Source organism: Solanum lycopersicum, chromosome 11, assembly GCF_036512215.1.
Source record: "Solanum lycopersicum chromosome 11, SLM_r2.1".
NCBI lineage: Eukaryota > Viridiplantae > Streptophyta > Magnoliopsida > Solanales > Solanaceae > Solanum > Solanum lycopersicum.
In genome coordinates this window covers 40,393,340-40,465,428 of record NC_090810.1, presented here as the reverse complement: position 1 = coordinate 40,465,428, position 72,089 = coordinate 40,393,340, and the positions used below count along the sequence as shown (strand labels likewise).

The following is a 72,089-nucleotide window of genomic DNA, read 5'->3' as shown; positions in this document are numbered from 1 at the left end:
CTTTTGGTGTGGTGAGTCTGGTTACAGGTTGAGGATTGTCCTTCTAGACGGGGTCAAGGAGGTGGAAATGGTAGAGTTTAGTCTACAACTTCCGTAGCACCAGCAAGTCGCCTAACTGAGCAGGGTAACTCATTTGGTACAGGTGGCGGTCAGCGCCATAGCAAGTTTTATGCTCTTTAGTCTCGCCAGGATCAGGATGGTTCTCATGATGTAGTCATTTGTATGTTACGAGTCTTTTACCTTGATGTTTATGCATTGTTAGATCAAGGGGCTACTCTTTCTTTTGTAACGCCTTACATAGAAGTCTAATTCAGTGTTAGTCGAGAAACTTTTTGAGAACCTTTATCAGTATCTACTCCAGTTGGTGAACCTGTTATAGCTAGACGTGTATATAGAAATTGCCCTGTCACAGTCTCTCAAAAGTTACCTCAGCAGATCTTGTAGAGCTAGAAATGGTAAAATTCAATGTCATTATTGGCATGCATTGGTTACATTCCTGTTATTTATCAGTTGATCGTAGAACTAGGATTGTTCATTTTTAGTTTCCAGATGAACCATCTTAGAATGGAAGGGTAGTAGCTTAGCGCTTGTGGGTTGATTCATTTCTTACCTTAAGTCCAGAAAGATGATCTCTAAGGGTTATCTCTATCATCTAATTCGGGTTAAGATTTCTAGGTCTGAAACACCAAATCTTGAGACAGTTCCAATATTCAGTGAGTTTCCAGAAGTATTTCCAGAAGATATTCCCGGAGTCCCTCCCAAAATGGAAATCAACTTTGAAATTGATCTCCTTCCAGATACCCTTCCTCCTTATACAATGGCTCTAGCAGAGCTTAAGGAATTGAAGGAGGAGTTGAAAGACCTTCTACATAAGGGCTTTATCAGACCTAGTATTTCACCATGGGGTGCATTGGTGTTGTTCGTAAAGAAAAAAGATGGTTCTCTCAGAATATGCATTGACTATAGACAGTTGAAGAAGGTTACAATCAACAATAAGTATCCCATCCCTAGGATTGATGACTTGTTTGAACCACTTCAAGGTGCTAGCAATTTTTCAAAGATATACTTCAGACCGGGTTGTCATCAGCTTAGAGTCAGAGATAGTGATATTCTAAAAAGAGACTCCAAAACTCGATATAGTCATTATGAAATTGTATTATATAGTTTGGACTAACTAATGCTCCTGCAGCTTTTATGGATTTGATGAACAGAGTGTTCAAACAGTACTTGGACTTGTTCGTTATCATCTTTATTGATGATATCCTCAATTACTCTAGGAATTTTGAAGAATATGAGATTCATTTCCGAATTATTCTACAGACTCTCAAGGATTGCCAATTATTGGCTAAGTTTAGCAAATATGAGTTTTTATTGCGACCCATCTATTTCCTTGGTCATATTTTATCTAGCGAAGGGATTCGAGTGGATTGACATAAGATAGAATTAGCAAAACAATAGCCCAAACCTGCCTATGCTACAAATATCTGAAGTTTCTTAGGTCTAGTGGGTTATTATAAAAGGTTCGTGGAAGTATTCTAATGTATAGCCTCACCATCGAATAGGTTGACACAGAAGATGGTCAAGTTTCAATAGTCAGACGATTGTGAGAAATGCTTTGTAGAGTTGAAAACATGATTGACTACAACTCCTATGTTGACTCTACCTGAGGGTTTATATGGTTATGTGATATATTGTGATGCATCTATACTTGGCCTAGGTTGTGTGTTGATGTAGTGAGGTAAGGTTATAACATATGATTCTAAACTGATTAAGATGCATGAGAAGAACTATCCAACTCATAACCTCGACCATTAAGCTGTGGTGCTTGCACTTAAGATCTGGAGACACTAACTGTATGGTGTTCATGTAGATATGTTCACTGATCATTAGAGCCTTTAGTATGTGTTCACCTAGAAAGAGTTCAATTTTTTCCAGAGGAGATGACTTGAGTTCCTTAAAGACTATGATATAAGTCTGCATTATCATCCCGGTAAGGCAAATGTAGTAGCAGATGCTCTTAGTAGATTATATATGGGTAGTGTAGCCTATGTTGAGGAAGAAAAGAAGGAGCTAGTAAAAGATATTCACAAGCTTGCTTGCTTGGGAGTTTGCCTTATGAGAATATAAGATAGTGGTGTAACAGTTCAGAATGGATAAGAATCTTCTTTTGTAGTGGAGGTTAAAGAAAAGAGAGACAGTGATCCAATCTTGCTTGATCTTAAGGTTGTTGTCCACAATCAGAGAGTGGAGATTTTCTCCCAAGGGGGATATAGTGTACTTCACTATCGTGGTAGATTGTGTGTTCCTGATGTGGGTGAGTTGAGAAATCATATCCTTGCAGAAGCCCATAACTCTAGATATTCTATTCATCCAGGTGCCACTAAGATGTACCATGATTTGCGGGAAGTCTATTTGTGGAATGGCATGAATAGGGATATAGCAGACTTTGTGAGTAAGTTCCCCAATTGTAGCCAAGTCAAGGTTAAACACTAGAAACTAGGAGATATGACTCAAGAGATCGATATTCCTACTTGGAAGTGGGATGTGATCAATATGGATTTCATTACAGGCTTACCTCATACTCGCAGACAACATGACTTCATTTGGTTGATACTTAACAAGATGACTAAGTCTTCTCGCTTTTTTGCGGTCAAGACTACATAATCGGTAGAGGACTATGCCAAGATTTACATTAATGAAATTGTGAGGTTACATGGGGTTCCTTTTTCTATCATCTTTGATAGAGGTTCTAAGTTTACCTCTTATTTTGTGAAGTCATTTCAGAAGGTCTTGGTACTCAAGTTAACCTTAGCATAACATTTAATCCACAGACAGATGGACATGTAGATTGTACCATTCAGACCTTAGAGGATATATTGAGAGCTTGTGTGATCTATTTCAAGGGTGGTTGGGATGATCACCTTCCTTTTATTGAGTTCACCTACAACAATAACTACCATTCTAGCATTCAAATGGCCCCTTATGAAGCTTTGTATGCGCGTAGATGTAGATCTCCCGTTGCTTGGGCTGAAGTAGGTGAAGTAGCTTTGATAAGGACAGATTTAGTCCTTTATGCTAAGGAGAACGTGCAAGTCATTAGAGAGAGACTTAAGATATCCCTGAGTCGTCAGAAATCTTACGCACATGTCAGGAGAAGACAAGTAGAGTTACAAGTTGATGAGTGGGTTTTCTTCAAAGTGTCATATATGAAAGGAGTGATGAGATTCGGCAAGAAAGGGAAACTCAAACCTATATATGTAGGCCCTTACAAGATCTTAAAAAAGATTGGAAAGGTGGAATATGAGCGGTCATCCGGTCTTCCACATTTCGCTCTTGAAGAAATGTGTAGGTGACCCAGCCTCTATAGTTCCATTTGAGAGTGTGGCAGTGAAAGATAGTCATTCTTATGAGGATGTACCAGTTGAGATTCTTGACCGTCAAGTTTGAAGGTTGAGAAATAAAGAAGTCGCTTCAATCAAGGTTTTGTGGAGAAGTCAGTTCGTAGAGGGAGTTACTTGGGAAGCAAAAGCAGCTATGAAAGCCAAGTATCTTCAAATCTTTCCTTATGATTGCACTCTAGCTTGAGGTAATTGTCCCTCTTCATTTTTCCAATCATTCATGCATGAGTTCAGTCTTAGAATCATGTTCCCACAATTTTAGTGTATTTGCATGTTCTCGAAATTTAATTTAGTCAGAAAGACAGTTCTCAGTGTTTAGTAGTAGGGTTTGCAGCTCTCTCCCTTTATGCCAGCTAGTTTAGTCTTCATTTGAGGATTAAAGTTCCCAAGGGGATATAATGTAACACCGCATATCCAAAACAGACCAAAACGTAGCGTTTCAAAAAATTTGTAGGTGCAATCGAGGCAATTGACGAATCGTATCCTGACCTACGGTCCATCCTGCACATCCGTCAATGGATTCTGCAACCTCCAAAATCTCAGCCAATGTAGGTCAGACTACAATCCATAGTCTCTGTCCCTCGATCAACACCCTCATTTACCCACTCTCTGATATGAACCATGATTGACCAGAATGAATCATCGTTCGATCTACGATCCATAGGTCAGACCGTAGGTGGAAATTAATAGACATTTAGGGGGGAAATGTAATTTGGTCAACTTTAGTTGATCATAACTCTTAGCAATAAATGAATTAGCTCTCCTATGATATACCGATGAATAGATAATTGAATTAGCTTTTCAAATCTAGTAAGCTTGCTAAAATCAGACCTCCATGTAAAAATTTATGCCTGTTTTAGTAAATGCTATAGAACAGACCTAGCCTATGGACCCAAATGACGAACCGTCGGTTGAACGATGGACCGTTAGTACACGTCCTTGTTTTGTCCAATAACTCAACGATCTTTTGGTCATTTCTCACTTCCTTTAAACCCTATGACACGTTGTTTAGACCCTAAATCATAATGATTTAGTCAGTTTAAGCCTAGAAACATAACCAAAACTCACCCATGTCAAATCACTAACCAAAACTAAAAAAAAAGAAGCAAGAAAGAAGGAAAAGTCAAGAACTTTAGTTCAAAAAGGCAACAAGGTTCCAACAGTTCGAACCCCGAAATATGAATATTTGTCCGTAAATTTCAGCACCAAGTATATGGGATTTCACTAGTGGGTTTCTTTAATCCATTAGATCACTAGTTTTCTGTCAGATTCTTGATTCCCATATAATAATTAGACATAGGGTTTATAGAATTTCAACAGCACTTCATGAATTAGGTATATGTTCCAAATCAGATTACCATGCTATTATTCAGTTTATCACATTATTTTCAAAACCCTAGCTATGTATTTCATTAGTTCTTGAATTGTACATGCTAGGACAAATATTTGAGTTTCTTCAGATATACATGCCGTTGTTATTAATTCATCATTATTAAATTAAATAGTTGCATTCTCAGTTTTCATGTTTAATTTTCAGCTATCCAGTATTTACAGAAATTCAGTAATAATTTCTTAATCACTTTATTCATTGGGAGTATCATAATAGCAAGTTGGACTAGGGTTGAGCGTATCCAATTAGTCCTAGAACTACTAGCCAAGTAGGTTGTAAGTACCCTCTGTGGGAAATCAACTTAGTAATCACGCCATCATGCCTTTATACCTCTGGTACGGTGTATTGGGTCCTCTTGATGGGGCGTATACATCACACTCCACATTTAGCTCATGTGATTTTATTATCGGTTATTAGTAGCTTCCACAGTTTAGAAAAGATCTCTTGCATTTACCATTTATAAGTATATTTTGTATTCAGTCTCAACATGTTATAAATTGGTCAATGCATCCAGTTAGCTAAGAACTCATTATGTCATGTTTAGATTACTATACTTGCTTTTGTGCTTGTTCAATTATGTTTTATTTCAGCTTTACTCTATGCTACATGATCAGTACCTTTAAGTACTGATGAATACGTGCGCTACATCTTCTCATGTTGTAGGTTCAGGTTCTCAACATTCAGATCACTTATAGATCGATTCCCGATCTCCAGTGCAGCAAATTCATTTGCTAGTCCTCATTCTCCGAGGATAATAGTCATGAGTTCATTTAAGTCTTTTAGTCATTTAGTTTCAATTTTTCAAGACTTAGTTGGGGCTTGTCCCAACTTTTCTGGCTAGTTAGAGGCTTATTTTAGACATAGTTAGTTTCAGCTTAGTGTTGAGTTAATAACTTTCTTCTATCAAACTCGTCAGTATTTCAAATATTTCAACTATAGTATATGGTTATTCACCATTTTTTATTTAAAGTATGATTTATATTCCGCAATAATTTATAATTTTTAGTATGTTCATGATCATGCTTAAGGGTTAACTTGGGATCACTGCTGGTCCTAGGTTCTGTATCCACGTCTCAGGGGTAGCTGGGGGCAAGACATTGTTCTTTCTTGAAAATGACTTTCTTTTTAAGCTCAAAGAAAATCCAAGTTTAGTTTGCCAAGTCTTAAGTTTGTGTATTTTGGAAAGAGACGATATAAATTAATACATTTTCGTCGTAACAACCCTATTGGCTGAAAGCCTGTTGTTCAGAAAAGGTTCTCACCTACAACATCAGAGGTGAAAGATTGTTCGGCGGATGTCTTATCACCTTTTCATATCGTAGTCTTGCAGGGACTATGTCCCTTGCAAATTTCTTTGTGAGTTCTTTAAAAGTTTTGTTGTTGACAACCTTCATTGAATGAATTTATTTGTTCTTTGTCATGTTGACTAAGTCAACGATAAAGATTTTGACCGTTGGATAAACAAATGGCTCATTCTATTTGGTGTAGTACGCTAACTCTTCACCAACCTTCTAACGCGGACATTTTTTATAGTTGTGCTCTATTATGCACCTGATGGAGAAAACTCTGTGAGGGACCAAGTCTCTGTAATTGTGAGATACTGAAACAAACAATATTGTCTGCTCTTCGTATTGTTGTAGGACACTACACTTTTCACCTACCACCTGACATGACAACTTTACAGTTGTATCCTATTTATATCTAGATAAGAGCACTCTGCTAGGGACCAAGTCCCCGTATTTGTAAGGATCAACAAAACACCTAGAATATAACATTCCCCCCCCTTTTGATGATAAAACACAAATATACCTCACACTGAGTTTATCATTCAATTCACTGTCATCAGTCCCAATAACAAGGATTTGGTTCCTTTTTAGATCCCTATGTTTATTAAATCATCAAAACTTGAACTAACATTTCCCCCCTTATTGATGATAACAAATTTATTCACCTGTTTCCCCTATCAACAAGAACTCTTGGGTGACTAGAGTTTCTTCATCCGATAAGTTTGTCCAATCATCAAAACAACAAAATAACATTTCCCTCTTTTTGATGATGATAAACATCTTCTTCCCCTGATCAACAACATCAGTTCCTCTTCAGGTAGCTAGAATTTATTGATACACTCAAATTACACTTCCATAAAGAAGTATAAGAGGTCATATAAATTAAAGAACCCAACAATTAGGTTGGGGTCGATCCCACATGGAAAATGATTTAAACTTAACTTTAATGTACAAATCTGCAAGAGAAAAAGTATGAAATTAATAAAAACATCTAACCCTAAAAATGAGGTATTTAACCCATTTATAATAAAAAGATTCCTAAATTAAAAAGGATTCAAAATAACAAAAGTTTTGTCCAAAACGCGGCTTGAATCGAGGACCGCACAGATGGCCCGTTGATTAAACGACGGATCATGAATTTCTTCTGTCGGTCCATACTTAGTATCTTTTCAAAGACTGCACGTTGCATCTTCTATGATCGAATAGATGGACCAACAACACGGTCTGTTGATTCACTTATGGTCAGTCGATGCCCATCGTTGTTCCATACTAATCTTTTCTTTGACATCCTTCCGTAGCCCCACACTTAATCAGAATTCCCCGAGTTACTTCCAAATTCTTGAACCTCCAGTCGATGATAACCACCTAAGGTCAGTCGATGGGACGACGGTCCGTCGATGGCTTCGTGAGTCACTTCTGCATTTATTTCTTTAGAACCTTCTACATTTTTATTTTGGACAACTTTCCTGCAAAACTTAGATAAAAATACATTAAAATTACTACAAAAAGGCCCTGGACACACACTAAACTTAAGGAAAAAACATTGAAAGTACCGTGAAACCACGGTACATAAGCACTCTAAACTTAAATTCATTGTTTGTCCTAAGCGATGCACTATGATTCACCACAACACTTCTGTACAAAATTATCCGCTTTTAGGATTTCGCAATCACAGGGCTAGCAATCCCGACTATTTTACTACTTTAATGCATGCTTTTACTCTTAGGCTCACTAAGCTTAATTCATGTTGATCAAACCATAACACAAACTCACCATGCACCAACACCTCTACTATTTTATCTCTCACCAAGGTACCACTTTCAAAAATTGCAACTAGTGCCCTCACTTCAAACGATATCCTCTTTTTTGGCACAGTGATTTCAAATTTGAGTATAATGATCATTATTCAACACTAACTCTCAAAAAAACTTCACACCTAGTTAATACTTGTCGCTATAGGCTTGCCCTTATTTCCCTTGCATAAGTTCTTGGCTTGTAACAAATGCTCCGGGTCAGGTTTGATACATATGGTTACATATTAGTCACTTGTTTCCCTCCTTGACACTATGGATAATTATCCTACCTCTTTCATTGTATATTATGACCTACTCTTCCATATCTTGTACTCTTTGCCTTGTTTTCTCCTTTCTTTCTCCTTTTACGAAACTGACTCTTACTTTTTCTTCTTAAACACTCCTTTTCTCTTTTATATTTTTTTCTTATTTGATAATGGCTTTGATTGAGTCACTTCTCTTATTAACTATTTCTTATATTTTTCCGCATGAATCTTTTCATCCCCACCTTTTGGGACATTACTCATAATAGCCACCCTCAACTTATGGTTTTGCCATGAGTCGAGGTACACAATACCCAATGTTGTGTCAGGGACAAGATGAGGTCAGTTTCTGCATTAGCCACCCTTAACTTATGATTTTGGCTATGTTGAGGTGCACGTGTCCAAGGAGGGACCAGGTCCAACACATTATTCCCAAGTAAGATGAGTTGCGTTAGAAAAGAAATGTCTGTTGTAAAAATATAATCATAAAAAAAGATCAATTCATTTGGTTATATTTTATTTAGTATAAAGATTGACTAATTTGAACAAGGGCTTATGTTCTTTTCCTAAATGTCAAACATAGATTTATTTTGTAGGACTAACTGAGCAAGTTCTAGCTCGGTACTAATAGTGGAACAATCAACTTTCCTCACACTCTCTTGACACCTCATTACCCTATCAGATTATCGTACACCTAGTTCCAGTGTTAGATTGAAGGTCATGCAGTGGTGCATCTTTATGACATGGTTAGAGCCAACACATTCAACATTCATCATGCCTAGTCATGCAAACATTCTTTTTAGAACGGGATATAATTCATATTTAGCCATCATGATTCAGATGTACCTTGTACAAGATACTATTCATTCTGGTTCAACAGTAGGGTAATCACTCTCTTGGGGAAAAAGCACACAGGCAAGAAAACCATCAAGAGAGGATCGTAAGTTGGGCCACTCAGACTTCACCTTAGCACCTATTTATACAAGATTTCTTTTTATAACGAGATATCATTCACATTTTGCGATCACGCTTCATATTTTACATTCATACTTTGTACAAAATATTAAACCTGCTAGTTCAATAGTAAATTAATCAATCTCTTGGGCAAAAGAACTCCGGCAAGAAAACCACCAACAGAGAATCGCGAGTTGGGCAAATTAGACTTCACTCTAGCACTCACTTTACATTTGCCCCAATCCCAACAAAAAACATGCAATTGTCCCCAATGCATAAGAAAATAAAGAAAGGGTGGTTGGTAAAGAAAAACTGAGGCACGTAGTGCCAATGGTCAACAAGAAGGCGTATTCTGTTTCCCGGAACCCGCTCCCTCAGTACTAGGGAGACCATCAATGGTGCTCACGACAATATATGCACCCTCAGTGGTGCTCCTCTCAATAAACTCAAATTTGGAGCTCGACAACCCAAGAGTTAACTCACGAGCCCTCATCTTTCGGGCCATCCTATCAACTAATGAGGCTCTCTTCACAGCCTCCAAATCTGTCCGCTTATTCTTCCTAGCCCGAGAGTACTCACTCTCACTGGTGCCGCTAGAACGGTTCCTCTTGGCACAGTCACGTGGCAGAGATGGCGGTGCAGCAGTGGTAGTGTACAGTACAATAAGCATTGTGTCCTCCTCAAGCTCCATAGATGCGGCCTCAGGCTCGGGTACCCTCAGATCTAGTGTAGCATTAACATGAACCCACATACTCGCCACAACTGCCTGAAGAGTCATCAAATCAATGGTGGGGGCTGGGCGTGCTAGGACTCTCAATTCAAAAGCATCGAGGCGCTGGTGTACCTCCTGAATCCTCCTCTCTATCTGCTGAGATACCTTCTTCTAAATCCAATCCTCAGCCTCGACAATGGACTTATGCATCCAAGTCTAGATATGATGTAGAAAGGTGTCCATCTGGGCCTCTAACTTCTGGACCCTAGCAATTTGGACTAGTGCTGCTGATGGGGGTATAGACTGGGAGGAACTCGTGCCCTACTGGTGCCTGGGGTAGAATCAATCATCGTGGTATCGGTAGGCTACGAAGTGGCATGATCAGCCCTTTAGGCTTGCTCTACCGTATCCACCGAGTTTTCACTTAGCAGATCCACATCAACTCTGGGCCCTCTTTGTGGTGCCACCACATTGGCTTCATCCCGAATGAGACCAACATCAACTATCATGTTAGGATTACGGAGTACAACTCTGTGCCAAATGGGCTCTCCAGCATCCCTGCTGAGATGGAAAATCATACATACAAATGGGTAAGTGGAAGAGGCCTTAAAAGCCCTCTCATGAATGGTGGAGATTAGCAACCTGGCTAAATCAACCTCCAAATCGTCGACTAAAACTGCTACTAAGAACGCCCTATCCCAAGTGAGCATATTATCTATTGTCGTGGGGCATAGGCGGTTATGGACTAATAGCAATAAAAACATGGCCGCAAATGTAAGGTTGGCCTTCTTGATAAGGCCTTTGTGTCCAACACATGTCTGCTCCCTTACCGTCAATGGAGACCCGCTGTGCAACCCACCTCTTGAGGGACTCTCTCAAGACAATTCTTCACCACATCCCACCTATAGCCGAACTCTGGGTGAGGGGGATCCTGCATCATATGTATCCCTAACATATAGAAAGTAACGAATGGAAGGAGAAGAAATATCAACTGTGTAATCTCGAACTCGGACATCTGTGAACGGTGGTTGCTTTGTGGGGTTACCCCACCTTTCCAAAGGACCTCAGAGAGTCGCCACGTAGGAGGCGTATAACTCTTGCACTATCTCCTCAATGTAAGGCCCCACACACCTAGTTGTCCACTCAAGTCAGTGACGGGTAAACAAATCATGTACCGCAAGGACTCTCTATAACAACATGGAGCTCAATTGTCACCATCTGGAGTCATCAACCCTTTGTCGTTCTGCATCTTGGCATTCCTGTAAAGGTTGGGCTTATCAGTGACTGGTGCAGGGACCTCATACTGAGGTGCCGGATCAGACTACAAACGTTGGGCCTCATCAGCCGAGGCATGGTGGCAACCACGTCTGCGGTAATGTCTCCCTGTTATCCAGAACGAGAGGCAGTGACCTTATTTGACCCTGTAGTGACTCAGAACTGAAGGCCTCCTCGAAGCCAGATGCTTCTTAGAAACCCGAGGCAAACCCAAATGGTGTGACCTTCAGTATGTGCTCCTCATCATACTGGGAGGCAGTTACTATGTCGGGCGCCACCTTTTTGGGGGTGCCCCAACTGATTCTAGCAGCTGGTGTTGGGGTTTGGGTGCCTGGGGGCACGTATTCTAGATCACGCTCATCATCGGATGATCCAATCAACTGTCGGGATGGTTCCATAGACATGAATAGTCCCTTGGAATAGACAATGTCTTTCTTTGGGGCCATCACTACTTGAAAACCACCTCGTTAGGATTATTGGAATCAATCTACACAGGTAATAGAAGCAAAATTAAATCTGGAAATAGAAAGTGTAGTGCAAAACTTTAGAGTTGGGGAGACGGGAACAATCAAAGGTTCGTCGATAGTGTCCATCAGTGAACACTTAAGCAAATTTGTAGAATCAAATGAACCACAGAATCTAAGTTAGAAACGATAGATGTGCATAAAGGCCCATAGATCAATTGACAGACCGTAGTCCACTTTCGTCATCTGACACTTAGAAGAATTTAGCATTTTTTCAGAGATAATGGTTGCATTTAGGAACGATGGATGTGAAGAATGGTCCATCGATGAATCGACGGATTGTAAACAATTTTTGTTGATCCATAGTTAGAAGTTTTCAAGGGTGAACCATCAAAGTTCTATCGATCAACCTACAGTCCGTAGACGGGGTCTCTTTTGTTAGACAGACACAGGATTTGGGACTTGGTTTTACCCACAAATTTTCAAGTTCAGGCACATGCTAGTTCACCCAACATGCAATAACAAACAAAAGACCAATTTGTCATCCCAGGGCTTAGATTTTGCCAATTTCCTCCATGTATTGTAAGAAACTAACAAGTCCTATGTAGGAAAAACAACAAGCAACTAGACTGTACACAACCAACTCATACACATTCTATCATTCTAAGGGAAATGGAACTAAATTTTGAACAAGATTGATCATGCAATTATGTCCCTAAGTCAAGACCAACACATAAATTAATCGTTTCCATAAGCAAATGAACAAGAATTCATTGAGAATGAAATACCTCAAAGTTGTAGTGGACTGAAGTAAGTGGGTGATCTTTCAACACCAACCTACGTGCCCACCTTCAAACACCGACCAGAGAAACTATGGAAATAGAAGAGAACTGGGAGACTGGATTTTTGGGATATATATGAGTTTGGAAGAACTGGAAATATGAAGAAAATGGGAGTGTGTGATTATGGGAGTTAATGGGAGGTTAAGAGAATGAGGGAGGGAAACGGTTGGTGGGGAATTTTAAATGGTGTGGGAAGGTTACTGAAAGGCTATTTTTTATATAGTCGTTCAGGTCGGGTCAGGTCACTTGTTTTAGTGAACAGACGTTACCCCGTCGACGGTCCGTAAGTGGATCGACGGCCCTTCAATGTGTCCTCAAATTGTGCCCTAACATAGACAAAATGGTTTGGGTTCTATGGGAAACATTAACAGTCCGTTGATGTAACGACAACCCATCAATTGGTTCGTAGATCTGTGCACCAGAGCAATTACTGCAAAATTCTTGTGGTTTGGTCCCTACAAATTTCGCACCCATTAACCCTTTAGTTTTATGTTTTCTGATCACTTTTTATACACGGACCCTAAACTACTCTCTACCCAAAATACTAAAAACTATAAAAGAAATTACATATGACATTGAGTAAATCAAAACGAAACAAAATAATGCAACTATTCCTACAAAGAAAAGTAAAACCTAATGTTGGCTAGAGGATACACATAGGGTTGCCTCGCAAGAAGCGCATAATTTATTGTCGCAGCACGACGCGAGACCCTTGATTACTTAGACTTCATCATGGTAATATATCTCAACCACTTCATTGACACTCTTCACATGCCCTATGTAGATCTTGATTCTCTGCCCGTTGACCCTGAACCTTGCACCCTCTTTGTTTTCCAACTCGACCACTCCATGTGGGAAAACTTTAGTGATCAAGAATGGATGATTCTATTTGTACTTGAGTTTGGCCGGAAACAAGCTCATCCTAGAGTTAAACAAAAGTAACAAATCCGCAACTACAAATTTGCACTTTTCAATCTTTTGGTAATTGTACTTTTTCATCTTCTATTTGTAGAGGGATTAACTTTCTTATGCTTTTAGGAGAACCTCATCAATCTCATTCAACCCATTAAGTCTCTACTCCGCTTCTTCATTCCAGTCCATCTTCACTTTCTTCATCACCCACATGTCCTTGTGCTCTAACTCTACCAGTAAGTGACAAGCCTTCCCATATACAAGTTGTTATGGGTACATACCTATGCGAGTCTTGTATGCTGTCCAGTTTGTCCAAAGAGCATCATCAAGCCTCCATGACCAATCCATTCTATTAGCATTTACAGTTTTCGAAAGGATCTGCTTGATTTATCTGTTGGACACCTCCACTTTCCCACTAGTTTGCAGATGGTACGGAGTGGATACATTGTGGCGAACCCCATATTTCTCGAACAAACATTTGAAAAACTTGTTGCAAAAGTGGGATCCCCCCATCACTAATATTGGCCCTAGGTGTGCCAAATCTAGAGAAGATGTTCTTTTTAAAAAATGTTGTGTCACTCATCCCTTCATTTTTTGAAAATTCTATGGCTTCCACCCATTTTTACACATAATCCACTGCCATAAGAATATAGTTCATCCCATGAGAACTCACAAACATCCAATAAATTAATGCCCCATACATCAAATAACTCGATTAATAGAATGGGATTTAAAGGGAGCTCTTGCCTTCTTGAAATACCTCAATATCTTTGGCACCTATCACATGCCTTGGAAAACTCATGAGCATCTTGGTGGATGGTTGGTCAATATTACCCACACTGCAAGATCTTATGGGCAGTCCAAATACAACTATGATGCCCACCCACAAGCGAGGAATGACATGCCTTAAAAACACTTAGCATCTAAACTTCCAGCACACAACGGCGAATAAACCCGTCAGCACAACTATGGTATAAGTAAGGGTTATACCAAAAAAACTTTTTCACTTAAAGCATGAACTATTTTCTCTGATGAAAGGACAAGTCCGATGGGACTATACCACTAGCCAGATAATTTGTAAAATTGGCGAACCATAGGATCAAGTCATGAGATGCGGACAATGCATGCTCATCAGGGAAGGTGTCATTAATTTCATCCTTTTCAGCCAACTCTCGCATAACTTCATCCTCTAATCTAGACAAGTGATCGGTAACTTGATTTTTGGTCCCTTTTCTATCTTTCATCTCAAAATCAATGTCTTGCAACTCTAGTACCCATCTAATCAACCTTGGTTTTTCATCCTTCTTTACCATCAAATATATCAAAGCGGAGTGGTCAATATGCACTATGACTCTCGTGCAAAGCAAATAGGAGCAATGTTTTTCAAAAGCAAATACTACAACAAGGAGCTCTTGTTAAGTCACAATGTAGTTCTTTTGTGCTTCATTTAGGGCCTTACTAGCATAATAAATAGGGTAAAGTATTTTATCCCTCATTTGTCCAAATATCACACCAAGAGCAACCCAACTAGCATCACACATCAACTCAAATGACTTACTCCAATCCGGGGAAATAATTATGGGCGTAGACACCAACTTTGCCTTCAACTCTCCAAATACCTTCAGACAAGATTAATCAAAATAAGATTTACAATTCTTATCAAGTAACTTGCACAAAGGATGTGCAATTTTTGAGAAATATTTAATAAACCTCCGGTAGAAGCCCCCATGTTCAAGAAAACTTCTGACACCTTTTAAAGAGATAGGTGGAGGAAGTCTCTCTATAACCTCAACTTTGGCACGATCAACCTCTATCCCTTCTCTGAGATCCGTTGACCCAATACAATATCCTCTTTCACCATGAAGTGACACTTTTCCCAATTTAGCATAAGGTTGCAATATTCACATCTTTTGAGAACCTCAGCCAAATGATTCAAACAACAATCAAAAGAGTCACCAACCATATATGATATAGTAGATATCATTTGGATCTCACCACTCTGCTTCATGGACCTACAAAACTTCGTATACCCTTTTTCTATGTAAACCAAGGCGCGACCAGTAGCAAGGAACGGCCTCCCAAGAATAATATGCACCTCAAAATCCAACTCATAATCAAGAATCACAAAGTCAGCCGGAAATATAAATGACTCGACCTTCACTAACAATCGTGGAGTATCCCAATATGTCTCTTCACCATTCGATCGGCCATCAGTAACCGCATCGCGATGGGCTTTTGGTCACACAAACCCAACTTCTTGTAAATAGAGAGAGGCATGAGATTTATGCTCACCAACATTACGTAGTTATTTAGCAAAATGTAACAACCAGATGGTACATGGAATAGTGAAAGCGCCCGGACCTTTTTTCTTTTGCACAAGAGATCTTGTAGCAATAGCACTACAATGTTGCATTTGGTAATCATCCTCAAAACTTACCAATATCTTCTTAGTAACCATATCTTTCATAAACTTGGCATTACTGAGATTTTGTTCAAGAGCTTCTATTAAAGAGATTGATGGAAAGCTATTTCAATATCTTAATAAAACGCCGGTATCTACCATTCTCAATCTTCTTTACCAATTTTTGTGGAAATAGTGGTGGTGATCTAGGAACGGGGAATATCTTTTGGGGTATCTCGGCTTTTTTCACTGCTTTATCTACTAACTCACCATTATCTTCCACTACCTCATCATCTTTTCTCACCTCATCTTCCATACCAGACGACATAGGTGGGTCCATGGTTTGCTTGCGCCCTCAAGTAGTGACTTCCATGCAATGTCCATCATTTTTTGAATTTTGGATAGTATTTCTAGGAAGAGTACCTGGTTTAGGTGGATTCACAATAGAAGATGATTGGGCCAGTTGCAACGCAAGATTCTTGATTCAGATTGCATGTGAATCCACTTTTTCCAAAATATTAGCCAAATCACCTCTAAACTCTTTGGCGTGTTCATCTCTAGCATCGAACCTCCTCATTATATTTTGCAATATATTTTCAACTCGCGCCATACAACCTCCACCATCCCTAGGAGAAACATCCCAATTTTGAGGTGTAACATAAGGCCCACTTCGATGGTTTATGTTACCATAGTTACCCCGATTGAAGTTGTTATCGCGGTTGTAGTTTCCATATCGCACATAATGACCCTCTTGATTGTAAAGACCTTGATTTCCTTGACCTTTCCGCCAATTCTCCTAATTGGTTCCATAGGCATTTAGTCGGAAACCCCCCGTCTGCTCATTCACTGCATAAAAATCCTCTTCATGGTAGAATTCATCTGTCAGTATTGGTGGTTTAGTCATATAATTCACTGTATTTACTTTCTCCGCACTTTCAGTGATATGTTTCAATGCCAACCCGATCTAATTTCTCATTTGAGTAATCTCTTCATGAATCTCATATGATGTTGGGTTGTGTGTAGCTTGCACTGCAAAGGCGTTTCTCCAGTGTCTGACTTCCTAGTTCTCCAAGCCTTATTGTTGCGAGAAATTTTCTCAAACTTCTTCGCGATATCAGTATATGTTCACTCACCATAAGAACACCAGCAATAGTATCAAGTACTGCCTTATTATTAGCATCTTGCCCCCGATAGGGGTACTCTTTCAATGACTCATCATCAATTCGGTTGTTGGGAAACTTCTCAAAAATGAGGTGAACCTATTCCAAGAGCTACACACCGATTCCCCAAGCAAAGCCGCCTAGTTGTTCAATTTATCTTTGTGGTTGAGATTTTTAGACACCGGGTAATAACGTTCTAGGAACATATCCCTCAACTGCTCTAAATTTCGGTCTTTCCTGTCACTGAGAGAGGGAACACCCATAATCCGATAACATCCACGTACAAGTCTGGCCTCCCAACACACAAACCTCAGTTTTTTAATGTGGGCATGTGGATCCTCAGATGGTAGTCCCCAAAACAAACCTCTAGCGGTGAACATCTTCATCAAGCTACTAATTACCACGAATGTATGACCCTGGGGTAGAGGAGGTGTGACAAGAGGCCCATCAGAGTCAGTGATGTTTATGTTGCCCCTATCAAACTCTTAAGGGCGTAGGACGGGAGGTTGCCTCCTCACATCACAATCACCACGATTTTCCACAATCACTTGGTTGTGAGCCTCAACCGCGAAGGAAGTTAATGGTTGATTCTATCAACAAGATTAGTAGTATTCTGTGGATCGTTCATAATGTGAAGTGTACGGTTGAGTTTTGGATCAAATGAAAGTATTGGTTCTCCTTGACTCCATGTACTGGCTATAGATTAGCTAGACCTGAAAGACACAAAAATAGAGAGAAAAAGTAAATTAGAAATTTTTTAACTAAAATACTATAATTTATATTAATGTTACTCTAAAGCGACTCTCCCCGGCAGCGTCGCCAAAATTTGATACGCTCAAATTATACTTTCCTAAAGAAGTATAAGCATTCATATCAAGTAAAGAATCGAACTATTAGGTTGGGGTCGATTCCACAAGGAAATTGATTTAGACTTAACTTTAATGTACGATTACCTCTATTTAGTCAAGTTCCCTCCGAAAACTAATAATTAAAAGGGGGAGGTTTATAAAACAGAAGTGTTGCAATGTTGTAAAATTAAGCAAGTAGAAAAATTAAACTATTTGTGTTTATCCAAGTCATAAGAGAAACTAGGGTGTAAGTGTTCCCCATAGGTTCATAACATCATAATCCTAGCGATAACAACTCTTTTCTAGTGTTTTGCATGCAAAGTGATAAGATATGTATCTCTAAATCCTTGGTCTGGCATTTAGAGAATTTCACCCCGTACCTTGGTCTGGCTATGTGTGTTTTAAGTTACTTACCCTTACCTTTACTCCATATTAAGTATCATATTCGATATTTGGCTTAGCTATTAATTCGCACCAATCGAAACTAGCCTATTAGTTACTATCCACTAAATCTATGTAAATACTTCTTTTTCTATTAACTAATCCCTTGGTCCAGCAAGTAGCAATAGGGTGAGTTCGAACGCGTGCACTCGCTAGAATGATTTCTAGACGAAAGAATTATTGATGTATGCACTAACCTATCAGCGAATTGTTATTTAGCTAGGTTTGTTTTGTTAATCACCCATGGTTCCCACAACCCTAGTTGTGGATTTAGTTACCTATGTTTAGAAGAACACAATTCATTATTGATGAATAAGAAATCATGAACTTACTTTGACAAATTTGAAGAAAATCTAGAAATTCAACTTGAAATCACACAATTATCGTAAACACCAAATCTGGAAATTTGAATCAATAGCCACAACAAATATCCAAGAACAAAAGTATGAAATTGATAAAAATATCCAACCCAAAAAACGAGTTTATTTACCCTACTTATAATAAAAAGAGTCCTAAATTAAAAATGATTCAAAATAATGAAAGTTTTGTCCAAAATGCAGCTTCAATAGACAACCCCACAGACGGTCTGTCGATAAAATGATGGCATGTCGACTGCCTCCATCGGTCCATACTTAGCATATTTTAAAGGTTACATGTTGTATCTTCTCTGATCCAATCGACGGACCAACAACACGGTCAGTCGATTCACTTAGGGCCCGTTGATTCCCATCGTGCTTCCACACTTAGCTTTTCTTCAACATCGGGTACTAGATGAATATCTAATCTCATCAACGATTTGCCAACTATCAATTAGTCGACGGACCATTAATCTTTTTGTAGCCCCGCACTTAGTAAGAATTCCCCGAGTTGCTTCCAGATACTTGAACCTCCAGTCGACGATCACCACCTATGGTCTGTTGATGGCTTTTTGGTCGCTTCTGCACTGATTTTTTCACATCTTTTTGCATTTTCATTTTGGACAAAGTTCTTGCAAAACACATATAAAAATACATTAAAATTACAACAAAAAGGCCCTGGACACACACTAAACTTAACAAAAGCAGTGAAAGTACTGTGAAACCATGGTACACCATTTATTCCCCCTATCGGCATGACCATATCTCTTCAAGTAGGTACAATTGATTCCTCCTATAGACATGACCATGTTTTTTTATCAAGAAAATATAACATAATTGATATCATACCTTACCTTAACAACTTTATCTCTTTTGACATCATTAAAAAGGGTTAAAGCAGTAAACCAAGTTGACAAAAATGCAGTTCAAGCATATTTATGGCCACTTGAGCAACAGTGAGCATGAGTAAAAATGCATAAACTAATGAGACAAGTCAGTAAACACAAGACATTTTCATTGACAAATAAAAGATCAGCTATCGAAACATTGCAAACATCATTATGAATGACAACCAATGCAATACCTAGTGAGTGTTGATAGAAAAGAGAAAGAAGGAATGACATGGGAATGTAGGGAGAGAGCGGATGACTTAGGAACAATGGATGAAAAGAATAGAATTAGTAGAATGTATCCCTTAGCATGTTCTTTTAGAAGCTTCTCTTGAGGTTCAACATGCTTTGTTGCCAACATTTTTGTTTTGTTGTACGTGGCCCCTCCGATTGTTCCTCCAGAAGCTAAGCCTTCAAAAAACTATTTTAGTATCCTTGTTGGCAAGAGCAATGGTCATAGCTTTCAAATCAATTCTGATTAGCAAGATGAAACTTACTTAAGGCCTCCGAGATAAATATGTCAATAACTAAGGGACAAAGAACTTTTTTCATTTTCATTTTGACCCTTCCATTAAGAATATATTGAATTCTCGAAGTATCAACCTGTTCCCTTTTGAACATCATCTCTTCCACCTTTTTCATTTTGCTTGTTGGACTATGTCCCTCTTAACACTCAAAAATTTCTTTTAACATAAAATTCTCTAATAGGAACAAACAATTGAAACATTTTATGTTTTTTTGAGTGAATAGAAAAGAGGATTTTGAATCTTTCTAATTTTTTGAAAGGGAATAGAGTTTTCTAGGGATATGTAAAGAAAAATATAGTACAACGAAAGTGGAAGGGGGTATCTTGTGAAAGAGAGTGTTATCTTGTTATTCAATAATAACTCAACCAGCAGATACCTAGATGACAGATGAGTGGAAATTGCGACATTTCTTATGCATAATACAAAATGCAATGTTAAGAGTGCTAACCTTCGAGAATGGACCAGATCCATCTCTGTAGGATGAATGAGATGGCCTAGATCTATCCTGACTTTCTTTTCCATCAACCCTTTTTCCATGTGTGTATACCTACAAAATGTATGAGATTAAATTTTCTAAAACAAATATAACTAAAAAACAAGAATGCCTTCTCTATTTGCATAGTCATGAGAGGGTTGATTGTTTCTGGAAGGATCTATTTAGTTCAATTTCAGCATCCCCAACTTCAATTTGTTTATCTGAACCAGGTCGCTCGTTAGAGGTTTTGTGAAGACATCATTGATTTGATATTTGATCTTACAGAATTACAAGTCGATATTTTCTTTCTCAACATGATCTTTTAGAAAGTGAGGTCTCACATATATATGCTTAGTGCTTTTATGGTGGTTTGAGTTCTTAGCCATAATGAGAACACTCATGAAGATACTCGTGATAACACATAGAAAAGGGATAGTTTGAATAACCACTCTTATAACATCATGATGATGTTTGATCCATATAATTTGAGCACCTCAGTGTGCATCAGCTACATAGGCTGCCTCCATTGTTAAAGGGGCAACAAAATCTAGTCTTTTAATCCTTATGTATGAGATATGACCTCATAAAATAAGTCACTCCTGCTCTTTCTATAAACATTATACCCAGTACAATCAACATCACAATAAATATGTTAATGGATAGAGTAGTTTAGGTCCCTGTCTTTACAAAAAAGTCTTAGCATTCTATGAGAAACCTTCAAGTGTGATTCTGTTGGACAAATTTGGATTCTTGCATAAATCCTAACACCGGTATCTTTAACATATAGACCAGATTTATCAGCATCCTACTTAGAAGTTTGTTTGTTTTTGCAGCTCCAAGAAGAAATTTAATTATCCCATCATACTCAGTACTACAACAAAACCTCTTTTGGACCTACTTTTAAAGGAAACTTGGACAGCCAGTCAACTGATCGGAGAATCCGAGTGTCACACTTTTATTCTTTGACACTGAGCTTGATTAGCTTCTTCAATCTAACCTTCATGCTTCATATTATAAGTTTTAACAACATCATCTTTGTTCAGCCTTGTCTACAAGACTATGTCCCTCATTAGGTTTATCATCTGCATCAGCTTCTTTGAGTTTGTTGGATTCATGAAGAGAATGTTCTTCAACAAGCTAATTGATTAGCCCATTTATCTAAATCTGAAGCAACTCTTCAATCTCGGAAACTTCTTAATTTTGCAGCCTCTCAATTATTCATGAGCACGTCTCTTGTGTTACACATAAACATTCTAAGTTTGAGCACACAAACAAGCGAGACTACAACTACGAGCAGTATTTAGATCAACAATCTACAAGATCTTGCCTCTCTTTTAAGTCAAGTTCATCATTCGAAAGATTAAGTTATGACCACACATGTATCTAGTAAGAGACAATCTGAAATCTTTATCACAAATTTGTGGAACACTTAGAAGATTGTACTTCAACCCATTGACATAGTACACAACTTAAAGATAGTGTTCCATGGACTTTGAAGTCCTGCTTACACTAAGAATGTACAATTATTTGTCATTTACAAAAGAGACAAATCCACCTTTAAGTGCCTTGAGGGAGAGAATGTTTTAGGTATACTCTGTCATATGCATTAAGCATTTACCATTCCTAAGAAAACACTGAGTGATACTACCTCATCTCACTTGAATAATGAATAACTTGTTGAACTTCGAAACCCACTTGAGACGGAGTTCCCAGTAAGCAGATAACAGAGTGATAAGAAAATTTTTTGTCCAATGCGGGGACCCAATTTTCTTCAACTTTGGAATAATGGAAAGAACTAGTCCCTTCTTCTTTTTGTTCCTCTGTTTAGAACAATTTGAAGAACTTTCTTGAGTTCACTTCCAAGCTACAGTCTTCTTCAGATGACCTTCTCACCCATAGTGCAAACATAGCAGATTTTCAACAATAGAAAAATTTTTGGTGAGAGGATCGTAGGGGTAATCTATCTTTTCTCAACCCACCCCTCTTTTATAGTTGTTACCTTGGAAGATAATATTTGTACGGATTTTAGGGGATGTGGTCCATTTAAGAGATTTGCTCAGCTCCTCTTTTACACAGACTAGCTCCCCTAACAACACCAAATTTCCAGTAAAGAAGGGTGAAACATATTTTCAATCTCCACATGCAAGTTGGTGACCTCGTTTGTTCCTTTAGAAACTGTAATAGTCACTCTTTTTATCTTTTCCTTTAGTTCTAGATTTTTCAGCTTCTAGAACAATAATTTGTTTCTCAATACTATATATTTGGGTAACCATAGAAATTTTTTCATCTTGAAATATGTCTAAGCTATTGTATAATAGATCCTTCTCAGTGGTTAGCTCACTGATTGGATCAACGAGTAAAACGACTAGCTTTCTCAATTTTCTAGTGGTAAAGACATTTACATTTTACTTGAAGTGAGATAAGGATACCTTTTCATTGATATATTCATCATCTGACTTTTCCATGAATGCAAACATGGCATCAAACACATCTTCACTATCTTTGACTTCAATCATTGATGCATCTTAAGGATGTTCTGACCCCTCTAAGTTACTTAAGGAATTACTCGAGATGGCAAGAGCCTTTTTCACAACATGATCAACAATTCCTCTTCTGCTTGACATGTCACAAACCTTGTCCCTGCTTTTATTCTTGTCTCCTCCGGACATGACACATTTGTTGTGTTCACCCTTATGCACACGACAATCTCTAATGAAGTGGTCTGGTTTACCACACTTGAAACACACGTCATATGTGTTTGTAACCTTGTCAAGATTTCCTTCCTTCATGAGAGTTCCACGTATTCTCATGATTTTTTGAAAACATTGAGTGGCATAGCCCCTGTTATCTTTTGTTTAAGATACATCACTTTGTGACACCTTGAGAGCAAATTATTTGTCCCTTTTTGCATCTTTATTCTTATCTACTTCATTAATCCGACTTGATCTTTTGTCTTTGCATTTGAGAATGATACAACCATTTTTTCTGTGTATATCATCTTAAGAATCACTACAAGCATTCTTCAAAATCACTACAAGCATTTTTCCATACCGCAAAGACTTTCTTTACCACCCAATCGACATTAGCTTTTACCGTACCACGATTAGGAGTTTAGTCCCTTCACTTTTCTTTGGGGTCTTGACATTCATATTTATGGATCTCAAAGTCTCCCATAAAGTGTGATGGCTTTCCACCCTTATGAAGAGGTCGTTTACATTTGTTGGTCTGTTAGACTTTCCCTACTTTTAACACCCTAAATATTTTTGACTATTTTTTGAAAACTTTTAGTCAAATAAGTAATCTCCTCTTCATCTTCAAAAGAATTATTTTGAGATACCTTTTGCATTATTGACTTCTCCTTCTTTCTTTATGCATTGTACTATCTTTTGACTTGGGAACCTCTTGAGTTAGATCTCCCTCCTTCACTTCCATGGTAGAAGCGTAAGGACCCTCAAGACTTAGTTGAGCTGCCATTCCTTGAATAAATCTCTCACTTGGTGTTAGCTAGATAGAAAGAAGCTCTCTATACTAATTGATAGAATGCATGCGTCCACTATTAGTCAATGTACCAGGTCCCTAGACACAGCAAGAACAATACGAACAATAAACAGAAAGGAGAACACAACACAAGCATTATATTTGGAAACATCCTTGATGAAGGGAGTGAAACCATGACTTATTGATTATGATTTCAAGCCTCTTCACTAATATACTCAAGCAAAATTGAAACCCGATTACAACCAATGTGAGAAAAAGTCATTAATTTCACGACCAAGTATAACTCTATTACTTGAAAAGCCTAAGCGGATACAACAACGACCACTCAGCTATCACCCCTACATAACTTAGACTTTTGTAAGCGAATAGCACACCACCGACTAAACCACCACGCTCCAGATGATTTATAATTTGACTAAGCAGATACAACACTTCCCACTAAACCATCCCACCTAGATAACTTCAAATTTTTACTGAGCAACAAAACAATTTTGCCTACTAAATAAGTTAACCCTAATTAATTTAGACTTTGACAAACCTGAATCCTTTATAGACAAGGAACAAATTTACAGTACATGCATGGAAGTATAACTCTGATGCTTGCAACTTGATCAGGTCTTTGTTGTGCTTTCCAGAGAATACTTCTTGAAAGTGAGTCTTTGCTTGTGTTCTTGAGAATTTGCAAGTTGCAAAACCTTATAAAATTATAGATACAACTCAAACTCAACACAAACGCTTCAACACTCTATTAGGTCCTGTGTTGAGTATGAGTAGTATTTTTCCTTGAAGATCGCCTGCCTTTTAAGCTCATGAATTTTCAGAGAAAGTCCAAGTTTAGTTTGCCAAATCTTAAGTTTGTGTATTTTGGAAAGACATGATATAAAAAAACACAAACCCGTGGAGACAACCCTATTGGCTGAAATTGTGTTGTTCGAAAAAGTTTCTCACCTACCACATCAAAGGTGGCAATTTTTTTGACAACTGTTTTGTCACCTTTTCATATCGAAGTTTTACAGGGACTAGGTCCCTTGCAAACTTATTTATGAGTTCTTGAAAATGTTTGATTCTAATTTCCTTCTTTGGATGAATTTATTTGATGTTTGTCATGTTGGCTAAATAAACCATAAAGATACAATTACCATTGGAATATCAACTAGGTCCATTCTTATTGGTGTAGTTCATTAACGCTTCAACAACTTACTGGCATGGAAAAATTTTACAGGTGTGCTACATTGTGCACATGATTGAGAAAACTCTAAGAGTGACCCTGTCCCTACATTTGTGAAATGCTGAAACATGCAATCTTGTCGGTTTTTAATATCGGTATAAGATATTACAATTTTCACCTACCTCCTGACATGATAGCTTTACATTTGTACCCATTTGTATCTTGACAATAACAGTCTGCTAGGGACAAGGTCCTTGCATTTGTTAGGATCATCAAAACACCTAGAATATAACAGCACGTAACAGATTTATAATTCCTAGTAAATAGTTCTTCAATTTTCTTCATTCCCTCAAGTTGGGATCTAAGCAGTTGAGCATCATAAAAACCTTTGGATAACCAATAACTTGGAACCATTTTAAACTTAAAATTTTGATGGGTGTCTTCTAACTGACTTCAGGGAAATTTATAATTTAAAGGTTCTCAAGTGTAGGAAACTCTCCACTTCCTAGTAGGTGCCATTGCTTCCACTCAAAAATATCTTCAAATCTAAGCTCCACTCGAGAGTTAAAAGGATTTCTGGAGGAAAAACTACCATATAATTCTTATGTCATCTCTCTTATTCCGTGCATCCGTCTAGTCAAAAGGAATTTTAAAAAGGGGAGTTGTCCTAGTATTTGCAAGGAATAACAGTCTTTGCAATAGATAAGAGACAATTTCACTAGTTTAAGAAACAAAGGATCAGCTAGCCAATTGGTGAAGCTTGTCCCTCAGTATCTAGTGATTTCGACTTCTTTTAGGTTTTTATGTGGGCGTTGCTCATCAAGTATTTCTCTTTCAGTTGTGAATTTCAATACTACTATTTCAATATACTCCAATGATAACTTGTCAACATGGTCCTTCTCCCTCATATTTTCCTTCACAATTTGCCTTCAATCAACCACATTTTGCAATTCCACAACCAATACATATCCATACAAGTTCTGTGCTTCATCCAAATCATCCATCCTCAAACCACATAGAAGAAACTTGGATCCAACTAGAACTTGGAGGCTTTTAAACTTTGTTGGATGTAGCGGCACCTTAAATCAACAAATGTTTCTTATGTTAAGCTGCCACAAGTTAATCAACCCCTCCATATGTAGCGGCTGTATATCCTTAATATAATAACAAGATGACAAGAAAAATGTCTCCAAGTTATACAGTCCACAAACTGAATAAGGCAACTTTATAATCTCTGTCCAAGAAAGGTCCAAAAAGCTGAGGAGCTTTAATTTGATAAACAAGTAATTTAGAAATTCCTTAATCCTATATCCTCACAATGATAATGCCCTTAAGGATTTTAGTCTTCCTAGTATGTTATGCAACACCCTCTTGCTTAGCTTTATGTTGTAATAATAGTGTTGGCTATTGATTGCAACTAATGTCCTCAACTGCTCTGATTTAAAGAGTAATTTTAATTTCTCAATGTCACCATATTTTCATATTGAATAGGACATGTGCCGACATTGTTCCAATATATATGATCCTTTGCTCTCTTCCAACCTCATCCAAAGACTTGAAGATGCAATTTCGGACAAATCATTGACAAGGTAATGCATTAAGAATTTATCTATGTCTATTTCAGAAGACTCCGAGACCATTTCAAAAAGTGATATTGATTTCAACTTGAGAAAGTATCGGTTACCTTAATGCAACTGTAGTACAATACAATTATCAATCCAAAGGTGAATAACTTGGTCTTTGCAAAATGGATAATCTTTGGGATATATTGCACACTAAAAAATCATTGCTTCAAGTGTGTAGGAAGATCATTGTAGCTTAAGATAAACTCTGGAAATATACCATTCGAACAACTTGTAAGCTCCCATATTTTAATTCTTAAAATGTATCTCCAGTTATCCACCTCTGATTTGAAGCATAAAACATTGGCAAGTGCCTTTAGAGCTAAACAGAACCCTTCACACTTTTCTGCAATTTCTTTTCCAATGTCATCAAGTTCTGGATGTTCTTTAGTATCCCTGCTTTCTAGTGAATGTCGTCTGAATAGATCCCAAGAGGCATCATCAGACAGAGTCCCCACCTTGATTACCTCACTACCCATAATCAAGGTAACACTATCTTTAAGTGTTATCACAATGATCTTACTTCCTACATCTCCTTGTACAAAAATATTTCTCAAGTCATTTCACACATAATCCAGAACAATAAGAAACTTTTTCTTCTTTAAGTTTTTCGTCAATTTTAGTTGTAGCTAATTAAGATTGCCATCAACCTTCAAGTCAGTTGATCCATCTCTTGAAGCAAACCTTTTGTTATTATGAAAACATCATATGCCTCAGAAACACAAAACCAAGCTTTTGGACCAAAATGTTTATGCACTCTCTCATCATTGTAAAGCGCTTTACCAAGTGACGCCACCCATTCAAAAAATAGGAACTACAACCAGATTTTTTCAATTTGCATCTTCAAAAAATAACCAGATAAACAAATAATTTATTTCATTCTACACTACACCATTTTATGTCTACGACCACACTTATTCTGTACTACACTTGTTTAGTGTTGCCTAAAGTAGTTTTGGGAATGCTTTTAAGGCGTAGCTGAAATTTTTAACTTTTGGCTACGATAATTTTGGCAACACTTCAAAGTGTACTCTTTAATGGTATAATATAAGCTTTATAAGTGTTGTTAAAATATCAAATAAATGGCTACAACTATTTACATGTATGGCCACACTTTTTAAGTGTCCTTTGTTTGTAAAAACAACACATTAAAAGTGTGGCCTTAAAGTTTTCACTAAAATATAGTATTCCCTCCATCATTTTAAACTCTACCTCTCATTTTTATTGGCCAAAAAAAACAAATTAATAATTTATAAAACCTTTTTCTTCTCAAGGTTCTAGAACACGCTTTACTCTTTCTCTAGAAGACATTATACTCTTTCTCTAGCTTTACTCTTTCTCTAGAAGACATTGTACTCTTTCTCTAGAAGAACAAATCGAAGAGCTCAGCTGATGATGGATGAATTAAGCTGATGATGGAAGAGTTAAACTCAAGATCAAAGAGTTGTGTTGAAGATTACTTCTATACCCGATTCTCTTCCCCAGAAAAAGATTTTTTTGAAGAGTTGAAGATAAAATGATATAGATCGAAGAACATAAGAGGGAAAGCCGAAGAACATAAGAGCTAAGCTAAACTTCTAATAAGAATTTCGTCGAGGGTAAGTATGATTCTGTCAAGATTAAGAATCACACACCAATATTCTTTCATATTATCTACTAATAATCTGGTATTAAAAACAATGTTATTGTCAATTGATTGAATTATTATTTTTGTTTAAAAGGAATCGATCACTTTGGGGTTTTACAGCTTAAATTCCAAAGTAGGGAAGAAAGTCTCGAAAATAATGGACGTCAAACTGAGCCCTAGGCATATTTAGCAAACGATAAAGAGGAAATTACTACTCAAAAGCATTTGAATAAGTTATCAACACAGCTGTAAGTCGGTTTGATAACAAATCAATTGGTTTGAAAGTATATGTAAAATTTTAACTCTCTTTTGATGTACAAAAATTCAGTTTTGAAGGTGAAGTTTCTGAGCTCCATTGATGTTTCCCACTGTCAATATAAATTACTACTCCCTTTTTCTTTTAGGGACAGAACTATCTGAATTTTTTTTTATTTATCAGCTAAGAGTTTCTATTTTTTATGTCTAGGTTTATTGTGTTGGCTAAGATGTTTCACTTGTGGGTTTCGATTTTCTTATCTATTGATGTTTTTTGTATTGATTTCGGTTTTCCCAGATTATAGTAGTATTACGCAGCAGATGGTTCTTCATGGTGGCCAATAGCCATTATTTAATTATGTGATTTCTGTTTTTTCCTAAGATTGATAAGCTAATTTTGGCTGAGATCGGTCATGACCAGGTAGGTTATGTTGTCCTCATTTAGTATTCACTAATTTATCTTTTCTGACATTTTTTTAAAAAGTATGTTACTGCTGCTGTTCCTTGACTAGTTTATGAAAACTGTGCATCTTAAATTGATAAGTCTTGGAAGCTTCTTCAGTAGTGTAAAATATTTGAAAATGATTGGAAGTACATTTATTTGTACTAGGCTTACTCCCATTGCCACTGAGAAGTACCCCTGACAATACTATTAAAATCATGAATTTTCTTGCTAGTTTTTCTATTATACACTATGATTAATGATGGTGAGGTGTTTCATTACTCTGAGGGTTGAGTTGATTGAAATGTGGATATGATGGATGCGTTTGATGTTAAATTTATTTCAAGTGAGGTGATTTTACTTTTTGGTATGACTTAAAATCTAGTATCAAGATATGATAGATTTTGCTCCTATTTTTTTTTGGTGAGGCAAGATACTCAAGGTATGAGCTTTTTCGATAAGAAGTACTTTTATTGTTATCATTTATTAAGTTCAGACTTTATTTCCTTTTAGCCACATGTAAAATTCTAAATTTGTTTACCAAAAGTACACTTCAAAATTATTATGTAGTTTTATATTTCATGAAGTTTTGAGAATTCTATGTAATTTCCTTTGTGTTTTCTTACATAGAAGCATTGACATAAAGGTGATTTTAGCTATTGGAGATTACATTAACATACAGGCACATGCATGCATTGGAGGCAACAACGTGGGTGAAGATATTAGAAAGCTAGAGCATGGAGTATAAGTAGTCTCTGGAACTCCCAAAAGAGTCTGTGACATGATTAAAAGGAGAAATTTACAACTATGGCCATAAAATAATTGATTCTTGTAAGTTTATGGCTTTTTACATTCATATTTATCTTTCTTGTTCAATCTTTTTTCAGCTGATTGCTATTCCATTTAAATATTTGATATCTTACTTTACTTTTGATTTTTTAGGATGAATGTGACGAGATGTTGACCCGCAGTTCTAAAGATAAGATATCTTCCACCGGAGCTTCAGGTGAGTTGTCGGTTACCCTAAATGCATAAAAAATCTTATATTCTGGCTTACTAGATGATTATTTGTACAAGGAGTTACTGTTCAAAATGATTGAGTTATATCACAAATCTTCACCTAGAACTTTATCATAAGCTATTAAATATTGGTACGCGGCTACCCACCAGTGAAACACATACATTGTGCAACTCGTCATTGATCCAGAAATGATCGCACTTTGTTGGTAATGTTGCTCGAATTGCCATGCTTCTGCTGCACGCGGCCTATTATGAAGCATACAAAGTCTATATAAATTCTATGTTTGGATTTGCTTTTTTTTTTGTTTTTAATTGTGTGATAAAGTAGTTTAGACATTCTAGATTCCAGTTTCCTTTGCATGTTTTGTAATTTTTTTGAGGTATAACCGGGAAATGATATTATCTTATTGTTTTTCTTTCTTAGGATAGAGTCCTCTTTGGTGTTTTTTATGTATAACTTCTTGTTTTATAGAGGAAAAGAGATTGTATGTGACCTTCCCACCAACTACAAAATTTAACTTAATTTTTTTATTAGACTCTCCTCCTATAGTTTTAAGTACTAGACACATGTCTGTTCCCTCTCTTTTTGTGTCACTCTCTCTTTACACAATTGTATAAACGTTTAACATATAGAATCATATATTGACTATCAAGGTTGTACTAATTTATGCCACTCTTCTAAATGAAATTCTATGTTTTATAATTTGCCTTCTGGAAAATAGTGTTTTGTTCCCTCCATTCAGTGCCCCCAAACACATACAATCCATATCCTAACTGATTACATCTGCTAAAAGGAAACTGTCGAGGAAAAAGTAGCTCGACAAAATGTTACGACGATCACACTTCTTGATGTTGGTACAAAAAAAGCAAGTTGATAAAAAGTTGTTTCATTAGTCCTATTTTAGAAAGAAAGAATGTATTTTCTAACTACTAAGATATAAATTTATAATTCTTTATAACTCTTCTTTTCAATATAATTCTTAAGGTATATTGTTTATATCATTGTAGGATGTTTTAACATACTTGAGAAGAGATTTTCTCAATGGTTCCTCAACAACTTCCATTGAGATTGTAAGACCTCTTCGGACAACCATATTTTCAAATGTTCATAGCCGAATCAGCACAAAGAGAAACAAAGAAAATAGCATCAGCTCGTAAGGAATTCTCCTTTTATTTCAAAATTGTTCTCTTGTGATGAATGATTTGTTTGTGTTTTACCATAGGTTTTCCTGTACAAGAGGGATTTCTGATTTTGTGAAGAAATTACACGGAATGCAGACTTGCATACTTGTGGAGTCCACAGTCTCATCCTAGATACTACATACTATGATTCCAGGTATTTAGATTGTTAATTCATTCTTGTCTTTGAAGTCAAATAACCTATCAAAAATTATATGCTTTGTGTATATTTTAGGTAGTAAACTCAATATATGGTTATATATTTTGAGTGTCATGCCCTGGCCATAGAACAAAACACTTTTAAGAAATTCTCTAATATGATTATGTCACATGAAATATTACCTAGATTGGCTATATGAATTCCTTATATCAACTCCCCCAAAAACAGAAGTCTGTATTGTTAACTTTTTTACCGTTAGTGGTGCCATTAGAAATTCATTACTTCTTAAAGAAGTCTAGCAGGAACAAGATATTTTTCTGAAAAATAGAGTTGTTCTGATTAGTTTACATTTAATTATACCCATAAGTTCATTACAATAATTTTTTATAGGAAACTTCTCATCCCCATTACATATGCTTAGTGATTTAATATAGGAATATTTCTGCTTTTCTAATTAGTTTAGTATTTCGGATGTCATACATATACTGCTTATTAGTTTAGTTTCGCTTCTTTTTTCTAAAAGAAATTATTACGAGTATTATGAAGTATCGACTTGCTAGTTAATATCCATCCAGAACCAACTCAAGTTACGACATTATTGTGCATCTTTTCCCAGCTAACTGTAGTGAGATCAAGAATGGTTGTTTTCAGCTTTTCATTTCAGTCAAAACTTATTTTTTGTTGAATATATACAAAGAGGAAGGAGGACATTACAGGTGCGTTTTAGAAACATGTTAATAGTGTGGTAGTAACAACATTCATAGACCTCAAGGTTGTGTGTCTCGGGGGAGGTTATCCGATACTTCCGTATAGTTTTGCTGGTAAAACTTGTTGAATTCTTGTCGTAGTGTATGCCTCTGGCTATATGCTATGATGTACATATTATTTTACTTGTCCTTTTTTGGAGAGAAATAAAGCTTGTGCTACTAATAGGGTGCAAACGGAGGTCGATGAACTTGTTCAAATGCTTCCCATAGGATAAATCAGTATAAAACTCCAGCAAAATTTACAAAATCTAAAGATATTCCCGCGCAGTTCTCTATACCAAGAACACCATTCCGAGTGGTAAATACCCTAAATGTATTCTGACTTTTACGTGTGGTTGCTATTTTACTTTTCACTATGAAATGTATTCTGACTTTTACGTGTGGAGTTGTAAATTTACAATGATGATGACATCTCATTTTTGGGTAGTATTTCTTCAAGGCTAAATGTTTATAATTTAATAGAGTGAATTGAATTACAACTTGGTATGAGAAAATCAATGATGATGCAATATGTTTCTTCTTGAGTAAAAACAAGTTTTCACCTATTTTATTTTGTTAAAATTAAATATTTAGTTGAGTTTGTTACTGAAATCTGAGAACTTAGACCAGTATTAGGGATTGGAAATCCCTCGTGGATTTCTCATCTATCAAAAGAAGATCTAATCTATATTTGAACTAGTTTGTGTCCATCTTATCCCCCACAATATAAGCATATCTTGCTCGATCCAAGTAGAACATATTAACACCTAGTACTCACTTTAAGATGAAGATGTGAAAATTACTGTAAATGGAGAGAAACCATAGCTTGTCTCATGCCCAAATTGGAACTGCTATTTATGAATGTATATACAAAATGTTTACTACATTAGGTTGTTATAATTGTGTAATTTAGATGTTTACACTAGTTGCTTCATCCTGGCATTGTTCGCTTTCGTTCTCTCTAACTTCATCTTATAATTGTGGCAGATGTTTTAAAGTTCACTTTCACTACTTTTGCTTAAATTCAATCAAATGTTTGTATGTTTCTCTTTTTGATACACTTAATATGAGTTTTAAATGGATTTTCTTTTGATGACTGCGAATAGTATAGGAAAAACTATGTCTTTCATAATCATTTTCTAGTTAACAATATTATTTGTAGTAATACATCTTACATGTGGTTTAATGTCATAGGGAATTAGAGCATGAATGAAGCAAGGAACTCAAATATATGGAGAGCCGTGTGACTGATGAAAACTTCTTGAACAATTTTGATTAATTTTATTTTGGTTTTGTGAAATTAATTACAAGTGTACATATTGTAATGTTGATTTTTAGTAATTGTATTCGAGACAATATACTTTTTATATATTCACATTATAAATTAGTCCTTATACTTGACTAATTAAGATAGTACTGTATAAGGGGACGATCAGAAATATGCAAAAAATAAAATTGTGGCAAATAGATATTTTAAAATCATATTTATAGCCTATAGGGAAAATACATAAAATCCCCCTTGAATTTAGCTAGAAAATTCACTTTAGCACTTTAACTTTACGAGTAATTATTTATCCCCCTAATCTCTTTCAAAGTTAATTAAATACACCCTAATATAATAATACCAATCTCATAGTGGCAAGTGCGTTCCGCACGTGCCATATCATTGATACGTCATTGCCACATTAGCGTCACATTATTACCATATCAACATCCCATTCAATATATTTAAATTTTGATTTTTAATTCTTTTTTGTTTCTTTTTATTTATTTACAATTTTAGAAAGTAAAGACTATCTCAAAAAATAAGAATTAATATAAGAAAAATAATCTCAAAAAATCAATTGCAAGAGATTCAAAATCTCAAAACCATTCTCACAAGAACACTCAACTTTTAAGATACAAAATTAATACAAATAAATAATAACAACTAAAAATTTAATTTGAAATGAATTTTTTTTAGAGTTTCATTGAAAAGAGCTTCAAGTTCATCCATTCAAACCTTTCCATGAAGATAAAAATTAATTTGAAGCAAGAACAAATTGATATTTCCAATTTCTTCTTGATCATCACATTTATTGAGTTTATTGATATAAAATAAAGGAAATGAGAGTGGGATGAGACGTCTTGAAGAATGAGAAAAAAAACGAAAAGTATATCAAATAAAGAAGAAGAAGAAAAATCTGAAGCACCGAGATTGGAAGACAAATAAAAATGGTAAGGGTGGGGGTTCGTTGGGGGTGGGGGTGTCAAAGAAGAAGAAAGGGGTAGTGCAACTTGTGGTTGAGGGCGGGAGGGGAGGATTGGGTGTGACGAAGATGAAAGGATGGGAGGTTAGGTTGGGGTAGGGGGTTGTATGGTATGTGGAAGATGAAAAAAAAAGATTACTGGATAAAATTAATGTAATTGGGGTCCACTTATTCTTTCTTTTCTTAATTTTTTATCTATACGCGCCTAATTTTTTTGACTTGCCATGTCAGCGATTTTGATGTATTTTAATTTACTTGAAAAGAGATTAGGAGGGTAAATAATTATCTGGAAAGTGAATGTGCTAAAGTGAATTTTTCTTCCAAGTTAAGGGGGGATTTTATCTATTTTCCCTAGCCTATATGACATTGCCACACTTTTAGAGTGTGGCCATTGAACTTTATCTGAGTGGCTTATTCATCTCAAATTCTACCATATAAAATAAAAAACACAACACTTGAAGTGTAGCTTTAGAGGAGGTAACAAATGCTATGTTTTGTAAGTGTGGCCTATAATAATAAAGGCCACACTTGAAAAATGTAGCTTGAGGTGATGAAAAGTGTTACAATATGATGTTCAAAAAGCGTAGCCTTTGTAACTTTTAGGCAACAATTTCGAAATGTAGCATTTAAAGAAACACTTAAAAAGTGTGGCCTTAGATCAGAGGTTACAGTTGCTTTGTCCACCCCCTATAAAGTGTTGCCTCAAGTTGAAAAGAGTGCCCTTAGATCAAAGGATACACTTTTTGATGGTTTAGAAAACACTTTTTAAGTGTGGCGAAAGACCTAAAATGGTGTAGTGCCTCCTGACAAAGATATTAAAATCATCAACCAAAGAAGTTGAAGTTCTTCTTGTTTGTTGTTTAGTTGAACCAAAATGATCGTTTAAGCCTAGGTGACCAATTTGCTTTTCCAACATCTCCATTGTCGAGAAGATCACCATGAGGAGCAAGCCTATCAAAGAGAACATTCAAAGCTGAAGAGAGAAATGCACCACCAACTGCTAGGCCAACCTCCATTTATCAAAACTGCAAAGCAAAATAATTTTGAGAAGATAAATGTTTGTATATTCAATTACTAACAACTTCACTTTACCTGTTGAATGCTAAGAGTAATTTGCAAACAAGAATAGTCCAACAATGGTTTTCTATAGTGACATAATACCAAACAACAAGACTTTGTCTTTGCATATTTTTTTATACTTTAAAACATGTAAAGTTGGGAATTTGATAACATCAAGAGGATCTTTCCTTTATAAGAAAAGATATATATTTTTTCGAATTTAATCAGAGGTTCCGAGTTCTAATTGTTGTGATAAAGTTCCTCTTGATTGTGAGAGCTAAAACATCTCAAGAAAACTCCTTTTTTTGAAAAATTATTTGTATTTGTTATTTACAAAATAAACCAATAAATGCATGTCTTATGTTCAATTGGGAGGATTGCCTCAAGCTATAAGTTATTTGGTAGGTTTGAATAAATGGATGGTTTCAAATTGAGATAATTAACCTTTTGGCATAGTAGCACTAACCTGGAGTTTTGGTGAATAATTAATTAATTACTCTAAGCTTATAATACGTACTAATGTGTATTAAGAATTGTTTAGTGTAATAAGAATTGTTTATATATTATTTGTATTTTAAAAAGGTGAAAAGACTTGACATATAGTTTAGTGTGGACCACATACCACCAAATTAACATATTTATATTGGAGATAGAACTTTCACCAACTAAGCAAAGAATGTATAGTTACAAAAATCTGATCAAGAGAAAATAATAATTAAAAACCGCTTTGAGACTGGGTAGATAATTGTTTGGATGTTAAATTATCTGAAAATGACCTCTTGTATTTTTATTTTCTACTCTATAGAAATGTGAAGACCAGGAACGATCAATGGTGAAAAAAAGTAAATTTACCTTAATAAATACATCTTCTTCATAATTCTAGAATCAGCATTACATTCCACCAAGGATAAAAAGGTAAATTTGTGACTACATTTAGTGATATTGCAAGTAGAATTGACTAAAATTGCATCTACATGATAATTATTATACTGGTTACTTGAATCTCAAGTTTCATTGTGCTGAACAAAAATTGTAATGTTATCCATCAGCGGGACTAAAACTTCAAACCCAACAAAATTCTAATTCAAAATAATATGCCCTTCAAAATGCGATGTAGGACTAGACTAGTAGTTATTACATCTTCTCTTTTCCGATCATCCTGTTCACGTTGTGGATTACTACAAAGATCAGGCTGATTTTGATGTCCTTTTTGGAAAATGATAAAACCTAAGCTAAATTATGGTTGTATTGTATCAGTTGAGCAAAGATTCTTTACTTGTTGTACCCAAATTATTTTGAAAAGTTTTCACTGGATTCAGTCAATTGTCTTGTCGTAAATGTTGAGATGTACTAGTGAGGATATAACTAGTTAAAGTGTTGTGATGCTTGACTAATTTTTGCATCATTAATCTTGTTATTGCAGAGAAAGCAGCTGATACTATGTTGATTGTTGGTGGTGGTCCTACTGGTGTTGAACTTGCTACAGAAATAGCAGTCGATTTTCCTCTGAAGAAAGTAACTTCATTGCATAAAAGGTCCAAATTACGAGAGTTCATTGGACCAAAAGTGCCTAACAAGACTTTAGAATGGTTAAAGAAAAAGAATGTGGAAGTGAAACTGATGCAATCTTTCGATTTGAGTAATAACATGAAAACTCAGGTGGAAACTGAATGTATTTCAGTTCGTCTAGGGAAACTATCAGAGCGGGTTGCCATTTTATTTGCACGGAGAAGACACACCAAGTTCAAAGTGGTTAAGGGAGACGTTTTAAAGGACCGAATCGATAATTTTGGAAGACTGAAGGTTGATGAAAATCTTAGAATCAATGGTCTGTAATAAACCGAAATCCTCACCATATTAATAAGAGCAATGGAACACGATTACAAACTTAAGATTATAATTGCAATAATAAAAATACTGAATACAATGGAAATATTGAAATAACGAGCGATTAAAGATAGAAGAAGAATGGAGATGAGAAGCTTAGATTCTAGACAAAGAGGAGAGGACAAAAATTTTCTTCAATATGCATCAACCCTAAATCACTGATCACTACCCCTTCTATGAAACCATTCTCGCACAAACTACTCGACCCGAATCCCAAATAATCCTAAACATATTGCTTGTGCTCGGCTTAATAGCTCTTGTCATCCCAACCACTACTTCTGTGACCTTGGTATACACATGGGGTTTGACTTGGTTCATAATAGGGTCATAAAAACATATTTGTTTTTTGTAATATAACTGATATTGAGGTAAGCACTAAACTGCATATCCTTATTTTATTAAAAATGTATCTTTTGTTTAGTGAGGAAACTTGTATGTGTTCCAAAGAAAAGAAATTTGTCCATTATCCGTGGTCTAAAAAGGTCGTGAAAGTGCGTAAAATCTCTTGAATGGAAAAGAAATGTGACTCCAGTTCCTTCTTATCAGTAGTCACTCTTGTATTACCAATGGGGGCAATTGACAGTTGAATACAATCTTGACCATTATTTTCATATTAGTAATAGAGCGGTAAAAAGACCCATCTCCAAGTTGTTCAAACATATATTGAGTTTCTCGACCCTCCGATTTAGGATTGCCCTGTTCTACCCTTTGATTTTTCCCTTGACATGTAGGCATAGCTAGAAGAGTATCATTTGCCATTTAATGATTGCTTAATTGATCACATTTTATTTATGAAATGACTTGGATAGTTATTAGTATGAGTACCTAAACAAATAATGGGCTGCATCCTTAGAGCATATGTCAAACAACCTTTCTGTCTTCCGAGGTAGGGGAAAGGTCAGCGTATTACACTACCCTCCCTAAAATCCATATTTGGGGTTATATAGTATATGATTTTGCAAGAGGTAACGTCAGCGTACAATCTATTTAAACGGCATTTTGAATCTTTTTGATGATATTGGAGTAGCCAGAGGACTTGAAGCAACAAGTTATAATTTGAATTTTTGGATTCAAAATTATCTAATTAGATTTCCATCAAATGACTTCAAACTTTATAAAGACAATCTTTTTAGACGATTCCAACAAATATAAACATCACTTTAAATTTTTCTCTTACACACACACAGTGAAAAAGGATAGACACATTTTGAAATTCATATACTCTTATTAGAGCTTATTCAATCATCGCGAGTTGTCTTTCTAATTTGATTTTCTGTACAAAGAGCTTACTAAATCAGTACACTAACTACTAGTTGAGTCCCAAACATATTTACAAATCGAGTTTGTTAACTTAAAAAGAGGCTTGCACAGGAAACATGAACTAGTATCAGCTATACAATGATTTTAGTCGCCTTTCTTTGATAGTCGCACGTGCCTATAGAAGAACACCTGTCACGACCCAAATCCGGGCCGCGACTGGCACCCACACTTACCCTCCTATGTGAGCGAACCAACCAATCTAAACCTTATCATTTCAATATAATATAACAGAAAGTAATGCGGAAGACTTAAACTCATTAAATAAAGACCAATTCATTAACTTCTAAAATTCAACATCTATTATTCCCCAAAATCTGGAAGTCATCATCACAAGAATATCTACTTTAAACTACTAATTCTAAGAGTTTCTAAGAAGCTAAAAATACATAAGAAGCTAGTCCATGCCGGAAGTTCAAGGCATCAAGACTTGAAGAAGAAGACCCAGTCCAAGCTAGAAGAATTAGCTCACCCTGAATATCCGATATGACGAAGACTGGCTAGAATCACTGCTGAGTTGAAGATGACGGAACGTTTGCTGCACTCCACAAATAACAAGAAGAAAACATAAAAGTAGGGGTCAGTACAAAACACGGGTACTGAGTAGATATCATCGGCCAACTCAAAATAGAAATCAATATATACCGAGTAATATCATAAAATCAACTATGATACTCAACATGTAGCAACAACAACTACTATGATCATCAATAAGTACCATCAAGTTCATCCATGAGGGCTCAAGCCTCAACACCATACTCATTTGGGAATTAAGTTTTATTAGATTCAGTATATTGTCATCTTTCAAGATTCATTATCTTTCTTCCTCTTGTGTTGGTACGTGACACTCCGATCCCCTACTCCTATGTGTCGGTACGTGACACTCCGATCCCCTAATTCTATGTGTCGGAACGTGACACTCCGATCCCCTACATGTGTCGGTACGTGACACTCCGATCCCCTACATGTGTCGGAACGTGACACTCCGATCCCCTACATGCGTCGGTACGTGACACTCCGATCCCCTACAAGTAACGGTACGTGACACTCCGATCCCCTACATGTGTCGGAACGTGGCACTCCGATCCCATACATGTGTCGGTACGTGACACTCCGATCCCCTACATGTGTCGGAACGTGACACTCTGATCCCCTACATGTGTCGGTACGTGACACTCCGATCCCCTACATGTGTCGGAACGTGACACTCTGATCCCCTACATGTGTCGGTACGTGACACTCCGATCCACTAATACTATGTGTCGTGACGTGACACTCCGATCCACTAATACTATGTGTCGGAACGTGACACTCCGATCCACTAATATCATTCTGTAAATCATCAAGCCTTCTCTATTCCAAGGCATCATCAATCCCATTACTTTAATTAATCAAGCCTTCCTCTATACCAAGGCATCATCAATCCCATTACATTAATTCATCAAGCCTTTTTCTTTACCAAGGCATCATCATTAATAATGTATATTAAAGTTTCTTTTCAAGAATTGGGATTCAATATCTTCATCATGCTTATCTTATCACAATTACATAATCATATTCATAGAAACATACAATTAAGCATATAGTAGGGTTTACAATACTACCAATACATATCATTCTCTATTAAGAGTTTACTATGAAAGCATGAAATAACCATAACCTACCTCCACCGAAGAATTGAAATCAAGCAAGTTAATCCTCAAAGATTGGTGTTTTTCCTCTTCTTCTCGATCGTTTCTCTCTCTACCTTCTTTTTCTTTTTATTTTCTTATTCAAACCCTCGTTCTTTTACCCTAATTAGTATATAATTAATAATAAAAGATGACAATAATACCCCACTAATTAACTTAGGGTTACCTCTTTTAACCCCCAAGAATTTGAGTTATTAATATAAACCCACGAACTTTAAAATTAAGGCAAGAATAGTCAAAAACGTACCTTAAAACTTAACCAGAAATCCGACTCCAACTGGGATTATGCAAACAGTGACGGGCCGTCGCGCCTGCGACGGTCCGTCCTGCTGTCCATCGCATAGTTCAGAGACTCAATTTCTCTGAAGAGTCTGTGACGGTCCGTCACACCTGTGACGGTCCGTCACACCTGTGACGGTCCGTCACACCTGTGACGGTCCGTCCTGCCATTCCGTCACAAAGTTCAAAGATTTGATTTTCAGTACCCCATTTCAGATTTTCTAAGTGTTTTGAAACGAGACCCTGCGACGGTCCGTCGTGCCCATGACGGTCCGTCGTGGAGTCCGTCGCCTCAGCCTGTTTTTCCAGAAATAAAATCTGCTGCTCAAAATGACTAAACAGGTCGTTACATTAGATACCAATTTACCCATCGTTCGTCCCCGAACGATCACAAGAAGGAAAACAAGGGCGAAAAGGAGTACCTGAATCTGTAAACAGGTGTGGGTATTTTTCTCGCATATCCACCTCCTTCTCCCAAGTGGCTTCTTCAACCGGTCGATTCTTCCATTGCACCTTGATGGATGCAATCTCTCTTGACCTCAACTTGCGAACTTCTCTATCTAAAATAGCAACAGGCTCCTCCTCATAAGACAAGTTCTCATCAAGCAAAACTGAATCCCAACGGATAATGTAGTTTCCATCCCCATGGTATCTTTTCAATATAGACACATGGAATACCGGATGCACTCCGGACAGCCCTGGAGGCAAGGCTAACTCATAAGCCACCTCTCCTACTCGCTGAAGTACTTCAAATGGACCAATATACCTTGGGCTAAGTTTACCTCGCTTACCAAATCGCATCACCCCTTTCATTGGCGAAACTTTCAACAAGACTTGTTCACCTTCCATGAACTCTAAGTCTCTAACCTTTCGATCTGCATATTCTTTTTGTCTACTTTGCGCCACTAGAAGCTTTTCTTGAATAGACTTCACTTTCTCTATCGAATCCCTCAAAAGGTCAGTACCCCAAGGTCTAACCTCGAATTCATCAAGCCAACCAATGGGAGACCTACATCTCCTCCCATACAATGCTTCAAATGGGGACATATCAATACTTGAGTGATATCTATTATTGTATGAAAACTCCGCTAAGGGTAGGAAGCTATCCCAATGGCCACCAAACTCTATCACACATGCACGAAGCATATCCTCCAACACTTGAATCATCCTTTCAGACTGACCATCGGTCTGAGGATGGAACGTAGTACTAAGGTCCAGCCTAGTACCCAATTCCGCATGCAATGTTTTCCAAAACTTAAAAGTAAACTGTGTACCTCTATCTGATATGATGGATAGTGGAACCCCATGTAATCAAACGATTTCTGAGATATAGATCTTGGATAACTTCTCTGCATTGTAAGTCACCTTTACCGGAATAAAATGAGCACATTTAGTTAACCTATCAACAATCACCCAAATGGAGTCATACTTAACCATTGTCCTTGGAAGACCAACCTCAAAGTCCATTGCAATTCTCTCCCACTTCCATTCCGGAATGGGCATTCTCTGAAGTGTTCCTCCGGGCCTTTGGTGTTCATACTTTACTTGTTGACAGTTTGGACACTTGGCAATAAATTCAACAATATCACGCTTCATTCTACTCCACCAAAAGTGTTGTTTTAGGTCACGATACATCTTGGTTGCACCCGGATGTATAAAATACCTTGAACTATGAGCTTCTGTCAGAATAGTGTTGATCAAACCATCAATACGGGGCACACATACCCTTCCCTTGATTCTCAAAACACCTTCCTCATCGATTTGTGCTTCCTTAGCCTCTCCTCGCAATACCTTATCTTTAATTCTTCTTAGTTTCTCATCATCAAACTGTTTTCCCTTAATTTTATCAAGAAAAGAAGATCTTGACTCCACAGAAGCCAACAATCCTCCCTTCTCACTTACTTCTAATCTCATCAAGTCATTAGCTAGAGTCTGAACCTCTCTAGCCAAAGGGCGTCTAGAAGCTTGCAAGTGAGCTAGACTTCCCATGCTTCCCGCCTTTCTACTTAAAGCATCTGCTACAACATTCGCCTTCCGCGGATGATACAAAATAGTGATGTCATAGTCATTCAGTAGTTCCATCCATCTCCTCTGTCTCAAGTTCAAATCTTTCTGAGTAAAGACATACTGTAGGCTACGATGATCCGTATAGATCTCACACTTAACCCCATATAAATAGTGTCTCCATTGCTTCAATGCAAACACCACCGCAGCCAATTCCAAATCATGGGTCGGATAGTTACATTCATGCACCTTTAGTTTCCTTGAAGCATAAGCAATCACACTCTTCTCTTGCATTAGTACTGCACCCAAACCAGAATAGGATGCATCACAATAAACAATGAAGTTCTTACCCTCTATTGGCAAGGTAAGGATAGGTGCGGTAGTCAACAAAGTCTTGAGCTTCTGAAAGCTTTCTTCACATTCGTCCGACCATACAAATGGAACATTCTGCTTAGTCAAGTTCGTCAATTGGGAAGCAATAGAAGAGAATCCCTTGACAAATCGACGGTAGTAGCTAGCTAACCCAACAAAGCTCCTTATTTCTGACACGTTAGTGGGTCTTACCCAATTCTTCACTGTCTCAATCTTAGAAGGATCAACCATCACTCCATCCTTAGAAACCACGTGCCCCAAGAAGGAAACTGCATCTAGCCAAAACTCACACTTAGAGAACTTGGCATAAAGCTTTTTCTCCCTCAACATTTCGAATACAATTCTCAATTGCTCTTCATGTTCCTTCTTGCTCTTTGAGTATACCAATATATCATCAATAAATACGATCACGAAGAGGTCAAAATATGGCTTAAAAATCCCATTCATCAAGCTCATGAACGCAGCAGGGGCATCCGTAAGACCAAAAGACATCACTACAAATTCGTAATGCCCATACCTCGTTCGAAAAGCAGTCTTTGGCACATCCGTTGCCCGTATTTTCAATTGATGATAACCGGATCTCAAGTCAATCTTAGAGAAGACACAAGCACCTTGTAACTGATCGAACAAGTCATCAATGCGGGGAAGAGGATACTTGTTCTTAATAGTTACTTTATTCAGTTGTCTGTAGTCTATGCACATCCGAAAACTCCCATCCTTCTTCTTCACAAACAGAACCGGAGCACCCCAAGGGGATGCACTTGGTCTAATGAAGCCTTTGTTCAATAAGTCTTGAAGTTGTGTCTTTAACTCTCTTAACTCCGCGGGAGCCATTCTATAAGGGGGTATAGAAATGGGGCGAGTACCCGGTTCAAGATCAATACAGAAGTCAATATCCCTATCCGGTGGCATACCAGGAAGATCTGCAGGGAACACATCCAGAAACTGACGAACCACTGAAACCGACTCAATCGAAGGTACTTGGGTAGTGTCATCCTTGAGATGTGCCAAGAAAGCTAAACACCCTTTACTAACCATTTTCTTAGCACAAAGAAAGGAGACGATGCAGACCGGATTGGAAGTGTAGTCACCCTCCCACACTAACGGGTCTATCCCAGGCTTGGCTAACGTCACCGTTTTAGCATTACAATCCAAGATTGCAAATTGCAGAGAAAGCCAAGTCATACCCAGAATCACATCAAAATCATCCATTTCTAAGATAACCAAATCTACATAAGTGTTGCTCCCCACAAAGTTTACCAAACAAGACCTATATACCCTTTCGACTACCACCGACTCACCCACCGGAGTAGAGACACGAATAAGCATATCAAGTAATTCACAATGTAAATTTAGACCATTAGCAAATGAGGAAGATACATAAGAAAACGTGGATCCAGGATCAAACAATACAGAAGCCATGCAATCACAAACCAGAAGACTACCTGTGATGACAGTATCAGATGCCTCCGCTTCAGACCGCCCAGGGAAAGCGTAACAATGGGCCCTATCATTCGTCTGTCCGTTGCCCCTACCATGTTGTGATGTAGTGGCTCCAGTTTGCCCATCACCTCTGCCGTTTTGGTGACCACCATTACCTCGACCACCACGTCCTCCAGAATAACGACCTCTACCATGACCACCTCTACCTCTAGCTATTGGGGGTCTATAACTTTGTCTGGGACAATTTTTCTTAATATGTCCAATCTCCCCACATCCATAACACTCTTTGGAGTCAAGCATAGGCCTCTCGGAGAAGTGTTGACCGGTCTGAGGTGGTCCCCCAACTATAGTCTATAGTGAAGACTGAATTGGTCGGACTGAGTAACTTCCCGAACCCTGTCCTCTAGTGTAAGAACCATTAAACTCACCTCCCTTTCGAAACCTTTTTATGTCGATGTTGTGGTGAAGTCGTCTGGCTTCACTCCTTCCACTTCTATCACAAAGTCTACAACTTCTTGGAAGGATTTTGCCGTTGCCGCTATCTGTAAGGCTGAAATCCGCAATTCTGACCTCAACCCCTTCACAAACCGGCGAATCCGCTCTTGGGGACTGAAATAGAGTTGAGTGGCATATCTGGATAGTGCACGAAACTTAGCCTCATAAGCATTAACCGACATCCTACCTTGCTCTAGACTCAAGAACTCATCCCTTTTCCTATCTCTCAAAGTCCGGGGGATATACTTCTCCATAAACAAGCTAGAGAATGAGGCCCAAGTCATAGGTGGTGCCTCTGTCGGTTGACACTCAACATGGGATCGCCACCACATTTTGGCGTTCCCTTGAAACTGATAAGTCACAAACTCCACACCAAACCGTTCTACTATATCCATCTTGTGTAGTAGCTCGTGACAGTCAACCAGAAAATCATAAGCATCCTCCGATTCAGCACCCTTGAAGATTGGAGGTTTCAATTTCAAGAACTTACTGAAAAGTTCATGCTGATCATTTGTTATTATAGGCCAAGTAGTCAGTCGTGGAAATGTGCCTATGTCCAATGAGGCATCCATACGAGGAGCCCTAGTGGCTGCATGTTGTACCTCTGAAACCGGAGGTGTTGGTGCAGAAAACACTGGAGGTGCCTGACCTTGATCAGACAACCCACTGAGATAGGCGAGAACCTGATTGATCATCTCTGGGGTAGGTTGGGGTGGCAATCCCTCATTCTGCACTTGTTCATTTTCCCCATCCTCCCCTTCTCTTATTACCTCCTCAGTCGGTGGAGGAGACACTTCCCTAGTATTAGATGGGCTAGGTGCTCGTCCTCTTCTACTAGAGGACGTCCTCCCACGATCTCTACCACGGCCCCTCGCCGCTGTTCTCCCTCGAGCCACAGCCCCAGTGGCTGGCTCAGTTGTTTCTTGTCTGGCCGGTGTTGGTGTTGGCGTAGTCTTTGCTCTAGTTCTAACCATCTGTGAAAGAGAGTGAAGATGGTCAGATACCAATTCGTATCGCCTAGATACCAATTGGACTCAAGTAGTAGAACGAAAGAAAGAATGAAAGAGTGAAATTTTCCTAAAGTCTTATAGCCTCTCAAGGAAAAGTAAAGGCGTCCCCCTACCGTTCCTTAAGACTCTACTAGACCTGTTCTTGTGTGATGAGACCAACGAACCTAAGGCTCTGATACCAAGTTTGTCACGACCCAAATTCGGGCCGCGACTGGCACCCACACTTACCCTCCTATGTTAGCGAACCAACCAATCTAAACCTTATCATTTCAATATAATATAACAGAAAGTAATGCGGAAGACTTAAACTCATTATAAAAAGACCAATTCATTAACTTCTAAAATTCAACATCTATTATTCCCCAAAATCTGGAAGTCATCATCTCAAGAACATCTACTTTAAACTACTAATTCTAAGAGTTTCTAAGAAGCTAAAAATACATAAGAAGCTAGTTCATGCCGGAAGTTCAAGGCATCAAGACTTGAAGAAGAAGACCCAGTCCAAGCTAGAAGCATTAGCTCACCCTTAATATCCGATATGACGAAGACTGGCTAGAATCACTGCTGAGTTGAATATGACGGAACGTTTGCTGCACTCCACAAATAACAAGAAGAAAACATAAATGTAGGGGTCGGTACAAAACACGGGTACTGAGTAGATATCATCGGCCAACACAAAATAGAAATCAATATATACCGAGTAATATCATAAAATCAACTATGATACTCAACATGTAGCAACAACAACTACTATAATCATCAATAAGTACCATAAAGTTCATCCATGAGGGCTCAAGCCTCAACACCATACTCATTTGGGAATTAAGTTTTATTAGATTCAGTATATTGTCATCTTTCAAGATTCATTATCTTTCTTCCTCTTGTGTCGGTACGTGACACTCCGATCCTCTACTACTATGTGTCGGTACGTGACACTCCGATCCCCTAATTCTATGTGTCGGAACGTGACACTCCGATCCCCTACATGTGTCGGTACGTGACACTCCGATCCCCTACATGTGTCGGAACGTGACACTCTGATCCCCTAATTCTATGTGTCGGAACGTGACACTCCGATCCCCTACATGTGTCGGTACGTGACACTCCGATCCCCTACATGTGTCAGAACGTGACACTCTGATCCCCTACATGTGTCGGTACATGACACTCCGATCCCCTACATGTGTCGGTACGTGACACTCCGATCCCCTATATGTGTCGGAACGTGACACTCCGATCCCCTACATGTGTCGGTACGTGACACTCCGATCCCCTACATGTGTCAGAACGTGACACTCTGATCCCCTACATGTGTCGGTACGTGACACTCCGATCCCCTACATGTGTCGGAACGTGACACTCCGATCCCCTACATGTGTCGGAACGTGACACTCCGATCCACTAATGCTATGTGTCGGAACGTGACACTCCGATCCACTAATACTATGTGTCGGAACGTGACACTCCGATCCACTAATATCATTCTGTAAATCATAAAGCCTTCTCTATTCCAAGGCATCATCAATCCCATTACTTTAATTCATCAAGCCTTCCTCTATACCAAGGCATCATCAATCCCATTACTTTAATTCATCAAGCCTTCTTCTATACCAAGGCATCATCATTAATAATGTATATTAAAGTTTCTTTTCAAGATTTGGGATTCAATATTTTCATCATGCTTATCTTATCACAATCACATAATCATATTCATGCAAACATACAATTAAGCAAATAGTATGGTTTACAATACTACCAATACATATCATTCTCTATTAAGAGTTTACTATGAAAGCATGAAATAACCATAACCTACCTCCACCGAAGAATTGAAATAAAGCAAGTTAATCCTCAAAGCTTGGTATTTTTCCTGTTCTTCTCGATCGTTTCTCTCTCTCCATTCTTGTTCTTTCTATTTTCTTATTCAAACCCTCTTTCTTTTATCCTAATTAGTATATAATTAAGAATAAAAGATGTCAATAATACCCCACTAATTAACTTAGGGTTACCTATTTTAACCCCCAAGAATTTGAGTTATTAATATAAACCCACGAACTTTATAATTAAGTCAAGAATAGTCAAAAACGTCCCTTAAAACTTAACCAGAAATCCGACTCCAACTGGGATTATGCAAACTGTGACGGGCCGTCGCGCCTGCGACGGTCCGTCATGCTATCCGTCGCATAGTTCAGAGACTCAATTTCTCTGAAGAGTCTGTGACGGTCCGTCACACCTGTAACGGTCCGTCCTGCCATTCCGTCACAAAGTTCAAAGAGTCGATTTTCAGTACCCCATTTCAGATTTTCTAAGTGTTTTGAAACGAGACCCTGCGACGGTCCGTCGTGCCCATGACGGTCCGTCGTGGAGTCCGTCGCCTCAGCCTGTTTTTCCAGAAATAAAATCTGCTGCTCAAAACGACTAAACAGGTCGTTACAACACCCGAGTTCACTATGGATGATATAATAGCTTTAGAGGGAAAAAAAGTACTCGCTAACATATGTAAAAATATAGCAGTAGTACTTCTTGCGGACAATGGATGAACAAGACTTGTTGTACTCGTCCTTCAAAATCCACATCTGATTAAGAACAGTACATGTTTATGTTAGCAAAAACACAGTTCAAAATGCAGCTTAAAATTGCAAAAGTATATACAAGAAAAGATTTTTAAAAAATAAACACTTGTCTGTTGTTAGGTGATATGAAACGTAAGGATGGATCCTCCAATCAGTGTCAGCTGTGAGTGAAGACAGTGATTGTCTTACTCATACATTGAAAGACCTGAAAATGTATATCTGAAGCCCTTACATAAAGCATTGACTTGAGTAGTTGTCTGAGAGCTATACAAATGAAAAAGATGGTTAGCTTTTTTGTCAGCCTCCTTTTACCCATCAAAGTTTCTTTTAAGATTGCAGATAGAACACTCTTACCTTTTTCACATTGTGGGTCGGTGTTCTCATCTTAGATTCTTCATGATAGATTCTTGTGTATGTCTTCCCCCTACCTTCTCTCTAGTTCACCCGTCGTATCATCTTCTGGATCTACTAACAAAAAAATAATGAGCTTAGTTCCACATAACACATATTTTAAAAGAACGGAAATAAGCAATAAAATATATTGTTATTTCATTGATAGTATATATTCAACTTTGTGATACTCAATTAAAAGAAAATACATACAAGTCAAGCTGGAATGAGTGGTCAATTACTTATTTGCATAAGAGTTGTTGATAGCTAAAAGCAAATAAACTTGCATAAATCACAGAATACATTAACATAAGAGTTAAAGTTCATTTCTTACTACTTTTCAATATGATATACAAATATATAAATAAACCAAGTTCTTCCTTTGATGTTCTTAATCATTTATCTCTTTGAAGTGATAAATCCCTTTAATGTGATCTACGAAATCAATTCTTCCTCAATATGCAAATAGATCCAAATGAAAAATGTTTTTAAATTAAATATTGATAGGAGGCTCGCCTCAAGAAGTTTAGATGATTCCTCACAATTGCAGGGATCCGGTCCTCTATAGAGTACGAAAAACCAGTCTTATGTTAGAAAAGTACAGACAACTGTAAAAGCTTTCTGCGTTAGGGAGGTCGGTGAGGAGCAAAGTAATTCTCCAATAAAAACTTACCAGGTACTTTTGTTTGACGTACAACAAGTCATTATTATATATATCAAACAAAACACAATATATCATTCATTCATCAAAAAGGCAAAACTACCATCAAGCATCAAAACAACAAGATATTGATTAAAAGGCTTTCAGTTCTTCTTATTATTTTCCGTTTTCATATTTTTCTGTAATTAATCTCAAACTGTAGGATTTGTTTTGAACTTGATAAAAACATACCAAACCTTGGGTGTTTAATTGTAAGGGCTTTGGTTATGTGTAACATAGGTTCTTACGGAGTAGTGTTGTATTTGCTCGTGGTTAGCTAATTAATAGGGTGTAATGCTTAGTAAGAGGCTATAGGGTTAGTCTCTTGTTTTGTAACAAATTTTTACTTTTGCTTGATTAAAGATTAGTGAAAGTGGTTATTGGAAAGTTCTTTTGAGAACATGTCTTGATTTTACTCCCTTGAGCAAGGAGGTTTCCACGTAAAAGTAATTGTCTCTTTTAATTTCTATCATTGTTCTTTATTTACTATACATTGTTGTTACTAAGATAAGTGAACGCATACATTCGAATAGTTGGTATCAGAGCTTTACTTTTCACTTTGGTTAATACCAAGAGAACAAAGATCCTGAAGGAATGATTGCTCCACCAAATCTGGAGAAAGGACAATCATCCACAATACCACCTCATTTCAACGGTCAATACTATGGGTGGGTGAAAAATTCAATGCATGACTACATTTATGAAGAGAATTCAGAGTTGTGGGATATTATCCTGGATGGTCCTTATGTTCTGATGAAGGAGGTGAAGGATGGAAATCTCATCACCTTCGTGATTAAGACTAAAAAAGACTTTACTAAGATTGATAGGAAAAAGTATAAAAAGAACTACAAGGCATAAAAAATCCTAGTATGTGGTATTGGTGCTGATGAGCATAACAGAATCTCAGCATGTTAAATGGCAATAGAGATTTGGGACTGTCTTCAAACTGCTCATTAAGGAACAAAAAGGGTTAAGGAATCAAAGGTGGACATGCTTACTACTCAATATGAAAACATTGTTATGAAGGATGGTGAAACCATTTTTGAAATGAAATTCTCGTTTCACTGCCATTGAAAATGAGCTCAGATGTTTGGGAGAACATATTCCTGTGTTCAAATAGGTTAAAAAAATCCTCAAGGTTCTTCCTAAATATTGGGAAAGCAAGGTGGATGCAATCACTAAGGTAAAAGATCTCATGGCCCTGCCTATGGATGACCTTATAGGAAATCTGCACAGTTATGAGTTAAATAGGAGGCAGGGAGGAATAGGGAAGTAGTCAAAGAAAGAAAACACCATTGCACTAAAATCTTCTCAAAGTGAGATGACTGAAAAAGAGGCCGAGATGGTGTAAGTGACAAAGAGGTTTCAAAATATTATAAAAAACATGGAGGATTTCCAAAAAAGGATCAACTATAAGATTAGCACCAAAAAATGACTCGTGTCACAAATGTGGTAATCCTAGTAATTTTATGAGAGACTGCCCAAGTCAAAAGTAGGAATATCATAAAGTTAGATATCGTAAGTAGGACCTGGTCCCAGATAACTTTCAAAGGAAGGTACATGTTGATCAGGTTGTAGAAAGGGCCTTTGTTGTTTGGGGTGATGATTCGAGTGAATTAAAGGAAGAAGTAGAAGATCATGCTGATGTCCCTATGATGGCCATTGAAGATTATGAAAGCGTTTTCAACTCAATCTTCTCCTTAATGGAAAAATCTGATGATGATGAGAATGCAAATGAGGTAACTCTCTTTGAATTAAAAGATGATCTTGGTAACCTATCTGTTGAAAGTCTGAGGAAACTTGCTACTCTTTTAATTGACTATGTAGATGAGAGATCTACTAAAAACTTAATTTTAACTGAAAAATTAAGTTTATTTGAAAATGAAAATGCAATTTTTCTAGCACAGATTTCTAAAATGAGTAGAACAATAGGGATTTGGAGTCTAACAACAAAATTGATGAACAAGAGCCTAGCACCTCTAAAAATGATAGAAGAAAACTTAGCATTTATAAGTAAAATCTTGAGGATAATCTTCAAATCTCTGAATCTAAGTTAGCTACTTCTCTTAAAACTAATTCTCAACTAAGAAGTGATCTTAAGAAAATCAAAGAAGAGTTAAGTCATTATCTGAAATAGACGGACTCTTCCAAGATCCTTTCAAATCTCTCTCAACAATATTTCAATTAGAAAAGAGGTCTAAGGAGTAGGAAAATAGAACCACCATACAATCCCCATAGCAAATATGTGTCTGTGACTGATAATCTGTTGTGAACCTATTGGGGAAAAATGGACATTTGAAGGAAAGGCGTGATAAACTGAAGTAGGTTAATGAGAGGCATGTAAAGTTTGTGAAATCAGATAAGTGTCAGACAAACAAGGAATGGGGATCTTCTACTTGTGCTGAGTTTGTCAGTCATGACAAACTTGTAAAAAAATGAAAAGAGGACCTGGTTCTCATTACCATTATGGTAAAACATTTTCACCGTCTTGGGCTGGAAGATTCTTGTTAAACCTTTTGATAGTTACTGGGAACTCCGTATGATGTAGGTTCCTAAGACTAACAAGTAATTCTTGTGCAGAAGAGAGGAAGTGGTCACTATTAGTACATGGTTAGCGGATGCTCCAGGCACATAACATGGACACTTCAAACTTCCTCTCTTTGCAGGCACACGAAGGTGGTGGTGAGTCATTTGGCAGCAGAAAGAAAGGTTCTATTCTTGGAATTTTTAAGATAGGGAAGTCAAACAATAATTGAATTAACAACGTACATTATGTGGAAAGGCTCAACTATAATCTTCTGAGTATATCTTAGATTTGTGATAGAGGAAATGAAGTCAAGTTCATGGCCAACAACTGCTTAGTTATAAACTGCATAACAAGCAAGGTGGTTATGTCTGCTACAAGAGTAAAGAATATGTACTAGCAGATCTAGATCCCATCAAAGGATATGATCTTTCGTGTCTAAGTGCTCAAACTGATGAATCTCATCTATGCAATAGCCGACTTGGTCATCTATGTTTTACTCTTCTTAACAAGCTAGTTGTAGGGTACCTGGTCAACGGACATCCTAAGGTGAAGTTTACAAATGATAAAGTTTGTAATGCTTGTTCAGAGAGTAAACAAACAAGGTCTTCATTCAAAGTAAGAAATGAGTCAGCACATCAAGACCTCTTGCTGCTTCACATGGACTTGTGTGGACAAATAAAAGCGTTTAGCAGAGGAGGTAAGATATCCATTCTTGTTGTTATAGAAGATTTTTCTAGGTATACATGGGTCATGTTTCTGAGAACAAAGAATGAGACAACTGGACAATTGATTGTGTTTTTCAAGGCTGTTAAGTCAAAGTTAAATAGCAAGATTGGAAGCATCAGATCTGATCATGGCATAGAATTTTAAAACTCTCAAATTGGAAGTTTCTGTGGTGAACATGGAATAAATAATAACTTCTCATCACCTAGAACTTCTCAACACCTAGATCTTCTCTTGTGGAGATTGCAAGAACTATGCTGATTGACTCTGGACTTTCCATCAATTACTGGGGTAAGGCAGTTAACACAACATGTTATATGACAAACAGATGTCTCATCAGGTCACTATTTAAATAAACCCTTATTGAATGTTTAATGATAAGAAACCTTTGATAGATCATCTTAAACTATTTGGTTGCAAATGTTTTGTACTAAACAATGGAAAGAATGATCTTGGAAATTTTAACGTATGAAGTAATGAAAGTACTTCTATGGGATATTCCTCTACCAGTAAGTTGTATTGAGTGTTCAATAAAATAACTCACTATGTGAAGGAATGCGTGCATGTCAAATTTGAAGAGTTCAGAAAAGAGGATGACAATATTGATGATCGTTGAGTGGAAGAGCTTACAGAAGCTAAAGAGATCACTCAAGAAGTGGAAGAATTCATTCAGAAACTGTTAAAGGACCTGGCCCTCTGTATATTCTTCCAGATACTAGTTATCATACTTTAAATGAAAGTGAAGGTATTTTTTGATGATGATAGAGAAGAAGAGATTACTAGAAATTCTTGGTGGAAACATCAATCTCTACATCCACTAGACAATCTAATATCTCCCTTGGATTCATGAATTCAAACTAGGTCAAAAGCACGTAATTTGGTTGCATATTTAGCTAGCGTTTATATCTCTAAATGAACCAAAGAGTATCAAAGATGCTTTAAAGGATCCTTACTGGTTGGTGTCTATATAAGAGGAGATTCATCAGTTTGAATGAAGTAGAGCATGGCACCTGATCCCTCGACCTGCTGGCAAAATTAATATAAAAATTTGATGGATATTTAGAAAAAAACTTGATGAGAACAGAACTATTGTAAGAAATAAGTCAAGATTGGTGATGCTAGGTTACAATAAAGAGAAAGGAATCGATTATGAAGAAACCTTTGCACCTATGGCACGAATGTAGCCAATCAAATTTTTAATTGCTTTTACTATACACAAAGAGTTCCAACAATTTCATATGGATGTGAAGAGTGCCTTTCATAATGGAAATTTGAAGGAGGGAGTGTATGTTAAGAAGCCTCCAGGCTTTGAAGACTCTGAGTTTCCTTATCATGTGATAAAGTTGGACAAAGCTATGTATGGGTTGAAGCAAGCTCCCCTAGATTGGTATGAGAGGCTATTAAAGTTCTTGTTAACAAATGAGTTCAAAAGAGGTAAGGTAGAGAACATTTTTTATACAAATTAGAGGAAAAGAATTGTTGATACGAAAAGTTTATGTTGATTATATAATCTTTGGAGCTACATAAGATTGTCTATGCCAGGAGTTTGCTGAGTCGATGAGTAGCGAGTTTGAGATGAACATGATGGGCGAACTTATGCTCTTTCCAGAACTGCAGATTAAAAAAATCCTCTCAAGGCACATCAATATGCCAAGAGAAATACATCAAAGAGATTCTTAACAATTTCAAGATGCTGGATGCAAAAGTTCTAGACACGCCCATGAGCACAAGTGCAAGAATTTATAACGATGAAGCATTCAAAAAGGTTAACCAAACCATGTATAGAGGGATCAATGGGTCACTTCTATATTTTATAGCCAGTACACCATATATAGTGTTCAGTGTGGGTATGTGCGCTAGAGTTCAAGCTGCACTTAAGGAATTACACCTGAAATATGCAAAGAGGTTTTTGCAATATCTTAAGGGAACACATGATATGGTCCTCTTCTATCAAACATGTGACTCTTTTATACTTTTTGGTTATGCTGATGAAGATTATGCAGACTTCTTGGAGGATAGAAAAAGTACCTCAAGAATGACACGTTTCTTGGGATCAGATCTAATTTCATGGGGAATGAAGAAACAAAACTCGGTGTCTTTATCTACTGCTGAAGTGGAGTATTTTGTAGCTGCTGCATGCTGTACTCATCTCTTGCGGATCAAGCAACAATTAAATGATTTTGGGGTTCTTACAAAAACAATTCCTCTTTTGCGCGACAACACGAGTGTAATGAATATGTCTAAGAATCCAATCCAACACAAAAGAACAAAACACATAGATGATAGGCATCACTTCCTTCGAGGCAATGTAGAAAAGATGAATATGTTGATGAGATTTTGCAACACTGAGGATAAACGGGCTGACATATTCACAAAGCCATTGGAAAAGAAAAGCTTCTTCAAAATAGACTGAGACTCGGAATGGCTAAGCTCACTTGACTCTCAAACAAGGCTACTCAAGGAATTCCTAATTGACTATGCTTAGGAGGACAAGTATATATGTTCAAATTAGAATTGAATACTTGAAAATTCACAATTTGTATCTAACAACAGGTATACACTCATACTATGAACAGCTGAAGAAATTATTTAACCACACAAAATTGGATAGACAAAAAAATCTCACAAGGATAGTATCATTTAATAGTATCCTGAAAACTGTCTGCATCATCTTCAGGTGTCCTCGTCTTGTTCGTCGCGTCATTTTCAGAGGCCCTTTCAATTTCAAAGAAAGGGTCAACACTGTTTGAGGACTAGATACTCTTTTTTGTAAGTATTCCATTCTTTCCTTAAGATTTCACATAATATTCTAAGATTTCTCTTCATGATTGATTTTTTTCTGCTTGTCTTTTGTTACACAAAATGTCTAAGTTTAATACTTTATCGCAAACTCATATCTCCCAAGGAATCAAAAAACCCAGTTTATTCAATTTGTCAACCCCTTTTTTAGAAGAGTCATTGTTGACCCCAGTGCATTGCCTGTGAATCTAAATGAAGGTGGGTCTGCTTCACCTAGAATGGACGGAGTACCGTTTTCTCCCACACTGGTTTTGTTTGAGGAAATTTCTCATACATCTGAGGCACAATGAGCTGTTAAACCTAGTTCAAAACCATGGTCTGATGAAATCAATGGTGCTTCTTTGGATGTGTCATCCTCAATATTGGAAAGGTTGTTCAAAGGGGATATACTTGAAAGAAAGGGGCCAGAATCCTGCATTCTCATAGCAAGGGCAGTATTGGTGGAGATACATTGTTTGGCTACACTTAGATATGAGTCTCATCCAACAAGGGAAGAATTGGTGGCGATACAAATTTTAGCTTCACTTAGGGGTAATTCTCATCCCTCACTATTGAATAAGGGATTTAGGTCACAAGTATAGGTCCTCATTAAAGTCAATCAATGTTTGACCATACTCTCAAGTCATTTGATGTGGAATCTTAAAGGGAAGAAGAAGAGGAAGAAGTTCCTTTAGGATAGAAAAGGCAAGGAACAAGAGGTAGTAATATTTTTCTTGATAGTGGCCCTGAACAAGAGATTGTGGCGGGCAACATGACCATGTTGTTCATACTCGTGCTGACAATGATGAGGAAAGGAAAAGAAATAGGAAAGAGAAGTTGATCAAATCTGTTGTCAAGGAAGGTAAACGACAATATGGCACCTGAAGTGCCATAGAAAAGTAACGGGTAGTGCCAAGGTGGAAAATGATGTACAAACACAGAGAAAAAAACATCAAAAAATTCAAGGGGTATTTCAAGAGTCCCTAGTTATTACCTCGGCCCCTATCAAGGATAGTGACTCAAAATCTGACGAAGTTTCCAAGTATGTGACAATGGAAAGAAGGGAGTCAGGGGTGAAAAGGAGAGCATTAATGAAAGTAAAAATAACTAAAAAAACCTCTAGCGAAGAAGGTTAAATAGGTCATAGCCCAGAAGAAGAGAAAATCTGAAGTTTCACCCATAAATTGACCTGGTCCCAGGGTAAAGCCTGATAGATCCGACATGACAAGTGAAGAAAGGGTTGAGAGGATGAAATTGCAAAAAGTTCTAAATGTCCGAGTGTTCAATAAAGATATTCAGATAGAGCATGGCATGGGATCTGATGTTAATTATGTTACTATTCAAGAATGGGGACATTTATACGAGCCTCTAGTCCCCTATCTCCATGAACCATAAGTGCGAGAGTTCTATTACAAAACTTATTTTCTTGATGTTGGGAGTATTTTTACCTCTGTTAAGAAGGTATACATACTTCTTATTGAGAAAACATTAGGGATTATCTTGGATGTAACTACTGCTGGAACTCGATCTATGGAAGGGTGTAGACCTTTGACAGCTTTCACAAAACTCACCTCAAAGAGGGAGAACCTAAGCAGGCAGGGTTACCCAAAAAGTATCTCAAGGGTTATTATTAGTTGACCTTTGAGTTTGTTAACAAGGTCATGGTTCCTAGGTCAGAGAAACATACAGTTGCATATTCTATGAATCTTTTATTGATGGAAAAGTTAAGCGATATTGAAGAGATAAATATCCCAGCAATCATGCTTGAGCATATGGATCGTGTAATTACATGGAAAAAGGCGAATTGCAGAATTCTATATGGGTATCTTCTCATCTGGGTGTTCCAAAAATTTGAGGTTTCCTTAGTAATGGGAGTACCAGGTACCGTCAAACATATGTTTTCCAAGTCAACTCTTCGATATTACGAGTGCATTGAAGGGGAAACACCAGGTCGCTTAGAGGTTGCAGCAGTACTTGAGAAACAAGATTTTATTAAGCGAGAAGTGGATTATCTTAGTGTTTTCTTGGCTGCTAAAAAATTTGAGGTGGCCACTCTTAAGTAAGATCTTCAGAAAGTGATTTCAAGAGGACATGGTCCTAGTGAGGATAATGGCGCAGAGTTCAGCAAGTTGAAATCTGAAACTGATCATTTAAAAGTTAAGAATTCCTTACTGAGTGAGGAAAATCAATCTCTAATAAAGCAACTCATTAAGGATCATGAGCATGCCAATGAGCGAGTGTTTTTGCTTCTGCAAACTCTTCATCCCTTTCCCCCTCCGTCCTAAAAGTTTCCTGCTGTGTATGCCAGTCTCACTGTACTCCTTTCTCTTCTAGTGGGGTAATGTAGTTTTTTGTTATTTTAATGTAGCCATTATTAATATCATGAAATATTAATTCTAATTTTATGAACTTTTCTGCGTATTATTATCATATCTTTTTGGTTACATTCACAAGTTTTGTGTGTCCATAGCCCTTAATTCTCTTGTTCTCATTTGTTGGTTTTTACACATGGTTATTGTCTCTCCTTTTCATGATATCAAAAGGGGGAAGATTTTTGTAGTCATTGAAGGGTTATGGGAATCCCGGTGTAAGGTGGAATCTATATAAGGAGGAATCATACTTTAAGGGGGAATGATGTCTGGAAATAACGCTTTATGTATTATTTTAATGAATGTGTGAAAAACAAATGTAGGCTGGTTTGTCATCAAAAGGGGGAAATTTATAAGAGGCTCTCTTAAAGATGTTTTAATAATTCGTCGCAAGTGCAGGGACACGGTCGTCTGCAGTGTATGAAGCACCAGTCTTATCTGCGAAAAGTAGAAAAAGATGTAAAGTTGTCTGCGTTAGAGATGTTGGTGCGGATCAGAGTACTTCTCCAATCAAAACTGACTAGGTTGATTTGTTTGATGGACAAAAAATCTTGATTATATATATCAAACAAAATACAACATATCATTCATTCATCAAGAAGGCAAACATACCATCAAGCATCAAAACGGCAAGATACTGACCAAAAGGCTTTCAATTCTTCTTAATATTTGTGTTTTCATATTTGCTTGTAATTTTTCTCAAATTGTAGGATTTGTTTTGAACTTGATAAAAATGTATCAAACCTTTGGTGTTTCATTGTAAGGGCTTGGGTTACAGTTACCTTAGGTTTTTATTGAGCAGTGTTGTATTTTCTAATGCTTACTTATGTAAGAGGGTGTATTTCTTAGTGAAGAGACAATAGGGTTAGTCTCTTGTTTTATAACAAGCTTTTACTTTTGCTTGATTCAATATTAGTGAATGTGGTTGTTGAAAAGTCTTGTTGAGAAAAGGTCATGGTTTCACTCCCTTGAGCAAGGAGGTTTTCATGTAAAAGTGATTGACTCTTTTACTTTCTGTCTTTGTTCTTTATTTACTGTACATGGTGTTTACGTGGACTAGGTCCATCAAAGATAAGTGGATGCATTCATTCAAACAAATATAATCTGATTATGTTGCCCATCAACTAAACACCTTAGCAAAAACTACATAAAGACGTTTTACAATTTCAAGCGAGACATAACTCAATCTGAAAAATATATATTTTAAATCATTAGATGCCAATGATATGTTAAAAAACTTTGGAACAAAGAAAATGATATTTTCAAAATCACTTTTCCACTTTAGGTATCTAAATGTAAGTAGAAAAAAAATATACTCTAACTTAGTGAGATGCAATGCGGGGCGAAAAAAATATAAGTGTCATGGTGAGGAATAAACAAGAAAACTTATTGTGTTCAAATACTTATTAGTTAGTTAGTGATAAGTGCTTGTGCTCATAGATTTTTTAATGATCTTCTCACAAGTGCAGGGACCTAGTCCCTTGCAGAGTATGAAACTCGTCAAGTTATCAAAAGTATTGGACCGTTGTAAAAGTTGTCCACGTAAGAAATTTGGTGAAGCGCGAGAGTTCTTCACCAATAATAAGTGAAAAGGTTGTTTTTTTTATGCGCAATAACTCTTCATGGTATACATCAAACAAACAACAACTCATTTATTCAAAGAGAAAATTATCAAGCTCCAAGAACAACAAGAGAACTAATAGAAGTGCGTTTATTGTTTTTTGTGCTGCATTTATTTGCTTGTAATTTTTTTTATATTGTAGGATTTGTTTCAACAACGAGAGAAAAGTTTCAAACACGGGTGAATCATTGTAAGGGCTGGGAAATGGTAACTTAGGCCTTTACTTCAAGTCTACATTAATCACGTAGGATTAGTACAATGAGCAGTATTGTATCTGCTCTCGCTCAACTAAGTTATATGAAGTATTACTCAATATAACATTGCGGATCTTTTGTTGTAACCAACTTTTACTCTTGCTTGTTAGATTAGTAGAAGTTGTTTTTAGAAGTCATGTTCTGAACAAGTCATACTTTTCCTTTCTTGAGCAAGGAGGTTTCCACATAAAGTTGCTTGTCAATATTTACTTTCTGTATATGTTGTATATTTGTTGTTATTACTGTACTAAGTATCTGGTTCCATCAATGTAAGTGGACGCATACATTCCAACAACTGGTATCAGAGCTTCACACTCAAATTACTTAACACTTGAAAAAGAAAGATCATGAAGGAATTATTGCTCCACTGAATATGGAGGAAGGACAATCATCTACTAGGCTACCTTGTTTTAAATGGCCATTACTACGGATGGTGGAAAAATTTAATACATGACTACATTAATGTAGAGGATACCGAGCTATGTGATGCCATTCTCTATGGACCTTATGTTCCCCTAAAATAACTAAAGGTCACAGAGATTTCAACAACTATGGTAAAGACCAGAACGGAGTATAGTGAAGCTAACAACAAGAAGATTGAAAAGAACTTCAAACTGAAAAAAAAAATCTTGTATGTGGTAGTGGTTCTAATGAATACAATATAATTTATGCTTGTGAAACTGTAAAGGAGATTTGGGACTTTCTCCAAACTACTCATGAAGGAAGTAAATAGATTAAAGAGTCAAAGGTTGATATAAAAACTACTCAATATGAGAACATTGTGATGAAGGAGGGTGAAACTATCTTTGAGATGAACTCTCCATTCATTTATTTCACCAATGAGCTCAGAGGACTGGGAGAACCTATTCCGGTGTGCAAGCAAGTTCACAAAATTCTTAACGTGCTTCCCAAAACATTGTAAGCAATGTGGACACAATCAAAGAGCTAATGATCTAATGACACTTCCGATGAATGAGTTCATACATAATCTACAAACATATGAGTTAAACAGGAAACAGGGAATGTTAATGAAGGAAGGAATAAAGGAGAAGTCCATTGCACTAAAATCATCTCAAAGTGAGATGACTGAGGAGGACTCTGAGATAGCATATGTGACTTGGAGGTTTCATAAGATCATAAAAAAGCATGGAGGATTTCAGAAGAAGGCATCAACTAGCAGAATTGCTACATCAAATGATCTCTCCATAAATGTGCTAAACCTGAACTCTTTATGAGAGACTGTCCCAGTCAAAAGAGGGAATCTCATGAAACGACACATCACAAGAAGGACGTGGTCTCAAACACCTTTGGCAGGAAGGCTCATGTTGATCTGTTAGTGAAAAAAGACTTTGCAGTCAGGGGAGATGATTCAAGTGAATCATAAAGAGATTTACAAGAACATGAAGATATTTGAATGATTTCTATTGAAGATGATGAGAGTGTCTTCAACTCAATATTCTCCTTGATGGCGAAATTTGATGATGTTGAATGAAAACTTAAGTTTGTGTGAGGATGAAAATACAACTCTAATATCTCAAGTGAGTTCCAGAATAGGGATGTTGGGATATAACAACATAACTCTTAAAAAGGAGCCTAGAACCTAAGAAAATGAAAAAAGAAAAATTAGTATTTTTGAGGAAGAATTGGAACACAAGATTAGAATCTTTGAATCTTAGTTACTTTCTTCTCTTAAAAGTAACTCTCAATTGAGAAAGGATATGAGTAGGAGCAGAGAAGATTTGAGTCATTCTCTAAAATGGACTGGCTGTTCCAAGATACTTTCCATACTGTCTCAACATAGTTTCAATGGGAAGAAAGGGATGGGATATAGATCGATAGAACCCCCATGTAATCCTCATAGCAAATATTTGTCTGTAGTTGATAATATTTTGTGTAACCATTGTGGATGTAATGGGCACCCTAAAGAGAATTGTGATAAAGTGAAAGAAGCTAAATAAATGCATGTGAAGTTTGTTGGATCCGAAAATGATCAAGAAACGCAAGAATGGGGAACTGGTCACTGTTCTAAATTTGTAAGATGTGAAAAAAATGTGAATAAAGGGCAGAAGGGACTTGGTCCTCGCCATCGTTTCAGCAAGAACACCTTACCTCATTACGAAGTTTCTAGGAACTCTTCTTAAAGTAGGTTCCTAAAAAAATAAGTAATTCTTATGCAGAGGAGAGGAAGAGGTGATACTTCAAACTTCCTCTCTTAAAATGAACATGAAAGGTGGTGGTGTGTCATTTGGATGAAAGGTTTTATTCTCGAACATGAAAGGATAGGGTGATCAGCTACCAAAACAATCAACACTGTGCACTATGTGGAGGGTCTTAAGTACAATCTTATGAGAATATATAAGATTTTGGATAGAGAAAATGAGGTCAAGGTCATGACAAACAAGGGCTTTATTAGAAACAGTAGAACAAAGAGGATCGTAATGCCTATTACAAGGGTTGAAAACATGTATGTTGTTGATCTAGATTCCATTGAAGGAGATTATTTGTCTTGTATAAGATCTCAAACTGATGATTCAATTATATGACACATACATCTAGGTCTTGTATGTTCCTCTTTCCTAAACAAAGTTGTTGGAAGGGATGTGGTCCGTAGTTTTACTAAATTGACCTTCACAAATGATAGAATTTGCGTTGCATGTGCAAAAGGTAAACAAACCGAATCATCATTCAAAGACAGGAAAGGAATCAACACATCCAGACCTCTAGATCTGCTTCATATGGAATTGTGTAGACCTTTTAGAGTCTTGATCAGGGGTAAGAAATTCAGTCTTGTTGTTTTTAATGATTTTAACGGGTATACATGGACCATGGTCTTGAGAACAAAGAATGGACAGCTGGATAAGTGATCATCTTTGACAAAGTCTTTCAATCTTAGCTAAATTGCTAGATCAGAAGCATAAAATATGATCATGGAACAGAGTTTAAGAACTTTCTTAGTAAAGGGTTTTGCATCGAACAGGCATAAACCACAACTTCTTAGCACCTAGAACTCCTCAGCAAAATGGATTGGTGAAGAGAAAGAAAAGAACATTGGTGGAGATTGCCACGACCATGTTGATTTACTCACCTATTGCTATGAATTTTTAGGATGAGGTAGTCAACACAACTTGTTATGTGAAAAATAGGTGCCTTATCAGATTCCTGATCAACAAGACAACTTATGAGCTGTTGAATGATAAAAATCTCTTAACTACTCATCTTAAAAAATTTGGATACAAATTCTATGTGTTGAGAAATTGGAAAGATGACCTAGGGAAGTTTGATAATAGAAATGATCAATGTTCTTTGATTGGGTACTTCTCTACAAGTAAGACATACAAAGTGTTCAACAAAAGAACCCTCTATGTGAAAGAAAGTGTGCAAGTTAAGTTCGATGAGTCTAGAATAAGTGGTGAAAACATCGAAGATCATGATCTTGAGAAGATGATAAATGATAAAGAAGAGGTTCAGGGAAATGAAAAAAAGAATGCAGAACTCTCTGAAGGACCCGGTCCCCCAACCTATCACAAGCTACTGGGTCTAAATTTCATGTAGAAGATGAAGGTGATTTTGATGCTGACAGAGTAGAGGAGATAATCAGAAAGTCCAGATGGAAACATCAATATTTACATCTATTAGACAATATGATTTCTCCACTTGTAACAGGAGTTCAAACTAGGACAAAATCACGAAATCTGGTTGCATATTCAGCGTTATTATCATTCATTTAACCAATGAACATCAAAGAAAAACAGAAGGATGCAAATTGGGTGATGTTTATGCAAGAGGATCTTCATTAGTTTGAACGAAGCAAAGTGTGGCAACAGGTCTTCAATCCAATTGACAATAGTATAATAGGGACACAATGGGTATTCAAAACAAACTTAATGAGCATAGGAGTATTACTATAAATAACTCAAGACTGATGGTGCAAACATAAAACCAAGATGAGGGAATAACTTATGGTGAGACTTTTGCTCATGTAGCATGAATAATAGCTAATTGAATCTTCATCGCATTTGTTGCTCGCAAAGAATTTTATTTGTTTCAAATGGATTTAAAGATTGATTTCTTAAATGGAAATATGAAGGAAGAAGTATATTCAAGCAGCCCTTAGGCTTTGAAAATACTTAATTGTTTTATCATGTGCTAAAGCAGAACAAAGCCCTGTATGGTCTAAAGCAATTTCCCATAGCTTAATATTAACGGTTGTAAAAATTCATGTAGATAAATGGGTTTAAAAGAGGCAAAATTCATCTAGAGGGAAAAGTTTGTTGATTGTGCATGTCTATGTTGATGATATCATTTTTGGAGCAACCTCAGATTTGCTATGCAATGAGTTTGCTGAACTAATGAGTAGTGAGTTTGAGATGAGCATAATTGGTGAACTCACCTTCTTCTTGGGACTGCAAATCAAATAAACATCTCAAGGTACTTTTATTTTCCAAAGGAAGTATATCAAAGAGCTACTTATAAATTTCAATATGTTAGAGGTAAAGGTTCTGGATACTCCCATGAGTAAAAGTGCGAGGCTTGACAAAGAAGAAGATGGTACAAAACTCAATCAAACTATGTATAGGGGAATCATTGGATCACTTCTATACCACACTACTAGCACCAAAGGAGTCACATTTGAAAGTGGCCTAAAGAATTCAGAGATATCTAAAGAGAACGTAGCATCTCGTCCTCGTCTACCCAATAGGTTATACTTTTGATCTAATTGTCTATAATAATGTCGGTTAGTTAGGTTTCCTAATAGATCATAATAGAACGTCAGTAATGACACATTTCTTGGGATCAACAATGATTTCCTGGGGAACTAAGAAGCAGAATTGTGTAGCTTTTTCTAGTGTAGAGGAAGAGTATGATGTTGTTACTTCATGTTGTTAGCAACTTCATTAGATCAAGCAACAATTGGAAGATCTTGGTGTACTTACAGGTACCATTCCTCTATTATGCGATAATACTAGTACGATGAACATGGCCAAAAATCCTATCTAAAACAAGAGGCAAAAGAATATATACGTGAGGCACCATTTTCTGAGGGACAATGTCGAGAAGATGAATGTTGTGATGAAGTTTTATAAGACTGAGGATCAACTGGCTGACATATTTACAAAATCCTTGTGTAAGGAATCCTTTCTTAAAAACTGGATGAGACTGGGCATGATCAAAATCACTTGATCACTTCACATAAAAAAACAAATTCTTTGTCATTGACTATGTTAAGAAGGGCAGGTATCTATTCTGGTCCTCGTGAGGTTAGTATTACTTATACTATACGGTCTAAATTGTAAACATCATGGCCATATACCTATTCTTCATTCCTCATGTCAGTTACAGGCGTCTTTTAACTTTTAAATTCAAACAGTCATTTTCTTTGGGGACCTGATTCCCATCTTATTTCTCTCTAAAAAATCCCTAATCTAATGTGAAAAACTAAAATATTTTCAATCTCTTTTATGATTTAATCAACTCTCTTCAAAATTTTCTTTTTTCACCTCTTTTTTTTATAAAATATAGCAAATCCCAATTTTCTACCAAGAATCTACTCTCCCAAGAGGTTGAAAATACTAGTTCTTTCGACTTTTCCGCACTCATCCTTGAGGAACCTCCCTTAAATGCAATCTGTGGAGTCGACGAAATGGATGAGTTAGTACCTCCTCAAATTTATTTTCCAACCTTCCCTATACCACCATTTGTTGAACTTTTGTTGTGTTCCTATACTCTTGTTCTGTATGAAAACAAATCTCAAGGTTCAGGGGATGATATTGTGTCAAAACCCGCTGTGAAACCCGTCTTTGAGGAAACAAAAGTTGGGTCTCATCCACAGTGTCTTCCAAGCTATTTGAAGGAGCTCTGGCTGATGGAAAGGGTTCAGAATCCTATATTCTAATGACTGGAGAAGAACTTGTGGTTGTCCAAATTGTAGCCTCTTTACGAGGAGATGTTCAACCTACTCTATGGGACAAACAACATAGGTCACCGGATCATGTACCACAAAGATCAACAAATATTTAACCAACTCCAACTTCTTTTGGGGTTACACATAATAAGGAAGAAGAAATAGAGCATTAAGTGAGATGGAATTACAGAGGTATACGTGGGGTCAATCCTCTTCAAACTGAAATTCAAGAGCTGGAAAATGATCAAATGTGTGTGGAAGTGTATTACCTATTACGCGTGTAGACAATGATGAGGAAAAAAAGGAAGGGAAAGGGGAAGTTTGTCAAAACACACTCAAAAGTTGAGAAGAAAAGGTATGGCACCAGAAGTGTGGCCCAAAAGGTTTTAGAAAGTGCATTGGAGCCCAATGCTACTTATATTGAGAGGATACATCCACACCTATGGTCATTGACGATAATGAAACCTAGTCTTATGATGTTGTTAGGGTTGTGGAAATGTGAAAAAAAGAATTTGAGGAGGAAAGATTGAAATCTAAAAAACCCCAGAAACATACAAAGAAACCGCTTGCTAAGAAAGGAAAGGTAACAAAAAAAAAGTGTCCTAGAAAAGGGAAATGGTTAAAAAAGGCAGTGGAAGAGAAACACGTAAAGAGACCTGGTCCTAGGGTTAATAATCAAAAGGAATAAAAGGAACTGACAAGCGATGAATGAATATCCATAATTGGGCACCAAAAAGTGTTAAATGAGAGTTCTTTATCCTGGTATTGTCAAAGAGTTTTGTATGGCAACATTATACGATGGTGTTTCAGTATAAAAGTGGATTAGTCTCTTTAAACGACCTCATCTGTGTCTTCATGAGGCCGAGCTGTGTGAATTCTTCTATAATATAGATCTACTGGACGATGTAGAATAACGACCATTGTTAAGAAAATCTGGACGCAGCTGGATGAGGTCACTCTTGGAATTATTTTGGGAGTACCTTTACGGGGATTTTGGTCCATTGAGGGATGTAAACCATTTAAGGAATTGACTTTGCAAGCTAAAATGATGGAAGAAGTTAAGTGTGCAGGGTTTCCTAATAAACTGCTAAAAGGGGAATGAATTCATCAACAAAGTCCTAGTACCAACGTCTGAAAAGAGAACTATTACATCGGCTACATATTTGTTCATCATGAGCAACCGAGTGAATTAGAGCAAATAAATATTCATGCGATAATGTTAGAGCACATGCACAGGGTAATGACTTGGAAAAATTCAAGGCATGGCATTCCATACCTGTATCTACTGAATCACATTTTTACAAATTTTGAAGTAGGTACTATGAAACAAAAGTTCACTAAGTCCACACTGTCCACACTTTTATAATGAGAGTGCATGGACGATCCTACAAAAGGTAGGTATCAAGTAGCGACAGTACTTCAAAAATAGGCTACTCTCGCACGTAAGGTGGATGATCTAACTAAGCTTCTAGCTGAGAAGGAGGTTGAAACTGCTCGTCTAAAGTCTGAACTTTAGAAAGCGATCTTTGGGATACCAAGTACTAGTAATGCCAATGATGAGATGTTGCAAAAGTTCAGGGGTGAAAATGCATTACTGTTGGCTTCCAATGACTGACTCGACGAGGAATTTAAGGCTCTCAACAAAAAAAAGTCATCAAGGTTAGTGAAGATACAAATGAGTGAATGATTGTGTTATGCGCTCTCTATCTCCCCTTCCCCTTCGTTCTATATGTGTCTCTATTTTCCCTCAATTTTCCTTTGTTTTTGTTTCTTCTTGTAATCCTGAATACTCTGTGGCCTTCTGTTTTTGACCAAAGATAGTGGTTAATATTAGTGAGCATTCTCTTTTGAGTATGTGTTTTGTTCCTTTGTACTTTTTATCACCTCTTTATGTTTTTTTACGCATGTTGTTTATGGCCATAACACTGGATTCTCTTGTCTCGTTGATATTATGATTTTGATATGTTTACTGTCTCTCCATTCAATGATGTCAAAATAGGGAAGTTTTATTTATGGTTAACAAAGGGATTCAGGTGAACTGATTAAGGGGAAATTAATTGTCTGTTTTTAATGAATGAATGAGAAGTAATGCAGGCTGTTTGTCATCATAAAAAATGGGGAAATTGATAATTGCTTATGCTTATAGATGTTTTGATGATTTCCTCACAAATGTAGGGACCTAGTGCTCTACGGAGTATGAAACTTGCCAGTTGTCAAAAGTATTCGGCAGTTATAATAGTTGTATGCATTAGAAAGTTCTTGGAGCAACATATTACTTCCCAAATCAGAAATGACGAGGTTTTAGTTTGATGGTTAATAACTATTCATGGTGTAAATAAAACAATTAACAACTCATTTTACTCATTCATTCAAAGAGAGAATTTTCAAGCTTCAAGAATAGAAGGGGAACAAATACAAGTGTGTTTATTGCTTTTTGTAGTTGCTACATTTGTTTATTTGGAATTGTTCTTATATTGTAGGCTTAGTTTTAACTGTGAAAGAACATTTCAAACAAGGGTGAATCATTGTAAGGGCAAGGTTAAGGGTAACTTAGGCCTTTACGTCAAGTATATATTAATCAGGGGAAATGACTTGAGACACCCTTATACTTGACTCCGTTTGTAAGTTTAACCCTTATACTTACGACTTTGTCAACCAACCCGTAGACTCACTAAAAGACAATGTTTTGAACACTTTTCTCGTCCTATGTTTGTGCGTGTACTACAACGATTTACACATTGAATTCCATGTCATTCTTGATGACACATAAGAAATTAAATGTCAAAAAAAATATAAAAGACTTTCATATTTTGATAATGTTGAACATATATTCTACATATTTGCTTTCAAATTGAGCATCAAATTGTTATAGTCTGAATACTCATAAGGCAGGGTCGAAATTCATGTCAGATGGGTACAAATCTTACATATTTGACTTTAATTCACATTTTTCAAAAACAAAACCAACGAAATTGCATTATTAAATTTATTTCATAAAAAAATGAAAAAACCCCATATATATATCTTGAAGTTTCATGTATCATTTTAATGATGTTTTTCAAATTTTCAAAACTCAATATCACCCTTCATATTAGCTCATAAAAAATTCAAAAAATACTCATGAAATTGATTTTCTAGGGTGGAAATTTGAAAAATGAAAAGGACTACAAGTGATCTTAATTTGCAGCAAAATAAGAAATTTTTGAGAAAATCTTTAGGGTTAGTGGAGTAAGAAGAATAATGGAGTGAAAATAGTGGGTGAATCCATAAAATAAATAAAAGAAGGTAATGAGAAGAAGAATTTGGTTGGGTTGGATGGAGGAAGGGGCAGTTGTCTCTTCTTTAATATAAAATATTATATTCACTCTCCTTAACACGTGTAGGATTACCCATTATTCCAAGTCAGCAATTTTGGTGCCACATGTATTCACTCAATGGTTAAAGGTGTTTAAAATATTATGTTTCAGTAATTATAAGGATTCTGCTGAAAAAGTGATAAGTAAAAGGGTTCAACTTACAAACGGAGCCAAGTAGAAGGGTCTCTTAGATAATTTCTCCTATTAATCAGGTAAGATTACTATAGAGAGTAGTGTTGTATAGTCTCAGGCTCATCTATGTAATAGTAAATATTACTTAGTGTGTAGATTAGCAAGTTAATATGTTGTTCTAACCGAATTTTCCCTTGATTGTTGAAGATTAGTAGAAGTGGTTTAGAAAAGTCCAGTTGAGAACAGGTTGTGATTTTCCTCCCTTGAGAAAGGAGGTCTACATGTAAAGTTTTCTCTTAATTTTTACTATGTATATGTGCTCTTTATTTGTTGTAATTACTCTATTAAGGACCTTGTCCCATCAACGTAAGTGGATGCATACATTCAAACACTTAGTTAACAATGTTTACAATTCGACTAGTTATTTAACAGATTAGTTTGTCTATAGTCTTTTGCTCAAGTATGAGTTGTCAATGATTTGTTAGTTTGTTATCTCAATTCCTAGATATAAAAGAACTAGCTTAAAGTCAATCTTTGTATGTTGTTGTAGTTACCCATCAATAAAAATATTCTCCCTCTTCTTCATTCACGGTTTTCAAGGTTCGTCAATGAACTGATGACATCATTAGCTCACAATTTTTAGGTAGATTGGTAAGTTTATCACCTATAAACTTCTTCTCATAAGGTGAAGCAGGAATCAAAATTTTTTGTTGAAATGGGTTTTTCGGTGAATTCTTCTACTCTATTGATGTCTTTGGTGTGGTGTGATCATAATTGATGGTGTGAAGCTTGAAATGGGTTCAAGAAAATTTTTTGAAACAGTTGATTTCTATGTTTCGCTGATTGATGACTAATGAGAGTTCCAAATTGTCAATGAAGGAAATCTATTTCTTTAAATTATGAGAGTGTAAACAATTACTTCAAATAAGCATCTTAGTAACTGAAACACCAATAAATAATTATTTTTTAATCTGACCTTCACTTCATCCCGAGTAGGATATATACTTCCTTGACTTTCTGCTACCTCTAAGATATCACTCGAGGTTGCATTTCTTGGACCCTTTATCTCCAAAGGTGATAAAATATATTAAGCAATCAACTTTCATGAGAAAATTATCAATTCCTACGTATTCTATATTTCTTTTACAAATAAAAAGATTTTTTTTCAACTTGACAGAAGCAATAGATGGTACACACTAGACAAAAAGAATTAACAGACAAGCAAAGAGAATTACCAAACAATCAAAATAAAGCAAGAAAATAGAATAACCTACATCTATTGGAGCAACACTCATTTTAAAATTACATGTTTTCCCAATCAACATTTATGATTTGAGCAATAGACGTTCCACACTGTGCTGCTCAACAAGATTTCAATAGAGTAAAAAAATTGGCAAAAAACAAAGGGAAGTAAACAAAAATAGAATGCTTCTGAGGAAAAAGAACTTACATCTGTTGGAGAGTTATTTGTTTTAATCATTACAAGTGTCCTCCATCAATATATATGATGGGAACATGAGACATATTTGGCCAATATTCCCCCTTATCTAATTCTTGTGGTGGTCTGAACACTCCGTAACTGCCAATTTCTAGTTTAGATAGGGAAGATAGCACTCCCTTTACTTTAAGGGACTGGAGATTAGGGCAATACTTGATGGTCAGCTCAAAGGGGGAGAAGGCAGTGCTTATTAGGAAAGGGAATGGAGCTCGTGATAGTTATATAAAATAATGTGAGAAAGAGATGAGGAAAGACAACCTTGTTTCAGCAGTGTTTGAATTTGAGGTAAATTATCCTCAATAGCTAGATATCAAAGAGAGGTGAGTCTTTTGAGAAGTTGTCAGCTTAATGTTTTCAGATTATCTACTATAAGACTTTTAATTGAGGAAGGCTCCCCTCCAATTCTCACCAGCAAGAATCTTTTCGTCAATGCCATCATGAGTGATCCATAACTCCGTGAGAGATGGGATTCTCTATAAACGCCATTCCGTTTGGCCATTCACCAGTTTTTTGCAATTTCTAATCCAAAGTCGTATTAATATGAAGCGCAATCCTTCTTGAGGAAAAGAATCTATTTCTGGACAATTAATCATGTACAGTAAATTAAGAGATGGAAGAAGTTTCTGCATATGTTCTGGCAGCCACTTCAGCTTCCAACAGTGCCGAATATACAATTCCGTCATGTGGGTCCCCTCACATGCCACCAAAAGTTTTTCAAGATTCTCCCAATTCGAAATATTGAGTGTTTCAGTGGTTGTAGGAATAAAAAGCCTAGTAAGGTTGTCGCAAAACTGTACCGTCAAAGAGCGTGCTTTTGGCAGCAACTCAGGTGATGCATCATCTATACAATCACACTCTTCCACTCTCAAATACTCCAGAAACATACTCATGTCACCAACTGGAGCTTCCAATTTCAATTTCTGGCAACCAGATATGTTTTGACAACCCAATTTAGAAGCGTGAGTGGCGCTAAAGAGAGGAGTTCCATAGCAAGCCTTGACCTGGAATCTACAGAAATTCGAACAAAGTTTCCTCTGTATTTGGGCCGACCTCGAAATTACCTGTATCATAAATCAATAATGCAGCAAACCAATCTCATCATTAATCCACCTCTTTAATCATAAGCAATTCAAAGAGTAAAAATACTAATTCCAACTCCAAAACATGAGTCTCATACTAGACAACAATTTACAATATAAAAGAATACTCATAACTTCTATAAAAGAAATGACTATGGAGCGACTCTAAGAATTTTAAGAAATGTCTATAACAACTAATAAACTTGTTATCCACGCGAAAAAGTACTGGGATCAGCAGAAATGATCAACTCGTAAGCTCTAGAAAAGGAAGTCCCTT

The 72,089-nt window shown here is 36.8% G+C and overlaps 1 protein-coding gene, 1 long non-coding RNA gene and 2 pseudogenes across 2 annotated transcripts; 2 read left to right on the top strand and 2 right to left on the bottom strand.

The window, feature by feature from the left end:
* Positions 1 to 26,836: 26,836 nt before the first annotated feature.
* Positions 26,837 to 27,986, bottom strand: LOC109118898 (putative disease resistance protein RGA3; annotated as a pseudogene).
* A 3-nt stretch (positions 27,987 to 27,989) lies between these two features.
* LOC104644655 (uncharacterized) lies at positions 27,990 to 33,460 on the top strand. Its single transcript, XR_738534.4, has 5 exons — positions 27,990 to 29,830; positions 29,942 to 30,005; positions 31,028 to 31,173; positions 31,243 to 31,355; positions 33,299 to 33,460. It is a non-coding gene; the product is annotated as an uncharacterized lncRNA (long non-coding RNA).
* A 2,781-nt stretch (positions 33,461 to 36,241) lies between these two features.
* On the top strand, positions 36,242 to 37,248 carry LOC101259019 (uncharacterized). The gene is made up of 2 exons (XM_004250761.2): positions 36,242 to 36,254; positions 36,836 to 37,248. The coding sequence occupies exons 1-2, from the start codon at positions 36,242 to 36,244 to the stop codon at positions 37,246 to 37,248; spliced, it is 426 nt and encodes a 141-aa protein (XP_004250809.2).
* Positions 37,249 to 70,714: 33,466 nt separating this feature from the next.
* Positions 70,715 to 72,089, bottom strand: part of LOC101259908 (putative disease resistance protein At3g14460) — a 3,116-nt pseudogene continuing 1,741 nt past the window's right edge.